The sequence below is a fragment of the Crinia signifera genome, chromosome 6, assembly GCF_055691185.1.
Source record: "Crinia signifera chromosome 6, ASM5569118v1, whole genome shotgun sequence".
Classification (NCBI taxonomy): domain Eukaryota; kingdom Metazoa; phylum Chordata; class Amphibia; order Anura; family Myobatrachidae; genus Crinia; species Crinia signifera.
Genome location: NC_139222.1, coordinates 147,608,864 through 147,680,952, shown reverse-complemented (window position 1 = coordinate 147,680,952; position 72,089 = coordinate 147,608,864). Strand labels below are relative to the sequence as shown.

At 42.3% G+C, this 72,089-nt stretch overlaps 1 protein-coding gene across 1 annotated transcript; it reads left to right on the top strand.

Moving 5' to 3' along the window:
- Positions 1-21,864: 21,864 nt before the first annotated feature.
- On the top strand, positions 21,865-69,081 carry MEOX1 (mesenchyme homeobox 1). The gene is made up of 3 exons (XM_083147576.1): positions 21,865-22,582; positions 66,114-66,286; positions 68,229-69,081. The coding sequence occupies exons 1-3, from the start codon at positions 22,135-22,137 to the stop codon at positions 68,349-68,351; spliced, it is 744 nt and encodes a 247-aa protein (XP_083003702.1). The 5' UTR covers positions 21,865-22,134; the 3' UTR covers positions 68,352-69,081.
- The last annotated feature ends 3,008 nt before the right edge of the window (positions 69,082-72,089 follow it).

Genomic DNA, 72,089 nt, shown 5'->3' with positions numbered 1-72,089 from the left:
TTCCCGCGGCCAGCGTAGTCAGCATTCCTGTCAGAAGTAGCGTAGTGTTCCCGCGGGCAGCGTAGTCAGTCAGCATTACGCAGTTACCGTAGTCAGTCAGAGGTGAAGGTGAAGTGACTGCGGAATGGCTGCAGAACCTCTCACAATGTTTAACCTGCCGCAGACAGAGGAAGAGTCGGTGGCTTTTTTTCAGCAGTACCATTTGCTGCCACTGACACAAACCTGTGCTAATGGACACCCACCATGCTGTACAATAACCTTATGCGGGAGGCCTGCACTGTGGACTTAATGTCGCAGCCCCAATGCCGGATTGGTCTGGGAAAAATAGCTGAGGTGGACGAGAGTCTGTTTGTATGGAGAAAAAAGTAATGTCGGACATGTGCTGCCTCAACAGTGGTTGTTTGGAGGCATATCCAGAGACACCGGTGAGTGTTTTATAACGCGACCTGACGCCAGCACCCTGATGTCCACCATCAACAAATATATAGAACCGGGGACTACTATATACTCTGATTGCTGGCTCAACAGCTGGAGCAGACCGGGTACCACCATGCACGGGTATACGTAAGAATTTTGTTGATCCGGAGACTGGGGTTCATATCCAAAACATTGAACGCCTTTGGGATCTTGTAAGTGGTGTAACAAACGTCTAAGGGGCACTGCACGCCAAAATCTGGGCTCATATCTCCAGGAATTCATTTGGCGCAAAACTGTTGGCGCAGAAAACACTTTCCAGCGGATTCTACATGTCCTAACTCTGCTCCCAAAAGCTGACATTGCAGACGACACAGATGCAGACACAACTGCATCAACTTCAGCTGCAATTTTCATGAATACAGAGCTGAAGAATAACTGGTTTATTATTTTCTTTGGTCTTGTTATTTCATATTATTGTACTTAGTTAAGTGGTTTTGGTACTTGTTTCCTAGCACGGCGCCCCTGATTTTGATTGTATTACATCTTATACAATCGCATCGCATGCAATATAGCGGCATGCGATGCGATCCAATTTTTAATTGTACAAGCACCCTGATGGGTGCTTTTAATGTTAAATGCACCCCCATTGGCCATGCCACCCCCACTATCAACGCCAACCCAAAGCATGGCGAGCGAAGCGAGCCTGCGAGGGGCGGCGGTACGTATCCTCCGACCTTTTCATACCCCCACTATCCACGTCGGCGTGGAGTTTATTCTAGATAGTGCCTGAAGCGTGGCGAGCCCTGCGAGGGGACAAGGATTACTTTACATGTATTGCGCGTTCGCTCGCCACGCTTCGGGCTCGTATTCACACTTTTCAAAATTGACTCCATGCCGACATGGATAGTGGGGGTATGAACAGGTCGGGGGTACGCATAACGTACCCTGGCATGGATAGTGGGGGTTTGAAAAGGAGGCATTTGCTAGTATGTAACATGGAGCACTGGCAAATGCCTCCTTTATTGTGCATAAGACGCACTTGCGCTCGCATACCCCCTTTGTGCACGAGACGCACGTGCTACCGTAACCCCTAACCTTGTCTCCCTGAAGTAGACACGGGCAGGGTTGCCGCACCCTGCCACAATAATTACTGTAGCGTCTGTGTCTCAGACAGCTGGAGCGCTTCTCTGCCGGCGCTCGCATGATCCCCTCTCAGCCTACGTCCACCAGCGCAGGGGATCTGGCAGTTACCAGCGATGTATGAGAGGCACTCACTAGGCTTGCCATGGACGCCGGGGACAGAGCCATGCTGCCGCGGAATCACTACGCTAAGTATGCTAACTATGCTAGGCAGCCGCTGGGCTGCCGCGGAGTCACTGTGCTAACTATGCTAGGCAGCCATTGGGCTACGCTGACAGCATAACTTAGCCTACGCTGAAAACGTAGCATAGCCGTGCGCCGTGCTATTACACAAGTACCTTGACTACTATTGTCATGGCCATTACTGAGTGTGCAACACTTATCCACTGATTAACCTGATATGGTAAGATGGGTATGGACATAGGTTGACAACTTTTAGGTCGACAGTCACTAAGTCATCCACTATTGACGACATGCTCAAAATGTTGACACAAGCAAAAGCTTGACATGAATAATTTCGACATGAGTTTTTGTTATGTTTTTGGGTGTATATGTCAACATAGGTCAACATGAACCCCATATAAGTGTACCACGTTCGTCTGCATGGCTTGCTGCATAAGGTACAGTGCCTTGCTGTGCTCAGCACACTAATATATTCCCCCTCTATGTCCACTGGGATGGTAAAGTATGAATACTTAAAAAACTCATTTTCCATGTTGACCTTTTGCTTGTGGGCCTCGTGTGTCCACCTACTGCCTGTAGTCCAATAGTGATTGACCAAATGACCGCATACCAATAAGAGTGTTTGATACTACAAACAGCCAGATTTTTTTTTTTCTTTAGCCATTCACTGATATTCATTGTAGGCACAGAACATGAACAACCTAGCGTTAGTAACAGAAGGAAGATTGTTATTACTACAATTTGGTTTGATTTATATTTATTTATGGTGGATAATTATGGTAAACTTTTGTGAGTTTAAACATATTTCACTTTATTGACTTACAATGACTTATCCACTTACTGTATATTCACTTTTGTTTTTTACAAACATCAGAATTATTTTACATACTGTACACTTATGACACACTTTGTTTCTGTAAATAGCTGGCAGTGTAATGCTAGGTACACACCAGGACGATTTCCCCTCAATCCCGTCAATCTAGATACAGATGGGTCTGTTCCCATCCTTGCAGGGGATGGCGCTGGCGTCGCCAGCCGCCATCCCCCGCCAGCGCCATGGCGATCGTGAGAAGGGGACGCGCGCGCACGAGAGGCGCGCGCGCCCCCTTCCGACGGCGCTTCCAAACGTTTCCCCGGGTCCCCGCCGGCTTGCCGGCGGTAACCCCGGGTCCCCGCCGCCTGCCCGCACCCCCCCTAACCCCGTCCTAACCCCGTCCGTCTCCCTGAGGCGGAGACGGACAGGGTTTCCGCCACGCTAGCGACGGAGACTGAGACGCGCGTGCGCGTGAGACGCACGCGCGTCTCAGTCTCCTCGCTGGCGAGGCTGCTGGCGGGTCGCCAGCGCGTACGTTCTGGCGACCCGCCAGCAAGGATGTGCATAGGCACATACTGTACAATACCGACCGATTGTATGTAGATTGTATGTACTTTTGGGCTGTTTTGTCATTTTGTTGATCCGATTCCGATGCACGTAACCGCTGCTCTGGTAGAGTCGTGGGTCCTACATGCTGCAGGTAGGATCCATAAATACCAGTCCGACCGACTGTCCGTCGCGTGCCGGTCGTGAGTGTACTGCTCTGCAAATGGACTGAGAAGGAAGGTGTACTGCTCTGCAAACAGGGACTGGGATGGGAAGTTTACTGCTCTGCAAACAGGGACTGGGATGGGAAGTGTACTGCTCTGCAAACAGGGACTGGGATGGGAGATGTACTGCTCTGCAAACAGGGACTGAAAAGGAAGATGTACTGATCCGCAAACAGGGACTTGGATGGGAGCTGTACTGTACTGGAGGTGAATCCCCACTGTCAGACTCCTGAACATGAGTATCCCAGGGATGGTTAGGGTTAGGTAATAGGAGAGGGAGGGTGGAGGATAGGATAGGAATAGGCTGTATAGGGCAGGTAAGGAGGGGTTAGGGTTAGACACTAAAAAGGGAAGGCCAGGTGGTGTGATTAGGAACTAAGGGGGTGTTAGGCTTAGGCTGCAGGTAGGGAGGTTTGGGGTTAGGAGGGTGGGGAGGTGTCAGGATTGTGCGCCTCGGGATCCCACTGTCAGTTTTCTGACCACTGGCATCCCAAGCTCCAGGATCTCATATCCAACCCATATAAATACTTCACATTAAAAGAAAAAACAGTTTCTTCACTTATTACAAGCCCTGTGGGTGCTGACTGTTATTGGCCCTCATACAGTATATGTGTGTGTGTATATAATTAAATATATGTGTATATACACACACACCACTATTGCCACAGTACCAGCAGTACCCACAGTTCCCTCCTGCAAGACAGGCTGACACACACACCACCATTACGAGTACACACACACACTGACAGTACGCTCCCCCAGCAACACACCACGCAGTCACACACACACACACACACACACACACACACACACACACACACACACTGACAGTAAGCTCCCCCAGAAACACACCAAGCTGTCATCTCCTACAAATCTCAGCAAAAATCAGGGGCATGGCCTAGTAATATAGGATTGGCCACATCCCCTTTACAAAAAATACCTCTAAAAAATGCTGCAGGCCAGGCGCTGTGAGAGCCCGCTCGTTGATGGCAGGGACGTCTCTACGTGCACCCGCCGGGTAGGGAAAAGCGGGTGCGGATGTCTGTGCCCTGTGCAGCTGTCAGCCATGGAGAGGGGCTGGGGTGCGGAGGTCCGTGCACCTGCCGCTTGGGGAGGGTGGGGGACGACGCGGAGATCCGTTCGTCAGGCATCACAACAAGCAGCCGCTGATGGATCCCGGTGTGAGGAGGGGAGGGTTGCTGCGTGTTCGGCGCTGACAGGCAGGTACATAAGCAGCAGACACCAATCACAGATCTGCCTCAGTGAAAGGGGTGTGCTTTCATATAGACAGAAAGCACGTCCCTGTCACTGAGGCACTTCTATAGTGCCGCTTATGCAGGTTTTTTTTAACGATCTTTTGCAGCTTGCTGCTTCGCTCCGCCCACCGCCCGCCCCATGATTCTGTCCTTCAACATTGTCAGCTGGAGGCACCGCTCTTGGTGCCTCCATAACCATTACAGACAAAAATTATGTGGTAAAAAATATTAGACTAATATAAAGCATATACTTATGACATATAATATGTGTCATAAGTATTTTCTTTGTATTTTTTTTTATTTTCATCATTAATGACAGGGGAGGCACTGCCTCCCCTGCCGCCCCTGACTGCACGTTCCTGATATATATATATACAGGTTGAGTATCCCCTATCCGAAATGCTCGGGACCGCGAGCATTTCGGATAGGGGAATTTTCCGGTTTTTAGAATATTTTTTTTGCAGCCATACTTACCTGTCCCCTGATGGTCCCCGGGCGTCCCTCGGCATCCGCGCAGTCCCCGGGCGTCCACAGCAGGCCTCCGGCATCTTCTCCTGGTCTCCAGCGGTCCCAGGAATGCATTGCGCGAGTGTGCGCGCGCACCGGTGACATCACCGGCGCGCTCGCACACTCGCGCAATACATTCCTGGGACCGCTGGAGACCCTGGAGAAGATGCCGGAGGCCTGCTGTGGACGCCCGGGGACTTGGTAAGTATGAAAAGAGGGTTAGGGGTTAAAAAAAAAAAAAAATTCGAATGATTCCAAAAACCACATTTTTTGGAATAATTCGGGTAAGGGATGTCCGGATACCGGATACTCAACCTGTGTATATATATATATATATATATATATATATATATATATATATAAGCAAGGGGTCCGGCACTCAGGCTGTAGAAATTCAGCTGCTTAGGTGCGCTTCTATCCCTCAAGGAGAAGTATAATGTGAACAAGCAGAAGTCACTCTAAGAATTCATTCAATACTGCACGGCGGCAGTAAATGCAAAAAACGTGAAGACACTAGTATAGTGCAAAGCCACTTTGCACTATACTAGTGTCTTCACGTTTTTTGCATTTACTGCCGCCGTGCAGTATTGAATGAATTCTTAGAGTGACTTCTGCTTGTTCACATTATATATATATATATATATATATATATATATATATATATATATATATATATATATATAGGCCCATTGCTGCTTTTTATGCAGTGTGCTAGGACCCATTCACCTGTCTGTGTGTGTATATATAACCATTGCCCACCATTGCTGCTTTTTATGCGCTGTGTGCTAGGCCCCATTCACCTGTCTGTGTGTGTGCATATATAACCATTGCCCACCATTGCTGCTTTTTATGCGCTGTGTGCTAGGCTCCATTCACCTGTCTGTGTGAATAGCAATGTGCGCAATAAAATGTATAGTGTTTATTAACAGTTTATTAACATTTTAAATACTTTAATATGAACTAGGTGAATTGATAACTATAACTATAAAAATAACTATATTAAACATGGATATACTGTCAATTTTACAACAAAAATATTTTTAACTTTTTACAGTCACCATGTCTACTGCGAAAGGAGGGTGGAGGGTTTTATTGAACGGTATCGTTCCCACGAATGTGTACAGCCTCCATTTCCACCCAGGGGCCAATGCAGAATGGGTGAGGAAATGCATTCAAAATCTCAGGACAGGTTTCCTGAAGGAACACAAAAAGATGGAGGCTTCCAAGAAGTCTGGTGCTGGAGTCGACCAGGTGTACCAAACCTCCCTCTGGTACTATGACAGGATGACATTCACCCTCAGTCAGGAGTCGATCAGGACAGGAGTAGTGTTGATGGTGGTACATGAAAACCAAGAAGTGACTGCGAATGAGGATGAGACTTCGCAGTCCGTGCCGGTAAGTCCATACACATTGGTCAAGTTTGTTGCCTATCTAATCGATTCCTCTGGCCAATCCACAGCCCCCTCTCCATTAAAATAGGCCATGTACTGTTCCCTCACCTGTTTGGCTCCTGCACTACCCATGAAGTGTTGTGTTGGGGTTTGCAAGGAGGATATCTGCACTACCTCCTCTGGCAAATTTGGGTCTTCTTGGAGTGCTGTTCCTGTAGTCCTTTGCTGTGTGGCTTTTCTGCGTAGTAAATTGTGCAGGATACAGCACGCCGTGCCAACTCAGTAAATTTTGTCCACCCTCAGGTTGATGGCAGTGTGGAATATGCAAAACCGGCTAGCCCGGATTCCAAAAGCATTTTCCACAACACGCCATGCCCTGGATAGCTTGTAGTTAAAAATCCTTTTTTTTGGTGGTTAAGGCTTCTTTCTGCATATTGCTTCATTAAGTGCTCATGCAGGCCAAATGCCTCATCCGCCACAAACACAAAATTAAGCCCATCTTTAGATTCCTGGACAGACGGCAAGTTAAGGGTGTTGGTCATGAGTCTTTCATAAAACTTTGTGTCCTTGAAAGGGCCACCATCGGACACACGGCCATTCCTTCCTACATCCAGGAAGATGAACTCGTAGTTCGCATTAACCACAGCAATTAGTACAATACTAAAATAGCCCTTGTAATTAAAGTAGTAGGAACCACTGTTGATAGGCTGGGTTATGCGGACATGTTTCCCATCAATGGCTCCTCCACAAATTGGGAAGTTCCATCGCTGTTCAAACTCCTCTGTGATGACTTTCCATTCATTCATGCTGGTAGGGAACTGACATTAAAAGAAAATACAATTGATTAGTAACTGTTTTTTTCTATTTTTTTACAGCTGCACATTTGTGACAACCCACCACCAACCCCAGACCTGGCGCAGCTTTCTGATACTCCATGCCCATCGAATGAAGCTGCCACTCCGGCAACCACTTCGTCGCCCACTCTGGAACCCACTCCACCACTCCACTGTGCTAAGAAAATGCGTGCTAAGGGGAGGAAAGGAGAAGCAGCAGAGGAAGAATTGTGGCACGGGCACAGCAGGTCCTACAAAGGAACCCAGACAAACATGACAACTTGTGGGTTGCGGTGGGCAAAATGAGCTGCCAAGGTCCTTCCAGAGGCCGAGGCCCAGGACATATATACCAAATAGTTTAGGTAAAAATCAAATGTTAGTGGGTCTGCGCATTTGCAGAATGGCTTCTGTGATATCGCTCGCAGATCCCCCTTAGCTGCAGCCTGGTTTACATTTTGAGCAACAAAAACAAAATACAGACAACCACAGTAATGACAGGGACAAAGGGCCTAATTCAGAACTGATCATTGGGATGCTAATTTTTGGAGCCCTGCGATCAGGTATTTCCCACCCCGCCAGATTGAAACCCTGCCCTGTGCAAGCCTTCATATTGTTTAGCAGGGCTTGTGAAATGTAGCTGGAGCAGCAAATAGCTGCAAATCCATTTGTAGGCAGCTCACCATTAAATGTGTGCAGTCTGGGCCCAGGACTTTCTCAGTGGCTGCAACAGAAATAGTCTGGTTGGGGCCTTCCCCTTAAAGGCCTGGGCCTAAAAGGCCCCCCTTAAAGCATTATTCTCCCCACCTCACCAGATTCCTTGGGAAGTCAGGACCTCCTCAATAAAGGGCCTGAGGCTATCCACTGCACCCCTAAGTGGTGGATGCGGATTTGTTAGCAGACAAAGTAAGATCAGTAAATAAAATGATGCATTTTTAGTAGAACTACAGGTCACACCAAACCTGTCCCATTTGCACTTGGAGGACCATAAATGGTAGCAATCCATTAACCCCTTCCCGACATTTGACGTATATATACGTCATGGCCGGGATGTACTTCCCGACACATGACGTATATATACGTCATGACTTTAAACTGTCACCGCGTCTATAGACGCGGTGACAGTTTAAACATGTCTGCTGTCCCTGAAAGCAGACATGTCCCTGCATGCCCAGGGGGGGCGGCGATGCCTCCCCCCGTCGGCGATCGCTGTGATTGGCTGTTCAATGTGAACAGCCAGTCGCAGCGTTTTCCTGTGTTACCGGCGAATCAGACGCTCGGTAACACAGGGATCAATCACCGCCGGGTGGGAGGGGGCGTGAGGGGGTCACCGGTGATGACCACACCTCACCCCACCTCACCCCACCTGCCCCCAAGGCTGTGATTGGTCCGTCGGACCGACGGACCAATCACAGCCATGGCGCGTGATTTAAACTAACGGTGACTGCGCTGCAGACGCCATTCCGGTCTGGAATTGCGTGCAGAGCGGTCACCGTGCCAATCTATCGTGATATACTGACCTGATCCTTGCCTGATACTTACCTGATCACCGCTGGTAGCGTGCTGCCAGCAGCTGGATGCTTCCTGGATCTTGTGACTTCCTGTGTGCTGCTGCTGCAGTGTCATAGAGTCACAGATAGTGAGAGATAGTGAGAGATAGTGAGAGATAGTGACAGAGAGTGATAGAGAGTGCTATATTTTGTGTCTGCTGCCCCCCTTTTGTGCTGATCAGTATATCTGTGCTGATCAGCAACTTTTTGGGGGTGCAGTTTTTTTTTTTATATATATACCTGTCAGTTGCACCAAAGGTTGTGCTGCCTGTGCAACTGACTGCTGCCCCCCCTGCTGCCCCCCCTTTTGTGCTGATCAGTATAAACTAAGTGATCAGCACCTTTTTTGGGGTCCAGGGTTTTTTTTTTTTTATATATATACCCTGTCAGGTTGCACCCACAGTTGTGTGCCTGCTGCCCCTCACTGCTAATCAGTGTTGCATCACTGCATCACTGATCTGCAGGTTTTTTTTTTTGGAGAGTGCAGTGGGGTTTTGTTTTTACACCCACATTGCTTTTGTGGGTGTCCTGTGGCCGCTGAGCGCTGATCAGTGACATACATCACTGAACAGCATTTTTGGCACAGGGTTGATATAATTTTTTTTCTGCAGTTTTTTTAACCCCTTCACGACATTTGACGTATATATACGTCATGGTCGGGAAGTACTTCCCGACACATGACGTATATATACGTCATGACTTCTAACTGTCACTGCGTCTAGAGACGCAGTGACAGTTAGGTGATGTCTGCTGTCCCTGACAGCAGACATCCCCCCTCGCCGCCCAGGGGGGGCAGGGGTGCCCCCCCCGGTCGGCGATCACTGTGATTGGCTGTTCAAATCTGAACAGCCATTCACAGCGTTTCCTGTGTTACCGGCGGCTAAGCCGCTCGGTAACACAGGGATCGGTGGTGATCGGTGCTGTCAAGTACAGCACCGATCACCACCGATGTGCAGCCCCCCCCTCGCACCCGCCGGGCACTCACCCGGCAGCAGCAGCAGCTCCCCCGGCTCCCTCGGAGCGTCTGGAGCGCACGCAGCGCTGCCCTCCTCCCCCCTCCCCCCCGCAGCAGCAGCATCAAGCTGCAGAAAAAGTTTAAAAATATATGCACTGAAAATATATATATATATATATATATATATATATATACACACACACACATATATATATATATATATATATATGTGTGTGTATATATATGTATATATATATATATATATATATATATACACACACATATATATATATATATATATATATATATATATATGTGTGTGTGTGTGTGTGTGTGTATATACCGCACCGATTAGCACCGATCGCCAGCCCCCCCCCTCCCACCCGGCAGCCCCCCTCCCTCCCACCCACCCGGCTGCCGCAGCGCCAGCACCCCTCCCACCCCCCCGCCAGCCGCAGCGCCAGCCCCCCTCCCAAAGCTGGTGACTAAAATGGGGTCACTTGTGGGGGGGTTCCACTGTATTGGTGCTTCGGGGGTCTTGCTAATGCGACATAGCACCCACCATTCATTCCACCACCAAAAATCACTCCTTCCCTTCTGAGTCCTGCCATGCACCCAACTGGTATTTTTTGGTCACACGTGAGGCATTGCCGTACTCGGGAGAAATTGGGGCACAGATTTTGGGGTGCTTTGTCTCCTTCATTCCTTGTGAAAATAAAAAATTTTGAGCCAGAACTGCATTTTTCTGTAAAAAATTACATTTTTTTACACAAAAATGCAGATCTGGCTCAAAATTTTTCATTTTCACAAGGAATGAAGGAGACAAAGCACCCCAAAATCTGTGCCCCAATTTCTCCCGAGTACGGCAATGCCTCATGTGTGACCAAAAATACCAGTTGGGTGCATGGCAGGACTCAGAAGGGAAGGAGTGATTTTTGGATTTTGCAGCACAGATTCTGGTTGAATGACCCCCGAAACACCCATACAGTGGAACCCCCCCACAAGTGACCCCATTTTGCAAACTACACCCTTCAGGGAATTCATCAAGGGGTATAGTGTACATTTCAAACCCCCCGGGGTTTCACCAATTTTGATACAACTGAGCTGTGAAAATGAAAAATTATTTTTTTTTTCATTTTCACTGCCCAGTTGTACCACAATTGGTGAAACCCCTGGGGGTTTGAAATGTACACTATACCCCTAGATGAATTCCCTGAAGGGTGTAGTTTGCAAAATGGGGTCACTTGTGGGGGGGTACCTAACTTTTAGCATCTTATGGTGCCTAGAAACCTACATTGTGCCTAAAAAATAATCTCATAAAAAGGAGGCTCCAAAATCAAGTAGGTGCTCCTTCTATTATGAAGCCTGTGGTTTGGTCACCGTGCACACTAGGGCCACATATAGGATATTTATGAAAACCAAAGAATTGGGGGAATCAATTTTTAGTCACATTTCTCTAGTAAAATCTACTGTGTTCCTTAGAAAAATGTATTAAAATTGCAAATCTGCAAAAAAAATGAAATTTTGAAATTTCACCTACACTTTGTTTTAATTCCTGTGAAACACCTAAAGGGTTAACAAACTTCCAAAATGCTGTTTTGAATACTGTGAGGGGTGCAGTTTTTGAAATGGCATCATTTATGGGGGTGTCTCACATACAAGTCACTCAAAGTCACATCATAACTGACCTGGTCCCTAAAAAAAATCAGAGTTTGAAATTTTCTTGAAAATTTGAGAATTTGCTATTCATATTTGAAGCCTCCTAGTGTCCAAAAAAATGAAAAGGAGGTTGAAATAATGATGGCAACATAAAGTAGACATATGGTCTTTGTTAGTTATTAACTATTTTGAGTGGTATGTTTATTTGTCTCACAAGCAGAAAATGTGACATTTTGCAAATCGCAAAATTTTCCATTTTTTCACGACATTTTGGTATTTTTCACAAAAAAACACAGACTGTATCGACGAAAATTTACCACTAACTTGAAGTACAATGTGTCACGAGAAAACAATCTCAAAATCACTGGGATAAGTAAAAGCAAAAAAAAGTTATCCCCACTTAAGTGATACATGCCAGATTTGAAAAAAAGGGCTCTGTCAGGAAGGCAAAAACTGGCTCTGTCATGAAGGGGTTAAATTGTTTTTTTGTTTGGAGAGTGCTGTGGTTTATTTTTTTTAAATTGTTTTTACACCCACGTTGCTTTTGTGGGTGTCCTGTGGCCGCTGAGCGCTGATCAGTGACGTACATCACTGAACAGCATTTTTGGCACAGGGTTGATATAATTTTTTTTTCTGCAGTTTTTTTAAATTGTTTTTTTTTTGGAGAGTGCTGTGGTTTATTTTTTTTAAATTGTTTTTACACCCACGTTGCTTTTGTGGGTGTCCTGTGGCCGCTGAGCGCTGATCAGTGACGTACATCACTGAACAGCATTTTTGGCACAGGGTTGATATAATTTTTTTTCTGCAGTTTGTTTTAAATTGTTTTTTTTTTTGGAGAGTGCTGTGGTTTATTTTTTTAAAATAGTTTTTACACCCACGTTGCTTTTGTGGGTGTCCTGTGGCCGCTGAGCGCTGATCAGTGACGTACATCACTGAACAGCATTTTCGGCACAGGGTTGATATAATTTTTTTTTTTTTATTGGGATCAAATTCCTGTATAAAGTATTTTTTTTTCTGCACTACATACACACTACACACTACATACCCCCCGTGTTGAAATTAAGTTTGTACCCCCCCTACACTATACACGTGTTGAAACATTACACTTACAGAAACACAAAAATAAAAATGTCATCCCAAATGTCATCCCAAATGTCATCCCAGTCATCCAGAAGAATGTATTCAGCGGAGGAGGCATATGCCATGCTTGCCTCTGACTCTGACACAGCCAGTGATGCAAGCAGGGAATTTGAAGGATTCGTCTTAACCTCATCTTCCTCCTCTAGTGATGAGGGACCCCCTCAAAGACGCCCCCGTAGAGCAGCTGAGACCCCCCCCAAATGATCGATCCCGTATGGACCCCACCACCAGACAATTTAGAGCCCCAGGTTCCTGAGTTTTGGGCCATCCCAGGAATCCAATTTGATTCAACAGGTCTCAGAGAAATTGAATTTTTCAAATTATTTTTCTCTGATGATTTTATAAATTTAATGGTGGACCAAAGTAATTTATATGCCCAGCAGTTTATTGCTCAAAACCCCACGTCATCATTTGCTAGGTGGACCCCTGTAGATGCAGTAGAGATGATGACGTTTTGGGGTCTGGTGTTACATATGGGCATTGTAAAAAAGCCAGAAATTAGGCAATATTGGAGTACAGATGTTCTGTACAGCACCCCACTTTACCGTATGGCCATGACTCGGACTCGTTTTGAGACAATCCTTAAATTTTTACATTACACCGATAATGCACAGTGCCCACCCAGAGATGATCCCACCTTTGACCGGCTATTCAAAGTCAGGCCGGTCATTGATCATTTCAGTGCCAAATTTGCAGAGTTGTACATCCCTGAAAAATTTATTTGTATCGACGAGTCCCTTATACATTTTAAAGGAAGGGTTAAATTCCGCCAGTACCTTCCCAGTAAGAGGGCAAGGTATGGCATAAAAATGTATAAACTGTGTGAAAGCACCTCAGGGTACACCCACAGGTTTAGGGTATATGAAGGGAAGGATTCAAGAATTGAACCGCCAGAATGCGCCCCCTCCCTCGTAGGTGTTAGTGGAAAAATTGTCTGGGATTAGTGCACCCCTTCCTGGATAAAGGTTATCACCTCTATGTGGATAACTTTTACACTAGCATCCCCCTGTTTACGGCCCTTGGTTCAAGAGGTACAGCAGCTTGCGGTACTGTGCGCAAGAACCAAAGAGGCCTCCCAAAAACGCACATTGCCCAAGTACTGAGAAGGGGTGAAAGCAGGGGAATATGCACCGAAAATATGTTGTTGGTCAAATATAAGGACAAGAGGGATGTCCTTATACTGACAACAATTCACGGAGACAGTACCACCTCCGTCCCTGTACGAGGTACCAGTACCCACACCTCAAAACCTAATTGTATCCTAGATTACAATAAGTACATGGGCGGAGTGGATCTATCAGATCAGGTACTGAAGCCGTACAGTGCCCTGCGGAAAACAAAAATCTGGTACAAGAAGCTGGCCGCGTATATCATCCAGATGGCACTGTATAACGCTTACGTGCTATTCCGTTCTACCAGCCAGAGGGGGACATTTATGCACTTTCAAGAGGAAGTCATAAAGGGCCTAATATTTGGGAACCAGCAGGCAGAGGGCCCCAGTACTTCTAGTACTGGCCCCCGTATTGTACCAGGGCAGCATTTTCCTAACGAAATCCCCTCCACTGCAAAAAAGGGCAGGACACAAAAAAGGTGCAAAGTTTGCTATAAAAAGGAAATAAGAAAGGATACTATTTTCCACTGTGAAACTTGCCCCGACAAACCCGGCCTATGTATAAAGGAGTGTTTTAAAATATACCACACATCTATGGATTATTAGGTTCATCATTTCACCGTGCTTCGGGGGTCTTGCTAATGCCACATAGCACCCACCATTCATTCCACCAGAATCTGAGCTGCAAAATCCAAAAATCACTCCTTCCCTTCTGAGTCCTGCCATGCACCCAACTGGTATTTTTTGGTCACATATGAGGCATTGCCATACTCGGGAGAAATTGGGGCACAGATTTTGGGGTGCTTTGTCTCCTTCATTCCTTGTGAAAATGAAAATTTTTGAGCCAGAACTGCATTTTTGTGTAAAAAATTTAATTTTTCATTTTCACTGCCCAGTTGTACCACAATTGGTGAAACCCCTGGGGGTTTGAAATGTACACTATAGCCCTAGGTGAATTCCCTGAGGGGTGTAGTTTGCAAAATGGGGTCACTTGTGGGGGGGTTCCACTGTATTGGTGCTTTGGGGGTCTTGCTAATGCGACATAGCACCCACCAACATTCCACCAGAATCTGTGCTGCAAAATCCAAATATCACTCCTTCCCTTCTGAGTCCTGACATTTTTTGGTCACACATGAGGCATTGTCGTACTCGGGAGAAAATGGGGCACAGATTTTGGGGTGCTTTGTCTCCTTCATTCCTTGTGAAAATTAAAAATTTTGAGCCAGAACTGCATTTTTGTGTAAAAAATTAAATTTTTCATTTTCACTGCCCAGTTGTACCACAATTGGTGAAACCCCTGGGGGTTTGAAATGTACACTATAGCCCTAGATGAATTCCCTGAGGGGTGTAGTTTGCAAAATGGGGTCACTTGTGGGGGGGTTCCACTGTATTGGTGCTTTGGGGGTCTTGCTAATGCGACATAGCACCCACCAACATTCCACCAGAATCTGTGCTGCAAAATCCAAATATCACTCCTTCCCTTCTGAGTCCTGCCATGCACCCAAATGGTATTTTTTGGTCACATGTGAGGCATTGCCGTACTCGGGAGAAATTAGGGCACAGATTTTGGGGTGCGTTGTCTCCTTCATTCCTTGTGAAAATGAAAAATTTTGAGCCAGAACTGCATTTTTGTGTAAAAAATTTAATTTTTCATTTTCACTGCCCAGTTGTACCACAATTGGTGAAACCCCTGGGGGTTTGAAATGTACACTATAGCCCTAGATGAATTCCCTGAGGGGTGTAGTTTGCAAAATGGGGTCACTTGTGGGGGGGTTCCACTGTATTGGTGCTTCGGGGGTCTTGCTAATGCGACATAGCACCCACCAACATTCCACCAGAATCTGTGCTGCAAAATCCAAATATCACTCCTTCCCTTCTGAGTCCTGCCATGCACCCAAATGGTATTTTTTGGTCACATGTGAGGCATTGCCGTACTCGGAAGAAATTGGGGCACAGATTTTGGGGTGCTTTGTCTCCTTCATTCCTTGTGAAAATGAAAAATTTTGAGCCAGAACTGCATTTTTGTGTAAAAAATCTAATTTTTCATTTTCACAGCCCAGTTGTACAACAATTGGTGAAACCCCTGGGGGTTTGAAATGTACACTATAGCCCTAGATGAATTCCCTGAGGGGTGTAGTTTGCAAAATGGGGTCACTTGTGGGGGGGTTCCTAACATTTAGCATCTTATGGTGCCTAGAAACCTACATGGTGCCTAAAAAATATTCTCATAAAAAGGAGGCTCCAAAATCAAGTAGGTGCTCCTTCTATTATGGAGCCTGTGGTTTGGTCAACGTGCACACTAGGGCCACATATAGGATATTTATGAAAACAAAAGAATTGGGGGAATCAATTTTTAGTCACATTTCTCTAGTAAAATCTACTGTGTTCCTTAGAAAAATGTATTAAAATTGAAAATCTGCTAAAAAAATGAAATTTCACCTACACTTTGTTTTAATTCCTGTGAAACACCTAAAGGGTTAACAAGCTTCCAAAATGCTGTTTTGAATACTGTGAGGGGTGCAGTTTTTGAAATGGCATCATTTATGGGGGTGTCTCACATACAAGTCCCTCAAAGTCACATCAGAACTGAACTTGTCCCTAAAAAAATCAGTGTTTGAAATTTTCTTGAAAATTTGAGAATTTGCTATTCATATTTTAAGCCTCCTAGTGTCCAAAAAAATTAAAAGGAGGTTGTAATAATGATGGAAACATAAAGTAGACATATGGTCTATGTTAGTTATTAACTATTTTGAGTGGTATGATTATTTGTCTCACAAGCAGAAAATGTAACATTTTGAAAATTGCTAAATTTTCCATTTTTTTACGACATTTTGGTATTTTTCACAAAAAAACACAGACTGTATCGACCCAAATTTACCACTAACTTGAAGTACAATGTGTCACGAGAAAACAATCTCAAAATCACTGGGATAAGTAAAAGCAAAAAAAAGTTATCCCCACTTAAGTGATACATGTCAGATTTGAAAAAAAGGGCTCATTCAGGAAGGCAAAAACAGGCTGCGACAGGAAGGGGTTAATATATATATATATATATATATATATATATATATATATATATATATATATATATATATATAAAAAGTTTGCACACACTAGGGGGTTGTAGTGCTTCTCCATTTCCCAAGGAATCCCTTGCCTGGCCTGTCTAGTTCCGAGGATAATGCTTTGACCCCATGAAGCATGTCCCCTGACTGTGACATTACACCCTCCCCTCTCTCCCTCTTGCTGGGTGCTGGTTCTTTAAATATGGGGAAACGTCTAAGACGCAGCAGCAATGGAAATAGTGTTCACTTTAGAATCTCTTTACAAAATACATAATCTGACAATGAATTTGCTTGAACAAAAAAAAGAGAATATAATGTTTAACATTTAAATGTTTTTTTTTTTTAAAGGTAGATACAGGTATATTTCACATTATGCTACTCTTACTACTAAGATGCTTATAAATGTCATATTTATGTATGTATTATGTATGTACATATGTATGTATATACCGGTGTTTCCCCGATAATAAGACACTGTCTTATTTTTTTTTTTCACTCAAAAAAGACCATAGGTCTTATTTTCGGGGGAGGGCTTATTTTAATAGACCCAGTGCCCCAGTGCTCCTTTAAAACATGCCCCAGTGCTCCTTTAAAAAATGCCCCAGTGCTCCTTTAAAACATGCCCCAGTGCTCCTTTAAAAAATGCCCCAGTGCTCCTTTAAAAAAAATGCCCCACTGCTCCTTTAAAAAAATGCCCCACTGCTCCTTTAAAACATGCCCCAGTCCACCATCTCAAAATTGAACCCAGTCATCCATCTTCCACATGCCCCCACATTCTTGATGACCCCAAACCTGTTTGTTTACCGGAACTCCGTACGGTACGGTATTGATGGCCCCAAAACATCCGTCGGCGCTGTGTGCTGCACAGGCTGTACTGTTCAGCAGCCGCGTGATGTGCGCCGCAATGCATCCCTGGGAACGGGAGCCGTGGTATTACCGTACAGGCGAGGTGAGCGGGGCTGAGCAGGGCTACACTTTAACAACTGTAAAAAAATTTATGGGAAATTTCATAGGTCTTATTTTCGGGGGAGGGCTTATTTTGGACAAAATGTTCCAAATCTGGGGTAGGGCTTATTATCGGGGTAGGTCTAATTATCGGGGAAACACGGTATCTATAGATTGTAAGCTTGCGAGCAGGGCCCTCCTACATTTTGACTGTCTGTAAATACCCTGTTTGTTGTATCACTGTCTCCTTGTAAAGCGCAACGGAATATGCTGCGCTATGTAAGAAACTGTTAATAAATAAATAAAAATATATATACAGCTATTTGGTAGATATGCCCATCTGTAAATACATGACTAAATGTGCAACAGTAGGAATTAGTTACCGACACTGATGATTTTTAGGGTATCACGGCAGCACCACTCAGCTCCACCTGTTAAGATCACATTAACATTGTCAGATAAGGTGATGTCAAGGAACAAGACATCATCACTGAAAGCCAGGAGTGGGTGGAAAAACACATAAGTCAGGATTATAACATCTGTGCACTATTTCAAAGTTTAAAGAAACAGATGAACAACTGCAAATCAACTGACCTCATAGAGGCAGAGGAGCCGGAAGCAACTTGTAGCAGCAGCAATGTATGTAGCAGCAGTACTAGTGTCTGTTGGGCCCCAGGAGCCCAGCTGTCTTCTGTATGCTGTATAACTCAGGGCTGCTTGTATCTTTGCATTTCCTCATGATTATGGAAATAGCAGGACAGGACAGGCAGCCTTTGGAGATTCTAATTTTGGAGACTCTAGAAAATAGACAAAATGCTATTAGCAGTTAGACGATAAGTGGGGTACAGAATACAATTTGCTCCTGTATAAGGATTTTTGGGAAATGCTACATGTTAAGTTTCTTCATTTATTCTCTATTATTAGCATGCCTGCTATTGCTTTATATGTTTGTCAAACTATGAAATACAAATAAAAAGAAAAAACATTTTGGGCATAATTAAGAAAGGGGTTAGAGTTGTGTGGTGATGCTCCTGTAGCAGTATTGATCCGGCCAGCGAACTGCAGCATCAGATAACTCAGTCACTGGTGTCTAATGACTCCCATGGTGCCGTGCAAGCTACCTGTTGCAGAAGCCAGGAAATTTCCTTCCTATGATAGAGATCCCTGACCTGGCACTACCCACCCTCTAAATGGTTGTGACATGCCACCACTACCCCCTCCCTGATGGCAGCAGATGACTGACAGGCTGCTGTTCTGCATCCTATGTCACAGGCCGCAATTGTGCATGAGCAGAATGGGTCCTGCACAAATGCAAAATACCACAAATCTGTCCTTTGCAACAATGGGCGCTGGACTCACTGGCCCTGAATTAGGCCAATTATTTGAACAGATGAGTTGTAAACTCTACTCCACAACTGTTCATTTTAACACTTCACATTGGCTGTTGTCTTACAGTATGTAATATATATATATATATATATATATATATATATATATATATATATATATATATACACAATATACAATTTAAAAAACAAAGTCAGACGAGTGCCACCTCTTGCTTTACGGGGGGAGGAGACTGTGTGAGTGGGAGGGCCAAGCACATGTATCGAAATCTCACACCCTAATTATCTGCTAAGGGTGTAAGAGTAACAAAGGCTCTGGCTAGGGGGGTGCATTGCTATTTTGTGTAATACCCAATTTCACTAGGTGTTAGTATTGCCTTACTACTGTATATGAAATATAAATGAGAATATACTGGTCCTACATTTTCTTCAGTCACTGTTTTCTTGTTGTGTAAGTAAGTAAGTAAGTAAAATTTATATAGCGCACTTTCTCCAGCAGGACTCAAGGCGCTTACAGACATTAAAAAAAACAATGCACATAATACAGAGGATGTTGGAGGTACAGTAACAGACAAGTCACAGACAAAAGCCCCTGAGCACACAGTAAGCATAATGCAGAAGTGATGCAGCATTTTGGATAATAACTTCCATGGGTTGTGTACTCCACCCTGACAAGGTACCAAGTGCGGCAGCCATTTTAGGCGCTCTGCGTAGGATTACCCAGGGTGAGATAGATTACCCCTAAAAGAAACTACCCAAAATGGATGATTTCAATGTATACTCAGGTCCATGTATTTTTCATCCCATTCACAAGTGCACCAGATGAGGCAGCCATGGAGGGCGCACTACGAAGGTTACACTGTAAGGGGCGAGCCATACAAGGACCCAATGCATATATTGGAAAGCAAATACTTCTGTAGTAGTATGATAAACCCTGCACAGAAACATCCACATGATCCACATCCTGTCCGCGGAGATACCATCTGAGGCAACCAGCTTGGTGCACTGCATAGGTCAGCGCTGGCAGGGTGTGCAATCTGCGGAGGTACACAATAAAGGAAAAAGCACATGGTGGGGTTGATGTGTGCTGCAGGAGAGGAGGGGGGGGGGAGAGAAAAGACATGAACACACATTTGCAGGGGACTGACACTTTTACAAGGGATTGATGGGTGAAGTGTTGGTGCATAGGCTGACCCTGCTGCTTCCCCTCACAGCTCCATGCTCACCATGAGGGGTAGGGCTGGGGGTAGTCCAGGTGTTCTCAGCCGTAGGGGTGGTGGGCCTGGTCCACTCATGGCAAAGGTGAGTTGAGGCCACATGATATTCCAGAGTTTTTTGGGTATAATGCAGTCCTTCAGCAGTAATGATGGTTTGTTCTTTGCCTTCTGGTTTCCTTCGGGTTAACGCGGGTATAACGCTGCTATTAATTTTAAGATGACCCTTTATAACTAGACCCTTCAGATACTAGACCCCTAACGTCCGAAAGGACTGACGTCCCAAACTATACTCAATATATAAGCCTAAAACAAACATATGTCCATCCTGAATTAGCTGCCCCTCCCAATACACCTCCCCCACCAGCAAAAGGTGCTAATCAGACCAAACCAATGTAAGAGCAGTAGCACTATCCCAATATTTCTAAGTTCTTCACATAGCACAGATAAAACCACAATAGCAGCTTTTACAGATTTAAAGCGATGTTCTGCAGTAGAAATCTGAAATAGGTTTACCCCGTTTAAATCAGTGCAAACAGCTGCGATGTTCTGCAGTAGAAATCTGAAATAGGTTTACCCCGTTTAAATCAGTGCAAACAGCTGCGATGTTCTGCAGTAGAAATCTGAAATAGGTTTACCCCGTTTAAATCAGTGCAAACAGCTGCGATGTTCTGCAGTAGAAATCTGAAATAGGTTTACCCCGTTTAAATCAGTGCAAACAGCTGCGATGTTCTGCAGTAGAAATCTGAAATAGGTTTACCCCGTTTAAATCAGTGCAAACAGCTGCGATGTTCTGCAGTAGAAATCTGAAATAGGTTTACCTGTTGATGGAATATAGAGAGGAGTCAATTCACAATCGATATCCAAGGAAGTTATAAATAATATAACGCGGGTATAACGCTGCTATTAATTTTAAGATGACCCTTTATAACTAGACCCTTCAGATACTAGACCCCTAACGTCCTAAAGGACTGACGTCCCAAACTATAATTGTGTTTACTTTTTTTTATAAACGCTGTCACTGGGCGCTGCGGAACCCTTATGGCGATATAGAAATAAATGATTGTAATATCACTAATATATACAGTTTGACAGTATTAGTTACCAAAATAATTTAGTCTATTTTGTTGCCTATTTACATTATGTAGGTTTGTATTATAGATAAGCAAGGCAGAGATGGGGTTAATATTTATTTACCTAGAACACTGTTTGCAGGATTTGACCTCCAAGATCCTAAACCAAGCTGCACAACTCTTTTTTCCCCACTTAAATTCAAAGAATTTTGTTAACAGTGCAATAAAAATTGCTGTGCAGTATTACAAGGGGAGATAAAAGAGACCCTCTTTTCTATGTGCAGTTTTGTGCATTTCATTGTACAGACAATGTTTCTTTAAAAAAAAGTCTGCATCTGCAAATCCCATTAGATGCGGATATAAGGTTACTGATGATTAATAGTAGCCCTGGTTTGCTTTGGTTGGAGGGATGCAATGTGTGTCGTTAACCCCTCCCTCCCCTCTCTCACATTTCACTTCACAAACTTGTCACTCTCTCTCTCCCTGCATAGTATTTAAACAGTGGATCCCCTTGGATATACATACAGTACAACACTCTTTTCAGGCACAGCTTGCTGAACACTATAAGCCTGTCAGACTGGCCGGCACACGTGTAGTGTGAAGATGCTAGTGTCTTGAATGAAGGTCTGGGCTCTGAATATTTTTGTTTTTGGTTCGAAAAACATTTAAAAAGTAACTGTAGGAGACATTTTTGAAGTTCCTGGAAGTGCAGACGAAGCACATTTATTTGGTTGCCTGACAAAAGCAACTGACGTGATACTTTCATCTATGGATCCATCAGCAAGTAGCTGTATGAGAAATAGCCACACAGGTGCCCCACTTTGGGGTTGCATGAGGAGTCCCCAAGGAGAACTAAGCTCAGCTTCTCCACTGCACCCTTATCAGCAAGTATCATTCTTTCACCAGAAGCCGGACTATGCGGCATATTCAGATTTCTCTGCGTCATGCCTAGCAACTGCACCCCACAGCTTCCCCCGCGAGGAAAGGTTGTACGCAGAACAGCACCACACATTTCATCATTCAGACTGGCACTTTCCAGCCACTGAAGCCCGGAGGCGACTAAATCCAGAGATGGGGTTATGCTCTGGAGAGATAGAAAGCAGCAGTCCAAATTTGGTTGACGGTTCTGGTTGCATCAACGAAGATTATGGGGTGTCAGGTGGCGCAACTCAGGAGATAGAAAAAAAGACTTTAAAGCGAAAAAAAGACATTGCAGGTATGTAGAAAATACTTTTTTTGTTTTTGGCTTTCTTTATACACGTGTAAAACTGCTTATTTTTTTTTCCATCAAATACACTTAAGTATGCTAAATATTCAAATAGCTATATCCTAATTGACTGTTAAACTATATGTTGCCAAGGGGATCACAGGTTTGTATATCAGCGAGTGGGATTGCACAGGTGTTTCATTAAAGATCTAAAGAAAAGAATTTGGATTTACACCATAATTGGAAATTACATTGCATTCAAAGTAGCACATATTTATGGGCTTGTTGTATGGGAGTTGATTATAAAAGTAGGATGCACTTAAGATCAGTTTACCGTTGAATGTGTTACATTTAAAACTTTTGGTTATTTTGTAGTAAACATATATATTAAGGCGTATAAGAAATATTAATTGTATAAGATACTGTATATGTAATGTAAAATTCCATGCATTATATATACCCATGTGTTGTCAATCAGCTGTGTGTGTAATAGCTGAATAACACAGATGAGTTGTGACTCTCACATGATATACACATGACCACACCATACATGTGGTATACAGTATTCCTACACATACTGTATTTTACTGTAGAACAGAATGTGTCATTTCCATTACCAAATAACATACAAGAAAACAACTTACAGTGCATTTTTTAAAATGTATGGTAACGTTGCATCTAACAGGCATTTTTAAAACAAATTTTAAAGATTACTGTAAAGATTTCAACAAAGTTGGAGATGGAACACAACAGATGCCCGGGACCAATGGAAAAAGTAGCTTTTAAAAACTTTGAGCTGCATTCCCTAATTTTGGGAACCACTGGTATATACAGTAGTATTGATATCATATTAGAAATCAGTGCCTCAGGACAATTGCAGGGGTGCATTGTATTGGTGGTCCAGGACCAAGTCATATTATTTATTGTGCATGCAATAGGCAAAACCAGCTTGTGGCTGCCACAAATAAAATATTTGGACAAACAGAAGCAAATCTGGTCCATTACTACATAAATGACCCAAGGATGACATATAAACACAATTTACTTCATTTAATATTTTATTCAAAATTTCTCAATAAGAAACTTTTCGCACATTGGTGCTGTTAAAAATATTCTGATACTCCAAGGTGCTTTGACTCAAAACAGTTTCAGAACCACTGTTATATAAATATTTAACTTACCTTAAAAATGCACGTAAATCGCAAAAAGTTCATATGTAAATTAGAATATTTGACTTTAATGGATCTACACTTTTCTTTAGCAAGCACCTGTTTATCACTCAGCTATCTTTTGCATTTTTCTAGTTGTTCTGGTGCCCATACACCAGCGTGATTGAGTGCGATGCGATATTGCACTTTGATTTCCCTTGAAGCTCCCCATGTGAGAAATCGCATTGAAAGTGGTTTTTTTTGTGTGCAATTGATGTGCATACAATGACACGATTTATCGTTTGACGCATGCGACTTGAAATCGTGTGAGGGCTGGACAGATATTGCATGTCCGATAAATCGAATGTGGTAAAAACAGCATGCGATCGCACGGGCAATGGGATAAATATTAAGTGCAGTACATAACATCTTGAGATGTGAGATTGGGGGGCATAATCGATGTGCATACAATCATGCAATTTATCGCACAGATGCGATCAAAATTGAAGGATTCTATACAATATCTCACAAATGTATGGGCACCATTTTCCTGATGTGATAATAGCTATCAGCAATGAAATATTGATTATGTAATACTGTCATCAGACTGTTATAATCAGATCGAGATCCTCCTTCCAATTGTATAAAGTCAAATATCCAAACTGCCAGCCAACAATTGTATTCTCTGCCATCTATCGTCAATTTTAATATGATATAGCCATAAAGTTTGTATATAAAAAACATATACTGTATATCTATTACTGTAATTTAACATTTGGTTGTCACGCAGCTTTTATTTGCTACAGATGCAAATGAAAAAAAATGAAACTTCAATTGATATGCCTTATTGGCTAAACAATACACTAAACAGTTCCAACAGCAATACTGAATGCAAATGTGTATTAGCTCACTTTGTAGTCTGGTGGAGAAAGGTGTCAAGGGGCCCAGGACAACAGCACTATCTGCCCTTAATTGCACTGCAGCTACACTTGGAGCATTAGGTTATATAATATTCACACAATAGACCTACAGCAATGCATTTAATTACTTTTACATACATGGTTCACGCATTTAACACATACAGTCTATTGTGTAACTTTCCTTAAGGAATTATTATTATGTACAATGAAGCAATCAATTATTATAAAGATGTCATGTGTGCAGAGGTTAATAGGAAATAAACTGACACTTGAAAAAACATGCTGTCTCCACAGACCATTAAACTCTTCTTGGTAAAAGCTGTTAGTCAAATCTGTGAACCCATTAAATCACTAATGTGGACAGATCAAAGCTGACCCTATATCTACTGATAGCTATGCAAAAGGAAGTCAACTGTTTCCATAAGTGGTGCATTCTGGGAAATGTGTAGTGTAATTGTATTATGTGTCCTTTTCTTTTCAGGAGAAGCAATTTAAATGTCCAATTTTGCGGTGTCATAGCTGTGTGAGCATGAGTTTTAATGCCCAGTGGTCTTTTTATTAAATAGTGGTGCTCATTTATAATCTGCCACTTACTGTACTGCAGCAATACAGATATTCGCATTACTGAAATCTTTCAGTCTATGGCTACAGCAAAAAACCCAAACCTCTAGGTTTTCACAGTACAATGTACCTGCACTTCCCTCTGGCGCGCATGCGCACCATTGTTTGACCGAAAGAGGTCTAGATGGAGGTACTCATTGTTTTCACTCAGCAAGCAAAACTTTTCACCAAATAGTCAATTTCATTTCACTTCCATCCTCAGTCTATGAGGATGGTGGTACACAACGCTAAATAGGTGAGCATCGTTTTGTTAACCTATTGATAAATTCATAATAGTTAAAATATGCCCTCTCTCTGTTCCTCCTAAAAAGATTGGAGAAAGAGCATTTCTCAGTTTAGTAAATAGATCCATTAATCAGAACTAAAACTGAGAAATAAAAATGTATATGTGAATTATGTATGTAATACAAACATCATCATTATCTAATTTAGGGAGGGTTAAATGTTTAATGTTATGGAGCAGCACATTACAGGAAATGATAAAAGATAATTTTAATTTATAAAATTGTTACAAAATGTACCCTCGGTGACAGAGAGAACTAATGCTGGGCATTATGCTGTTAGTCCGAAAGACATTATCTCACAGAGGGCCAGATGCACTAAGCTTCAAAAGTGATAAAATGAAGAGTGATATTGATAAACAGCAAACCAATCAGCTCCGACCTGACATGTCACAGACTGTGTTTGAACAATGTCAGACAGGAGCTGATTGGTTGGTTGTTTATCACTCTCCATTTTATCACTTTTGAAGCTTAGTGCATCTGGCCCACAATATCTGCACTCCTTCCTTATGAAGCAGGGGTATAGAACATTAGGTCCACCAAATGTAAGTCGACATACATTGGATAGACACTCTTAGGTCGACAGGCTATAAGAGGACACCTATAGAAGGTCAACATGGACTATAGGTCGACAGGGACTTTAAGTTGACATGCCAAAGGTCGACCTGAAAAAGGTCGACATGGGGCAAAAAATGTGGGTGTCTATGTTGACTTATGTTGACATGGACACTGTAGAAGTGTACCGCATAAGCAAATAGGGCTATTCATATATAGTCAAAATTGGCACAACAGGCAAATATATCTGTTTGCTATCCAAACTGTACATACATTTCATGACTGCAAGACTTCTATAGGAGAGACAAGTTGCCAAATGTTAACATATTTTAACTATTACCTATGCTATAAAACAAATGACCACAACTTTATTAAGTCATGCAAAATTACCAACTGCCCTGTCACTCCTGCCCGTTATATGACAACCATATAACTCATTTACCCAGAGTAATGGTGGTGGAACAGGAGAATACTTCACTTGCATTTACACATGTTTACAGGTACAGCCCAGATCACTGGCTTTCTCTAATTCAGCTGGTGGTCTTTTGAGCATTATTGAACAGTTTTGGTCAAATCCATCCATATGTAATAAAATCATTTAACTTTATTGAGATGATATCAAACTCAGCAATATTAAGAGAAAGTTTCTACTGTATAAGGCATTTTTTATTTTATTTTGAAGGCTTATTAGTTGTTCGTTCCCATTTACAGTTTCCAAAAATAGAATAACTCTTCAAGTTAATTTTGTATTATTATTATTATTATTATTATTATTATTATTATTATTATTATATGGTACCACAAGGGGACATCAGTGTTTTACAATGAAGGGACCGCAGGTACCAAGCCATTCTGGAGCTTGACCCTGGCAGCTTATGCCACCCCTATTTAGTGTTTTCTTGCCAGAAATAGCTGCGATAAGAAATTACAATTATAGTGTCTAAAACTCAATAACTGATAAATATGCCCCTTACAGTACAAAACATTGCATTACATATGACACAAGCTTTACGCCCTCAAAATCAGCGACTGGCAGAGCACAATGGTTCCATGTCAGTGTATAAGTCAGTCATAATGGTATAAGTCAGGCATGACCAGTATGATCAAGGACCCCAAACAGTTCATGTTTTCTAGGCCACCTGTGTCTTTTTTTGTATTGTGGTGTTTAGGAAGGAACACACCTCAGCTATTAAACTATAATAGGTAGTAATGAATGCACCTATGCACCGGCTAAGGTTATAGAAAATGTGTACTGGGGGTTCTTGAGCACTGGGTTGACCAGCCTGGTATATTGGAGGGAGGGAATATCACACAAGGGAAGAGGGCTCTGCTCGTTAGGGCTTACAATGTTAAATATAAAGAAAATATCAATGTGCTTTCTCCCAAAGTAGCCAATCAACCATTATGTTTTACTAATCTAATTAAGGTCACAGGATGAAAGCAAATATTTGACTGATATAGGTTATGCTGGCCATACACTGTAAGATTAAACTCATCATCTGACAGACAGACCAATTATCTGACATCCATTTTCAGATACATATACCAATTACCACATCTGTCATGCCTACTCAAAGATTTCTCATGCTCAACCGACCTAAAATTGCTTCTTGGTCACGCCCATACCCTGTGCAATTATTGACCTGATCAGCCGATGATGGGCAGAGTTAAATGGAAATATGTCCCAAGTGAGTATTATCTCCCTTATGCATAGTTGTATGCATTTTGCGGTGTGACTGCTCCCTATCCTTATCCACAGCCGCACCAGGCCTATAAGCAGGTGCAAACGGCACCTCTGAGAACACACTCTCGCAGATCATTGCTTATGTGAAACCACCCACACCCCCCAGTAAAACCCATTTATACTGTAGCTGTAACTGAAATGTGTACCACTATGTACAGACTTTTTGCGTAATGTTCCAGTTTATGAGCAATGAGAAACTGCTAAAAATATTTTACCATAGGTGTACGTTCAGCTCTGCGTCAGCTCTTGTATGATCGGTATATTCTAGTTTTGCTGCATGGAATAATATAATTGGTAGAGAACTGGCAGCAGCAACCTTATTATGCTTTATTATGTGTACATCCGATTTATTTTGAATTTACTTTTATAAAACTGTATTTTGTCAGTATTACAGAATATTGCAAAAAGGAAAACTATTATAGGCTAAAAAAGATTCAGTACTTGGGATTGCCCCAATATAAATAGCACAAGATTCATATGTGGGTGAGAAGGGTTAGAAACTAATTTAGCTGTTTTGCTCATCTTATTTCCATAAATTGTAGTGTGTGTTAAACTTTATGTAATGGTTGTCGTGATTTACTGACAGGCAAAAGGTTAAATGCATTTAAATGGGCTTAATAACAGTAGTACAGTTGCCATTTGTCTTCTTTTAACATAGACATTAAAAGTAGGATAAATATAGTGTATGTGCATGTAAAGCAATATACTAATATTGTAGTAAAATCTGTACGTCTGATTTTTTGTTATGAAGCATCACCAAACCACTGACCTCTAATCAATCTTGTATGCTAAAACGGTGCACCCGCTCTTGGCTGGGTCCAATAAACTTTCTGCAGTCAGGGAAAGTGACACAACATTAGTGTAACTAAGAACAGACATTACTTTTCCCGGATTTGCTTTATTACACTTGGTAAATCACAGATTACCATTAACAGGGCAGTGTTAGCTTCATTTCACACAAGTGTCCTAATGGAGTTTAGTGACTTTAAACATTTGTGGTGCAGCTTGTTCGCTTTTTCCCAGAGACCTCTGCAGTACTACTACTGTAGTAGTTCTGCTGTAGTAGTACTGCTGTAGTACTATAATAAAACATATAATAATACATACTGTACTTTATATTTGTTGTTCCACGATAAACATTTATAATCTTTTCTGCACAAACCCCCAGATAATTAATATTACAGCTGTTTGTTTGTGTTAGCAGTGATACACTAATGGTGTGTACACACGGCAGATACTGCCATGAGATGCGAGTCCAGACGCGATCAGATTGCATTGGGACTCTGCACTATATAGTGTTGCCTGCCCTCTCTATCTGGCTGCCGATATGCGCTCACACGGGAGCGCGCATCGGCAGCGCATCAGTCTCGGAAGCCCTAAAAAAGCATGTGATTTGCATGCGATTTGGCTTCCGATGTTCCCTATATCGGGAACATCGGAAGCCAAATCTAACCGTGTGTACACACTATAAAACGTATTATTTGTTAAACAAGTGTTATAGTGTGTACACACGGTGAGATTCCTTTGCTATTTGACTTGCTATACAATCTTTGCCAACTCGTGCTATTTACATACAATTCATACAATCTGCTTTAGATTTGCACTATATAGTCATTGCTGCCCTATCTATCTGGGTTTCGATTTGTGCTGTCACGGGAGCGCGCATCGGGATCGCAAGGTAAAAAACCTGTGCGATCTGCATGCGATCTGCATACAATCTGCATGCAATTTTGACTATATAGTCAAAATCTCATGCTGGATTGTACCATGTGTACACACCATTAGTGCATGGGTACATTTATTATTACATACTACTTTCGGAACAAAACATGGGAATTTTCAGTTTTTTTGTGCATATTTATTACTAGACTGTTGTGGAGAATTTAATTCACCTATGGATATAAACTGTGTGCTGATTGATCCTCTGAGGTTTTCCATTAGCCCTGAATCCAGCCCGATGCTAGCACTTATTGGGGAGACAATCCCTAATAATTACCCTGTTCTAACAATTGTGGCTGCAAAAACACAAAAGTCTGCAAGTCATCCATAGGAAATGGTGCAAAATAGAAGACTTATATGTGTGTGTTCATAAAAATATCTATAATGCAGATCTGTCTCAAAGCTGGAACTGAGATCTTTGGCATTTTAATGGTTGTCATTTTATCTTGTTAAATAATTATAATGTTACACCCCCTTTACTGGTCAAGTGGTATATTTAGTAAGCTTTGGAGAGAGATAAAGTACCAACCAACCAGCCCCAAACTGTCATTTTGAAAACACAGCCTCTAACATAGCAGTAAAGGTGCCCTTATATGGTGCATTTTTGCCTTGCGTTGCACGCTCCCATGCCCATCACATCGCAAAGTACAAAAAATATGTGCAGCCCATACTTTTTGTACTAGATCGCATCACATCTAGTTCAAAACCCACGCTGCTGTAGAGCTTCACATGTGATTTGAACTAGATGCGATCTAGTAGAAAACACTTCGCACAGTGTGGGCACCTTTAGGAGCTGATTTGTCATCGCTCAGAACACTCAGCAAATCTCCCCGTGTAGGCCCCTTTAATAAACCCCTAAAGGTTCATACACACAGAATAATTTGGCATACAACGTGGGCGTTCAAATTGTTCAGTGTGTATGAACGATATTGATGTCAATGCATGTACCCACCGATCGTTAAGAGAGGTATATGATCTTTCATGCAGCAGAATGATAGACCAATCTTTTGCAACGTGTTCAGATTTTTTCATGTGTTTGCACAAAGAACGATTTGGTAAAGCTGTTTGACTGGCTCCCATTCCCCTGCACCATCGTTATGCTGTGTACACACGGGCAGTGGCGGAACTCCCGGAGGCAATGGAGTCATCTGCCGCCGGGCGACAGCCTCAAAGGGGGCACTGTCTCCATTGCCTTCTGTTGTTCCGCTCAGTAATGCTTTATTTAGAAGTGCTTCCCGCAGCCAGGCGGTACTATTCTATGCAGCAGTGGGGCCAGTACCGTTATTATATTCAGCAGCCACGGCCGCAGCACCCCCGTTCAGTCTCCCTTCCCTGTCACCTGGCTGCAGTGCTCACTGCTCTGCGGAAGTCGCCTCGCTGACATCCGCCCGCAGCCTGAGAGCAAGTGAGAGCCAGGCCAGCAAACAGTGACGAGGAGCCAGGAGTCCGGCGTGAGAGTAGCCACTGTCTCCACTCCACACACAGCCAGTGCGGGTGAGACTGCAGTGTAGTCTGAAGAAGCTTTGAACCGGGAGCCGGGTGGAAGACGCTGCAGCAGCAGCCTGTGTGGGTGAGAGACAGTCCCGGGATTCCGCTTCCAGCGCAAGTGACGGCAGCATACTCGGCTACATAGCCGGGCCACGCTGTAAATAAATACAAATACGTACATATGAGCAGATTTATAAATCTGTAAGCTGCTTTGACAGAATCGTTTTTGCCCAGACAGTGCGCATTTCTAACTGTAGTGTGTTTTAGATATTTGCTTCACATATGCTTACCTGCATCTTTTATGTCAGGTTCTTAAAACTTTTTTCACTGCTCATATGTACATGTTTGTTTTTGTTTACAGCGTTGCCACGGCTATGCGGCCTTGCACTTTTTGTAGTTTGCTATGGGGGGGGGGGGGGGGGGCAACAACATGTATCTTGCCTCCGGGCAATTGGGATGAACTTACGCCACTGCACACGGGGTTATATGATTGCTGGGGATATATTGCTAGCAATATATCCCCAGCAATCATATTGCTCAGTGTCTCCTTTTCATCAGCGATGAAAAGGAGACACTGCTACGGGGCGGAGGGGGAGCGCAGCAGCAGCAGACGCTGCTGCTGTCACTTTGATGGGAGGAGGGAGGGAGCAGTGGCACGGGGCTGGGGAGATCAACGCTGATCTCTCCGGCGCTGACCTCCCGGCACAGCGATCGCGGGGGAAAGCCGCTGGTCGCAGGAGCATGCTCCTGCGACCAGCGACCATTAGGCAGTGCACACGGGAGCGCGCAGCTGGCGATTTATCGCCAGCTGCGCTCCAAATCACTGGGAATATTGTCGCTCAGCGACCATATTCCCAGCGATTTTACATGAAATTGCACCCGTGTGTACTCACCTTTAAAGATCAACCGTTCAAGTGTAATCGTTTGTACAATCGTTCACTATTTGACACCAAATCATTTGTCCAGGAGTTCTGAGGAAATCCTTAACGAGAATGGATTGTTTTCCAAATTATTCTGCGTATATGCACCTTTAGTCTAATAGATGCAATGGTTAATTACTTGGAGAATTGATATTATTAAAGTGCAATGGAATTTGCTGCGCTATATAAGAAACTATAAATAAATATAGTAAGTAAGTAAGTTTAAGTTATATAGCTCTAACTGTGCAGAGTTTGTATATTCTCCCCGTGCTTGCGTGGGTTTACTCTGGGTACTCCAGTTTCCTCCCACAATCCAAAAATATACAGATAGGTTAATTGGCTCCAAGCAAAATTATCCCTAGAATGTCTGTGTGTGCGTGTACATGTGGTAGGGAATATAGATTGTAAGCTCCACTGGGGCAGGGACTGATGTGAATGTTCAAATATTTTCTGTAAAGCGCTGCGGAATATGTATGCGCTATATAAGAAACTGTTAATAAATAATAATAATAAAATAAATATAGCGCACTTTCTCCAAAAGGACTAAAGGCACTTTACAGACATTAATAAACAATGCACATAATACAGAGGATATATATATAGTACAGTCACAGACAAAAAAAACCCTTGAGCACACAGTAAGCATAATGCAGGATTGGTGCAGCATTTTGGATAATGACTTCCATGGGTTGTGTACTCCACCCTGACAAGGTACAAGGTGCGGCAGCCATTCCAGGCTCTCTGCGTAGGACTACCTTGTCTTTCATACAGAATTTCAAAATAATGCATCTTATTAGTATATCCATATATTATTATGGTTGCTTTTTACGGTGTCTAGATATTTAAAAATAATTTAGTGTATTTAAAGGGCTTGAATACGATTGCAAACCACTGATTATTTTTGCACTCAAACATTGTGGAAAATAAATATATTGGACAAATAATTGATATATTTGTAGTATAAGACTTTTTCCCCTTAAAGTACAGTCAGAAGCAAAGATTGACTAAAGAGGGGGTTAATATTTCCAATACAGAAGAAGGAGAATCACAGCGTGTGATCTATAGCAGCCAAAAGGGCTGATGTTTGTTTGGAAAGTGAGTAAAGAACCCAAGGGGGACTGAGAATGGGAGTGATAGGTGGCAAGATAGGAGGAGGTGATAAACTGTTGTTTTCACAGCTTACAAGGTGCTAGGAAAACAGGAGGTTAGATAAAAGAAATGTGAAAGGGAAGAGAATTATCTGCTTAGAGAAACAGGTTTTGAAACCATTGCTAAAATATGTGTTATGTTACAATTTTCACATCAAATGATTGTTACATACTGTAAGGGAAAAACTGATTTAGGAATTTAGTGAAAGTATCTTTGTTAAAGTACTGGCAACATTATACATATGTAATATAAACAAATATAAACATAAAAATATAGTCCATGGAATATTGTTTAGAAAAGTATTAGATATAGGTAATGTGATCAAATGATGTACTAACTAGGTACAAAGTCATATCTAGGCCTGTGTTTGTTCCCATTTTTCTCATTAAAATTGACCTACTATATCAACTTCTCATAGTGGCCAGTTCAATTCAATGCAGTATGAATAGCGCTGGAAAGAAGATTCTGGAGCTATTCAGGTGACCACTTTGTAACCCGGCCCAGTGTCATTACCTACCAGCAGCAGCAGTTCCCAACCCAGCACTTTCTGCTGTGTGCTGGTCTGCAGTGTGTCCAAGGAGGTACTAAAAGTGCTTTTTTCTGTATTTTATTCTAATTGTGTATGGCCACGCCTCCCATGATTAGGCCACAGCCCCTGAAATGTACCCAGGCCCAGTCCTGGTCGGGCATAGCAGCACACTCCACTGAAAAGCTCCAGGAACTCCTATTCATGTTTCACACAGTGAAGACTACTATTACATTACATTACAATCTATGGACCTTGTTCAGGTCCATTTTCAGATTGTTACTGTTTAACATCCATTCGCATGCCCTTAATGTGAATCACGCTTGCGAATGGGGGGCTCAGCCAACCATTGCAAGGCGGGGTTTGGTGGACTTGCGAATCAACCAGCCTTGCGAATCAACCAGAATAACCCCTTATATGACATTCTGCTAAAAATTCATTAGGAACTACTGACTTCACTGAGACATGAGACACAATACAATACAAACTCGGCCTTTATGGACCTATAGGATGATTACTGTATGGCATTTACCTGAAACTAACTGACTGTTGTAGAGATAAAATTCACTTAAATGTATTTTACTTTGTGCAGCTGCATGAATATTTGTGTCCAGAATGTTATTTTAATATTTCTAGGGCCACGCAAGCTGCGAAATTGCACTAGGTGCCACAGCCATGACCACTGCCAGCTGCAGACAATATTATATGCAGTCTGGCCATTCACATGGAGTACTGTTGAAAATAGTCTTTGCATCAGGGATGACACTTTTGAAGGATGTTATAGGAAGTGGCAGCCATTTTGAGAGGGATACTTACTACAGTGTAAAAGAGGCAGATGCTTACAATGGAAATTGACCACTGACCAGTGTAAGATGTGGTGACATTATGAAACCCATGACAAAAAGCAGGTAGTATGGCATCATTCTAAGGGACATTACTGTGAGGGGCATAATATGGTGCAAGGGAAATACTGTGTCTGGCACAAAATGGGGTAAGGGGCACAATTGTGTCAGTATAGCCCCCTGCAGTGAGTCCAAACCCATTTTGGGCACATGTAAACATTTGACCAGGACAGCCACCTTTTCCTCTAACAAAATGTAATTTCCCTTCAAACAGACTCTTGTTGCACCAAAGTAAACAGAATATTTGAACGTGCACATTATTCCCTGCCCCAGTGTATCTTACAATATATATTCCCTAACACATGTACACATTCATTCTAGGGTTTGTTTTGTTAGTAGCCAATTAACCTACCAGTAAATTTTGGATTTTTTTAGATTGTGGGAGGAAACCGGACCATTGTGGGAATCGAACCCATGACCTCAGTGATGTGAGGCAGTGATGCTAACCATTACACCGTCCATGCTTCCCTAACCATCCTATTTGTATACATTCTTATACAAATGTGTACTGAATTACATACCCTGCGCCGCTGCGGGGACAGAACTGGAAGGCGGCTCCGTCCTCTGTGTGGCTACAGCAATTCTGTGGGAATATTCTCCCCCAGGCAGATTTAGGCTTATTATGAGGCATCCAGGATGACACTAGTAGCATAGAAAGAACAGCTCTGCGCAGCATGCAGCCAGTTGGGGGATGTTACAAAGCCAGTCCCCAGTGACCATGTTCCCTTTATCCGTGGTCATGTACCCTTTATATGGCTATATTCACCTTATCATTTTTTCAGTCTGTGAAATGTTGAAGGGTATGCACTTATTGGGTGTCAGTATGCCATATGGAGCAAAATGCATGGCACAACTCTACTGCCCTGAGTAGTGTACCTTAAGTGTTCCTTTATTTTTGCATCTTGGTCACATCGCAAACATGGTGATATGCTACTCACAGTGTACCATAGACGTCAGCCTGCACAGGAATTGGTTTGCACACAAACAAATTTATAGATGAAGGGTATATTGACATGAACTAAAGCTGAAGCTGTCCACCAGTGTACACCAGCAATGTAGCTTTGTTGCTTCTATGTGTTTTAATTATGCAAACAAGATGCATATTTTGAGGAACAAAGATGCTTGAATGTGATATGATGCACCAATAGGGGATATACTGCTGCGATTGAAGCAACAGTAAGAAACGACACATCTGTATAAAGTATAAGTATTTAATCTAAATTAGGACCAAAACAAAGTACTGGTTTCATTTTATATCCCATATTTCATAAATGAGCAGTTATGATCAAACAATCAAACAAGTGTTGTCACATTACTCATATTTGCCAAGCTCCAGAATGTAGCACATTCCGGAGCCTGGACTTATGTACAGATAGCATTGTCTAATAGAATCTTATGGGCTTCCTCTCACACTGTTCACTGAGAGGGAACCAATCGGATCCCTCCCAGTGTCCGTTGCAGTGCGCACATCATACAATGCATGCACAGGAAGACTTCCGGGTCATAAACCCGGAAGTCCCTGCATCGCAAAAGACATCTCTTATCGGGACAGCTGTCCTTTGTGATTTGGTGAGATGCACCACATGCAAAATGTGATGCTTCATACATCCAGCCCTAGATGAGATGCTTCTTTCTATTGAAAATTGTGTGAATCAGGGAAGCAGTTGAGAAATTACAGCAGTTAGAGTAACGTTAAACATTGGTGGATTTCTCTTGTAAATGAGTAATAATATGGATTTTCAACGTATTTTTCCAAAAGCAATTCAATGCAAAAAGTAATTTTATTGAGTGAAGAAAAGTGACATTCCAATGCTATGTTAAAATACCCTAATTTAAACGCACGGTTTACCCTGGCGAAGGATATAGAGCACATTTTAAAGTTGGCAGAAACTTCTGACGCAGTTCCAATTGTTTGCACTGCGCTCATTACCCATTTCCCCATCCATCCCAAAAGCCTCTTTGAGCCAAGTGCACTAAAACTGGGTGCAGCAAAAATCCGTCTGAGAAATGTTTTTTTGACAGACGGGACACACGATAATTAAAGGAGAAAAAACTTAAAAGCCAAGACTGTGCCTTCATATTGCAGCCTTTTACAGATTTTATTGACTTGAAAAACATAACTTGCCAAGTCTACTCAGAATGCTTGACATTGGAGTTGTGTGTATTTGTTCATAATGTCATATGTGTATAATTACCTTTTATGTGACACAGTAGCATGTTTTTGTGGTAGGAGGATTACCATTGCCGGGAAGGAGCTTTCACTATGCAGCAGCCATTTTGATCAGCCAGTAGAGCTGGGACACACGCAACTCTTTACTGATGCTGCCAGCTATATAACCCAATAGGAATCAGTATTTACCACTGAAGGAATAAATTAAAGCTTTATTTGCTCAACAGTGACCCACACTGTTCCCTGAAACTAATTTGTGACACAGGCATACTTTACATAAGCCAGCAACGTTTCTTACAGTGAACGTTTATATTACCAATTTGGCAAATTGTACAATCTGCATACTAAAGCAAGAAGAGCAAAAATAAACTAAATGCAGTGTATGACAGTATTTGTTTACTACATGACATGGTTATAGACATAAGATATGCTTTAATATTAAATAATGTATTAGTTACATTCACATCAACACTAGCTTGAAACTTTACCGTCACATTTCATCAGGTACACAACTGCCAATTCTAATAAAGTATTATGATACTACTCTTAACTGATTTAAAGTACCAAATATATATACATATATATATATACATGTATATATATATAACTGCTGACTCACATAGTCTCTGGGAGCCCTTTGCAAACACTGTGGTTGGGCGGGCCAGGGGGCAGATGGCGGTGCAGAAGGGGATCGCCCATGGCAACAACCCAGCATTTTATGGGTGTCCCCATGGCTACGCGAGTGTGCCGATGCCTGCCGGGGGCAGGCAGCTGACATCACATCAGATGCCTGCCCCGTCTTCATCCAGGCGGCTGCAAATAAAAGTTAGCTTCAACTAACTTTTATTTGCGAAGACAGGAGAAATCATTAGATGGTCGCAACCGGCGGCGGGGGGGGGGGGGGGGGGGGGGGGGCATTTGCTTGGATGGGTGGTGGCTCTGGTGCTTGGTAAGCTGTGATCCTTGCAGCTTACTGAGCCAACCAGAATGAGACCCCCTAGTACAAAAAGCACGGTTCTGTAGCATATTGCATGCTTTTTATACTAGATCTAGTACAGAAAGAACACAGAACATCGCTCCATGTATGGGCACCTCAGCAAAATATGATCTAAATTTATGACTCATCAAAGTAGCTACCTTTTGCAGATATGACAGCCAAACTTTTGGCATTCATTCTATAAGGGACATCAAATATTATTTGCAATGTTCTATCCAACAATATTGCAGAAGTTCCTGAAAATGTGTTGTACGGTACTTAAAGGTTTATTTGCTTTCATGCTTCTGTCCAGTACATTCCAAACCAGCTTGATTAGGTTTAAGTCTGGAGACTGGGCTGGCCTTTCCATGTTTTGAAGCATACTGTACCAGCTCATTTTTTTCCTCGAAAGTAGTTCTGACATAGCTTGTGAGTATATTTTGGGTCATTATCTTGTGCTAGGATAAAGATTTGAAAAACGAGGCATAGACTAATAAATGGTGCTGCAAAATGCTGTGCCAGCCCTTTTGGTTAAGCATGTCAATCACTGTGCAATTTGCCATCTGGGAATCCAGCAAAAGTGGGGTTTTCATCCTATTAAAAGCATTTATTTTTTAAATGATAGTGTTAGTATGCCAAAAACTGCCATCTTACACATAGACAGTATATATACATTGATATACTATAAGTTTAGAAAACTCACATCTGTCTTTCGGGGTATGAGAGGCATGCTTGGTTCCACAACCAGATGATGATCTTTCTATTAGTTTGAGAATCCAGAAATACACCAATAACTACAGTACCAAATTACATGTTAAGAATAAGTAAGTCAATATATATTAAATATATGTAAGGGGATCATATAATTATCAAGAGAATAGACATTCTTATTTTAAAAAAAAATTCAATATGGTACTATTATGTTGAATGGTTATTGTTACACTCCTTTTGTGTATGCTAGGACTTCAAAACTGTATGTCTCACTTTAAACAGGACATTCCTTTTAATTACCATACACTTACTATTTGCCAACAAATTAGGGAATCCTTAAACTGGAGAAAGTACGCTATATAATTTACATTTATTTACTTATAGAATGTGTAGTGGATTATATTTTCAGCACATTTTAGGACATACTGTATGAATGTCCTGGTTTTTCTTTGTTACCAAATACTAAAGGGTATCAGATGTTCTCTGAACCTCAATAGCCTGCACATCACTCACCTAGTTAAACATATTTTCTAAGCTGGAAAGGAAACTTGGAAACTGCATTTTCCATCACCATATTTTCAGCTTTTTGGCACAACACTTAAAACTATAAAGCTTTTGTACTTTTATTTGGTTGCTATATTACTATAAAGCTAAAGGAACTGGACTACAAACCCTAAAATTCTAATGATACCTTTCACAAAGATGTCCTGTGACCAGTGAGATATCCTGATACCACTATAAGGTTCCCTAGGCCAGAAAGGGAGGACTTCATAAGGTCAGTCCACCTTGGCAACCAACCAGCTTTGAGGTAACATTTATCAAGTGTATTCAGTGTCGGACTGGGGCATGAAGGGCCCACCAGGGAAATCACTCACAGGGGCCCACCAAGGGGCGTGTTGCGCGCCGTAGGCGCGCCCGTTTTTTGGGGGGCGTGGTCTATCAATATGGGGGTGTGGCCTATTTCAATGAGACCACGCCCCCATTTTTGGCGCTGTGGGGCATGGCTAGTGGCTCTGAGCTGCTGGCTATGTCCCCGGCAAGGACAGAGAGAGTGACAGCAGACAGAGAGTGACAGCGAGGACACAGAGAGAGCCACATATGTATATTGAGCATCATTGTGTGTGGCAAATGTATAATGGGCATCACGGTGTGTGGCCTATGTATAATGAGTCCATTATACAGTGCAAATGCACTGTGGGCAAGGCACAACTGGCACACAGATAGTTACGTCCCTGTGTGGGACACAGATCAGGCTGCTTCTGCCTCCACCCATACACATTATTATGTTTTTCACTAGTGTTTAATGACAGGTGTTGGTGCACTGCCCTACCCTAAAACAACCACTGTCTGCCAAGATAATGATCTTTCTTTTACTTACCATGTTCTTGGTCTTCTTTCTTCTCCTTCTGTCTTTCTCTTTTCTTCTCCTTCTGTCTTTCTTCTCTTTTCTTCTCCTTCTGTCTTCTAGGGCTCCTCGCTGTATGCTCCTCACTGAATGATGCAAAATGTTATGAGGTGGGAGGGGGTCTTTTTTCAAGTGTAAAGGCCCCCCTCCACTAGTGCACTTTGGAATGTTTAATCCGATGCAGAGCAATCAGATCAAATTAAAATGTAAAATGGAGGTAGAATCTACCTTCATTTTACATTCCCTCTCCCCTAGGACCCAATAGCAGCATCTTCTACCAGGTACCAGCATCTTCTACATTCATACATACTACACCCACTGCCGCTCTCATTCATACATACTCCACACACTGCCGGCCTCATTCATCCATTCTACACACACTGCCACCATCATTTATACATACTCCACACAATGCCGCCCTCATTCATACATACTACACACACTGCCGCCGTCATTTATACAAACTACACACACTGACGCCGTCATACATACATACATACTACACACACTGCCACCCTCATTCATACATCCTACACACACTGTCGCCCTCATTCATACATACATACTACACCCACTGCCTCTCTCATTCATACATACTACACTCACTGACGCTCTCATTCATACATACTACACACACTGTCGTTCTCATTCATACATACTACACACACTGCCGCTCTCATTCATACATACTACACACACTGTCGCCCTCATTCATACATACATACATACATACTACACCCACTGCCGCTCTCATTCATACATACTACACACACTGACGCTCTCATTCATACATACTACACTCACTGCCGCTCTCATTCATACATACTACACACACTGTCGCTCTCATTCATACATACTACACACACTGTCGCTCTCATTCATACATACTACACACACTGTCGTTCTCATTCATACATACTACACACACTGTCGCCCTCATTCATACATACATACTACACCCACTGCCGCTCTCATTCATACATACTACACACACTGACGCTCTCATTCATACATACTACACTCACTGCCGCTCTCATTCATACATACTACACACACTGTCGCCCTCATTCATACTATACACACTGCCACCGTCATTTATACAAACTCCACACACTGACGCCGTCATACATACATACATACTACACACTGCCACCCTCATTCATACATACTACACACACTGGGCACCTTCTTCATCTTGCACCTTTGCTGCCCGCTGAGGTGTACAGAGACGCTGGGCACTTTGCTAGTTGAGCCTGTACCCAGCTGCCTGCTTCAGAGTAAAGCTCAGAACTTGGGCCAAAGGAGGAAGGGAAGCGGGACCACAGCACTGGGAGCGCTGCTTGTGCAGCCTGTGACTGTACCCAGCCGCCCGCAGCAGGAGAGGAGGAAGACGGGACTCCGGTGCTGGGCACTTTACTTGTTCAGCAGCCCGGTACCCAGCTGCCTGTGCACAGTTCAGATGCCACGGCAGAGGAGGGGGGTGGCGGACCCCAGCACTGGGTACGCTGCTTGTGCAGCCTGCCCGCAGCAGGAGAGGAGGGGGGACGGGACTGCGGCGACGTGCTGGGCACTTTACTTGTTCAGCTGCCCTGTACCCAGCTGCTTGTGCAGCTCAGATGCCGGGGCAGAGGAGGGGGGTGGTGGGACCGCAGTGCTGGGTGCATTGCTTGTGAAACCTGTGACTGAACACTGCTGCCGGCAGCAGTGCACAGCTCAGATTCACGTGGCACATGAATAGGTGCAAGGAGGGTTTGGGAAGGGTCCCCTGACAAATTAAGGTCTGTGGGTCCCTGGGAGGCAGGTGGTAACCTGGGAAGCGGGGTCCAGGAAGCGCAGGCGGGCTTGAGTTCCCTGCAGCGTATGGACAATCAACGGCGGCGTCCCTGCGGTGGATGGGAACTGAACTAGTTCCCATATGCCGTAGGGACCCCGCCACTGATTGTCCATACACCACAGGGACCTCGCCGAGATTGTCTATACGCCGCAGGCACCCCCATGCCCGGACCCTGCTGCCCAGGTACCACCTGCCTCCCAGGGACCCACAGACCTTACTTTGTCAGCGGCAGATATTTACTGTGCAGGGCGCAGGGCGGCAAAAGCCGGGCAGGGCGAAAGTCGGTGGCTTTCAAAGGGGCAGGGCGCAGCGCCCTGTGAAAGAAGCCTAGCGGGAACACTATATATGATACATTTAGGGAAGCCAATCCTGGGGCATTTTTTCAATCCCGGGATTCGGGATTGAAAAATGCTCAATCCCGGGATTGGCTTTCCTAATAAAAAGACTGCCCCACAATTACTGCCCCAGTAATTACAATGTAATTTCTTACATTTGATGGTTGCCTGGTGGGGGTCTGGTCGTCTATGCCGCTGGCATGCTGGCTGGGTGAGCGGGTGGGCGCGCAGGCTGGCTCGGTGGACGCTTGTGCTGGGCGGGTGGGCACGCTGGCTGGGCGGCGCGGCATTACAATGCCGGGCGCGACCTCTGCCTGCACAGCGTGACCTCATCTCACGCTGAGAGGTCACGCTGCACACAGTGCTGCGATGCTCAGACGCTGCCCGGCATTAGACTGCGCGCATGCGCAGTCTAATCCCGAAATCCCGGGATTGGAAACTCCAATCCCGGGATTGAAATCCAGGCGTTTTGGGGGTCAAATCCCGGGATCCCGCCGATCCCGGGATTGGCCACCCTAGATACATTACATAGGCCCCCCCACTCATAATACCGCACATACAGTATGTACCCCCACATATAATACTTTACATAGGTCCTCCACAAACAGATATTAGTACAGCACGTAGGTCCCCCCACATATAATACAGCACATAGGTCCTCCCACTCAAATAGTACAGCACATAGCCCCCCCCCCATATAGTACATTACATAGGTCCCCCCACTCATAATACCGCACAGATGTACCCCCACATATAATATATCCCATAGATCCTCTCTACCCAGATAGTATGGCACATAGGTCCCCCCCCCCCCCACACACACACACACACACACACACACACAAAAAAAGAATATAAAAAAAAAGTTAATGCAGCACATGGTTACCTACCAGTTTGCAGAGGGGGTCCAAAAGCAGCTTCCTCGCCACCAGCCAGGACATCTACCCCCGCAGCCCAGAGTGTTATCCTGCAGCCGGTAACCATGCGGGCGGGTTTTCCATTTCAGTGCTGAGGCACCAGAATCCCGCCTCCTTCCCTGCAGCCTGCGCGCTCAGCTTCAGCCAATCCCTGAGCCGCAGGCCCGGCAGGCTGCATCTTCTTAAACCACTGGACAGCTGAGCCGTCGCTCAGCTGTCCTGTGACCTGACTTGATGATGCGGGCGGGGCGGCTGCGGAGTGTGGACGTCTGGGGGCTGGGCGGCGTGGCGTCGGCCGGCGTGTGACGTCAACACGCAGTCACGTGACGCACTGTCTGTGCGCTACTCCGCCGGCGCCGTCCGCCGATGATGCCCAGCCCAGCGAGCGGCAGCAGCTGCCGCCTGCTGTGACGTGACCTGGCTGTCAATCACCGCAGGGCAGGCTCAGCCCGCCCTGCGCCTCAGCGCCACCCACAACATGCCGCGCGACCGCGTAGAGGTACATCAGTAGCTTCAAGTTCTGCCCGGCGGCCCGGCCACAGCAGCAGACGGCAGGTGGCCCCTCCCCCTTTGAAAAGTGGGAGGGGTTACGATTGAATGGGGCCCACCGGGGAATCTCCCGGTGCCCCGCCAGGCCAGTCCGAGCCTGAGTGTATTCTATAACATTACATAGCAGCTGATTGGTTCCCATATGCAACTTCACTATTTTCACTGATTTATGAATTCACCCTTTGACCTTACAGATCTTATTCATAAGGTCTCTGAATGAGTTATAGGATGATAACATTTTTGAGAAATCCAGGGTCCCCGCTTAGTGTATGTGTAGAGGTCGTATCCATATGTCCAAAGTGTTAGGCGATGAGAACATAGGTCCATCATTGGTCCTGGCTTGATATCCTGAGGGATCTATTGTTTTTTCATAAGAAGTTAAATCAAATTCCAGACAGATTTAAATAATACATTTATTTCTTTATAACTTTTACTAATGTATTAAACAACAGATTTTTCTATTTTTGAACCATTTTGCACACTGTGGTGTAATTTTCCTAAAATATATATAATTCCTTAATAGAATAAAATACACTGCATCCTAAACCACTGCACCACACAATTCCTGCCTAACAATTCCTCAACCACAATCAGAGCAGATGTTCTACATTACAGCTTTAGACCACAGCTAATAGTGATATCAGATGTACTTAAATATAAGCAGGATGGGGTCTTCCGTTCCTCCAGATTGTAATGCAATAGTCAAAGTGTAAATTATGACAAACTATGGGTAGTAAATATTATCTTGGATCATAAAATTTTCATGAAACCCAGACTACACATGTGTGACTTCTTGCTGTTGTTTCCTAAATTGTATAATAATATGTTGACTTAATAATTAAGCATATAGTATACAAAAACAGTCAATATGGTGCTAGATAAAATATTAGTGCACTGCACATTTTATTATACTTTTTTACATCTTAAACTTTAATCTGCTGAAAAAGCTTCAAAACTGAAATGTAAGTATATAGTACAGGTTGAGTATCCCGAATCCGAATATCCATTATCCGAATTATTCCGAAAACCATACATTGCAGAAAGTGAAAAAAAAAAATTTTTTTGCTAAAAAACTCACTAGGGACATTTGTAACAGCACTACTGGTGACATGATATGTAACTGGCACTATATATGTACAAGAAAATGATTGCTTGGCATTCAAATTCAATATCTGAGATAGTACACAAATTTTGTTTCATGTTTTGAAACCTTGTTTTTTGAACAAATAAAATATATTTGTGTGCATTTCATGTGTTTGATGTGTTTATACAGCATAAATGCAAGATACTTCAAAATACATCATTGAAATATTAAAATATTCCGAAATACGGAATAATCCGTTATCCAAAATTCTCCTGGTCCCGAGCATTTTGGATACGGGATACTCAACCTGTACTATATTATATAGTAATAGTATATTAATAGAGTTCTCCTAAAAATATATTAACAATATTATCATAAGTAGTAAGAGTAGCAGTAGTAGCAGTAGTAATAATAATAACAATAGTAATAAAAATATATTTATTCTTCCTTAACCCCAAAAAAATATGTATATTAATCTCCTGTACAGGAACTATATATATATATATATATATATATATAGCCACTGCGCCAGCCACTGCAGGGTGGCAGTTAGGAGCAGGTCCCTGTGGATGTAGGTGAGCGGCAACTCTCCCCCCCATCTCCCTCCCTGGAGCGACTCGGCGGCCGCCACTGCCGCATTACCCCCACTGCATTCCCCGGTGGGCCTTTTGGGGTAGAAGGTGGGAGTTCTATTGAAGATATGGAATGTTGCCCATAGCAACCAAACAGATTCTACATCTTATTTATTTAGCACCTTCTAGAAGATAATAAATTGCATCTGATTGGTTGCTACGGGCAACATCCCATCTTCAAAATAACTCAAATTTTAGTAAATTTACCTCTTCATATCCCAGCCTGACACTGGACCACAATGAAATGCAGTGCATTAACACATACCGGTATGTCAAATGTATATTTTGTGCAATATAAAACAAATTGCATTAAACTGAACATCTTCCCCATAAAGTTTATAAGTTTATTATATCACAACACTCAATCAAAATGTTTATAATGACAATAATAATAATAATAATAATAATAATAATAATAAGAAGAAGAAGAAGAAGAAGAAGAAGAAGAAGTAATGACACTTTGATAGACTTACTTCTATAATTTCCTAACACCTTGAGACTCTGCTCTTCTGATTATATTCTAAATAGTTTTACATTTACGCCTGAGGAATTCCCTCTACAAATCGTTGTAAACTGAAGTTAGTCATAAACTGACTCACATGAAGCCTTCATTCTAGACAGATGATGTCACGGTCCTTACTATAAAGCTGGAGAGGTGGATGAGGTAATATATATTATCATGTGACAAGCAGATATGTGGGTTAATGCTTTTTCTAAAGCAAATGATAGGTTTATGAGAAGCATTATTTATATTTATTAACAGTTATTTATACAGCACACACTTCTTCAACAGAACTTTACAGAGAATATTTAAATAACATGGCACATAAAAATATGTCAAATAGCATTAACCCCTTGAGTGGTATGCCCAGAAATTTATCGGGCTCAGCTGCGCTGCCGCAGCGGGCTGTCCTGGAAAATTTCCAGGCATACCACGAATATGAAATAGGTGCGCGTCAGTGGTGTCCAGGTGTGCACCACTGGCGCAGAACCTCTAGAGCCCCCCTCCCCAGTCATTCCCCAAACCCTCCCATCACCTGTGCTCCGGCGATTGCACGCCAGAGCACTTCAAACCCCGTTCCCCCAGCCGCCTGCCGCCATACTTTTAGTAGCAATGACGTAGGCGACAGGCTCGGGGATGTTTGGGGCGGCTCAGGGGGACTCGGGAGCGCTCATTCAACATCTCCCAGCCTGCCGCCGATGTCACTGCTGAATGTGACAGGCCAGTGGCTAAGGCAGCTGGGACAGCGGCGGCAGGGAAGCTCCGACGTACTAACGCCAGAGCAAAGGTGAGGGAGGGGGGCTTCTAACTGTGGTGGGTTTTGCTGGGGCAGGACAAACCTGCCCTGGTAGGTTTGTCCTGCCCCAGCAAAACCTACAACTCAAGGGGTTAATCCCTTCCCACTCTGTATTCCCCACCACACATACACACATACATATACAAATACACACATACACACACACTTTTATCAGTGATATCCATAGCAATTAATTGCAACTAAAGGATTTAAATCAGAACTCATGGCAAACTTAGCAACAGATGCACTAAGCTTCAAAATTATAAAATGGAAAGTGATAAACAACCAACCAATCAGCTCCTGACTGACATTTTTCAAACACAGCCTGTGACATGGCAGGTATGAACTGATTGGCTGGCTGTTTATCATTCTCCATTTTATCACTTTTTGAAGAGTAGTGCATCTGGCCCTTAGAATGCTATCACTGGAAAACCAATGCCTATATATACGATACAATACTTAAAAGTGAACATAATTCAAGATGGGTAGAAAAATTTCTAAATGATTCATTGAACTGCCTGGAATTCCTGAACAAACGATATAGTGTATACATAATTGAATAATCTTGCAATGAATATCGTTCAGTGGCCACATCCAGGAGCATGCTGCTGTTCACGGTATAGCTGGGATATTACTGTGTGTACAGTTGACAGAGGATGGTCAATAACAAACTGTAGCAGCATGCATAATTAATGATGTAGTACATATACACTAGACAATATGCACGAAAATATTGTTACTGGTATCGCTATCGTGAAAATCGTTAGTGAAATTCAGCTAATGCGTACCCAGCTTAAAATATTGTAAGGAGTCCATTTCATGCATTAAATCCATTTAATAAATATAGCTAACAGAAGAATAATTTATTTTCCATCAATAATACCCATAAATTAAAAATATTCTAAATAGGGTATGACACAACTAATCAATATATTTAAAGTAAAACATGAATAAAATTTACTTTTGAATGATAATAAAATAAAATAAATTACCCTAAGCAAAATAGATGAGGCCTTATGAGAGGCAACGTGGAAAGAATCTCTGGCAGAAGAAGGGTTAAAAAAAATACCGTTTTATATGTCAATGTTTTACCACGGGGAGTAAATTTTGGAATTTCAAATAAATCTTGTAAAAATAATAAACGGACCAGGAGCGAGATTATCTGGGCTGTATTTTGCTTTCCATTTCTTTCCCCACAAATATTTAGAGACTTTCATTTTTTTTTAACAATTGTTGTCCTCCCAGTCTAGAATATTTTATTAAGATTGAATTGACATGATGTATTTAAGTCTAGTGGAAAGATCCCATAGCCACAATAGGTTTGAAAGTTATTCCCTTGTTCGACGTGGACCATTTAACTCCTGCCCCACATCTGATGCTGCGTTTAGAGGAATTTATACAGCAGTTATTAAAATGAAAGATTGAATTTTACGGACCGTTTTTTTTTTAAACCTGGATTTTTCCACTGAAAGCTCCAGAGGAATTTTAGGAAATGTGTTCAACATATAAAGAAACTTTTAGCTTCCATTTAGATATACTCTAAAGCATGTCAATTAAGCCTAGGAAATGGAAATTGTGTGTGGATAATACCAGGATTTATTGTTTCTCATCCTCCATTTTGTATAACATTGTCTGCTGTCTGCTTACATCTTTTTTTATGCCAAATATCCACTCATCTAATGTATTACTAAATCCAACCATAACTTCACTTGATCTTTATTAATAAAAAAGAAAGCTCAGAGAGGATATCAATGTCAGTGTCACTGTAACTCCACCCCAGGGATTGTGAGCAAACAGCAGGAAAGCCGAAATCAGGAATCACCCAGGACACCTGCACCCTGGGATTCCATTCTTATTGGCTGTCTGCCAGTCTATGTAAATTCCCAGTTTATTCCATCTCTCCATTCTAAATCTATTGAGAATGAACCAAAATGAATATGATACACATTTAAAAAAGGGAAAAAGTGCCTACACACAGGGTGACACTGCTGAGCATTGTGAGCAATGTAGATCGTTCAGCGATGTGTCAGCGCTGTATGCTTAGGGATCTGTCAGAGCCAATGTTCTCCAGTAAGAACACTGGCCCTGACCGGCCATCTCATTAGATTTATCCAGCAGGATATTAATCGGCGGGAGATTATTATTATTATTTTTATTATTGTTTATTTATATGGCACCACAAGGGTTCTGCAGCGCCTGGCAATACATAGATGATCAAAGAACAAAAAATAAAAAATTGTGATTTACAGTACAAATGCAAATTATGACAAGTACATGTAAATAAAAAAGACAGCTGCAACAGTGGACACTGAAGTAATTATAACAGTGGCAGAGATATATTATAAGAAAAGCACACGAGGAGAGAGGGCCCTGCTCGTTAGAGCTTACATTCTAAAGGATGCAATTTTATCTATCCTTCAAGAAAATATAATGAAATAAATAACCAAAAAAATGATATGGTTCTCTAAAAACTTTAAACAGGGTTTTAATTTTTTTTAATGAAATGTGTAAATCAAATTGGAAGCATTGTACTGGTAATAGGATGTAAATGATAGTCTCACAAAAGATGATATGTAAGTGATTGTTTAACATAGAAACAAAAAATTTGACGGCAGCTAAGAAACACTTGGCCCATCTAGTCTGTCCTTTTTTTTGTTATCTTTTAGGCAATCTCAACCCTTTTATATCCTTAGTTATTTGTAAGGATATTCATATGCCTATCCCAAGCAAGTTTAAATTACTCTGGTGTCTTAGCTTCTGCCACCGCTGATGGGAGGCTATTCCACTTATAGGGCCTTATTCTGATCGGAGCGGCCAAACGTGCGTACGTTCGCCATTACCGCACGCTAGCCGTACGCGGCCGTTGGGGTTAAGTCCACCCACAAATCAGCCGCTTACGTACGGGCAGAAATACCGTAGAAGGGGAGTGGTGTACAAATGAGCGTACGGCAACGTACGCGGCCGGCCCAGCCCTTACACTCCGACAACTGGCGTACAACTGAGCGTACGGCGCCGTCTACGGCCGTCTCTCCTCCGTCTCCCCACCGACTTCTTGCGGAGATCTGAGCGTACGCCAGTTTGCACGGACGGGTCCCTATTGTTTTCAATGGAAAACTCAGCTTATGTCACCGCTCGTGAGAGTGAGCGTACGTCCGTGCACGCTGGCATACCCTTCACATATATGGACCTGCAAATCTTGCCTCTCAACTACTAATCTGACAATTGATTAATTAATCTATTTGTTATTCAATTATTGTTTTCTATTAACTCAATAGAAGATTGTGTGCAAAATAGTGGGCATGGGCTTAAAACATTGCTGAAACATCCTTTGTAGGTGTTAGATGTGGTTTATGTTATTGTATCCTAAATACAAAACCTATGTTAGTATTAGAGTGAAGACGTTGACACATGTCGACTTGTGTAGATTGAGTGTGCTACTGCGTAAAGTCTATGAAAGCAGGTAGTGAATGTGTCTGTTTAGCAAATACCTACCTTAGCGTATAAAAAGAATCTTACCTTAAATTAAACAAACCTTTAAATGTGGAGAAGTATAGAAACATAAGCTTCCAATGTGTTTGCGTGCTGCATGTGTGGCTTGCAGGCAGTGAAATCATGGTTTGGAGTTAATAGACTGCAGCATTGCTTATTACATTCAGGTGTATGTGTTTGAGTAGTAATCAGCGTTAATTAGCCCACTCAGGCGCACGCTGGCATGCGGTATCTGTAGGGGTGGTTTTAGCTGGCGGTTGGCGGCCGCCTGTTTGGTGTCCGAAACGAACGGTGCCTTAGTCTATCGTGCGGTAGTAGCACCGCTCATTTTGGGTGCACACCCCCGTGTACGCCCATATTTACGCCCATTTTCCCTCATTATTTCGGCCGCTCCCATCAACACGCCCCTATGCCGCCCCATTACCCGTACGCTCGCGTACAGGTTTTTTCGCACGTTGAGACACCGGCCGTAAGCGTTGTGGAGTGTTCGCGCCGGCGCATTAGCGTATCTGCACATGCGCAGATCGTAAAAAACCCCGGGACGTACGCGTACGGCCCGGACGCTCCAAGCAGAATAAGGCCCATAGTCCTATAAACTATGAAACAATTTGCACATATAATAATACATCAAGGCCCGAGGTCGGGGTACTAAAGGGTTTGTGGACAATAACATTTTGCCTGTCATTTTCTAGGATTCATTAAATAAATGATGGATAGAATCTGAATGGTTGCTATGGCAACATCACCTCTTTTAATTTTTAGAAACTAAAGAGGTATATGCTGGGCTCCTCCTGTGTTCAATTGCTAAAACAGCCCCATATTTTTTTAGTTGGCTGCTTAAATGCTGAATTGATCAAGCAATGGAATGCAAAACTGCAGATGGTATTAGCTGTTGTAATACACGGGTACTTTTCATAGACTTCAACAGGAGGCTTTGTTAGCATCAGATAGCGCAAGTGAAGTAGTGCAGCCGGTCCCCGAAACTGAAATTAACTGATCACATTAAAACTCGGGTCTGCAGTAATGAGATATCCACCTAAATTGTCCAATACTGCAATACTTACAGTAGATATTCATGCCCATGAATAAGGTATGCGAAAAAAAAATATTTGAATATTTGCAGCTGATGCTGGCATTAAAAGTTTGTAACACATTTGTTTTAATAGCAAATAAATACTGTAAGTAGAACCAAGTTTGGGTGTAAGAACACCCATGACTGGACACACTATTGTAACATGTAGGACTCAGTAGACTGAGAAATGATCGCTTCCTGCTCTTGTTACCCCCATTTCTGGGTAATGGTGCTGGGTCATTTGGAGATCAAGTCTGTCCCACAAGATTTTATGGCTGCAAGAGGCCATGTGTAGTCTCTCTCTCGCTCTGTTGGCAAACTGTGTGCAAATCCTGCCCCCAAAGCATGATGTAAGAGTGAGCTGCATGCCGGCTTAAACCTCTGACCCCTGCCACCAACTTTTATAAGGTGTTCACTTGCCATATGGGTCATAAAGAAGCAATTAAAGGAAGAATTATTTCTCCATGTTTATTGTTTGCAGACACAAATAGATGTTTGGGTGAAATAAGTGAAAAGACTTTATAAAATTATAAAAACAAATGACTTATGTCAAGAATACACTCATAGAAAACAAAAAGTCTTGTTGGGGAGTTATTTGTATGATGTAACAATTAACATTGTTATTGTTTACTATGATTAACCGAGAAACTGCAGAAATTTGTAAATATAGTCTAGCTCACTTCTAAATCCTAGCAGTTCACATTTTCCAGATCATCCAGCTGGGTTCACGTGTATTACAAAAAGGCACTTATTAAAGATCCACAGGTGACTTAGAGAAAACAAACAGTTCATGTTTTCCAGACCACCTGTAGGATTATAAATGTGACAGTTGGTGATACAAAGTGCTCATGCTGGGTGACCCGGAAAACATGACCTGTGTGGGACCTTGAGGACCAAGTTTGAGAAACACTGCTGTACAGTATGTGATCGGATCACATACAATCCCATGCCAAACTCTACTGTGCCTTAGATGATCACATGATAATATGATCATCTGACCAGCTGACTACAAAGGAGGGTGCACCCATTAATAAAGACTATAATGCAATGGCTATTTATTAATCTGAAAAATGTTTTACTTGTTTGTCTATTATACTTTATCCAACATAGAAGAGTTGCTCTTACTTTTAGTTGCCTTTCATCTAATCTTGCTATTCTATTGAAATCCTTAGCTGAGATTTGGTATTGTTTACTGGTTTCTGGACAGTTGTAATGTATAAATAATCAGGACAGTTGTAATGTATAAATAAATACTTATAACACATACAGTATATGACAATTTAATACCACACATCCTAATTCTCTGATTTGAGGGGACTTACACACATACCATGTAAATGGACTTTCATCCTGATTTAGGGACCAGTGATGTGTCCTATCCAATAAATAACATACAGAAAAGTAGCCAGTGCAAGCTGCATTGAACGGGTGTTTTTAGGGCAGTGGTAGGAAGCTGAGGCTGGCACAATGCTTCCAAAACATGGTTCACAACCCCATATGATAAAGCCATGCATCCTGTGTAATGTAACCATGTGCCTTTCTTCTTTGGTGCCTCAAATAGTATATAAAAATTGTCCGAATGCATGATATACTATGCACATACCCACAACAATGTGTTAGCCTGCAAATTACAGTTTTCATTGCATTTGCTTGCATGTGCTTGTGCGCCATTTGCACAAAAAATGCTATTGAATTTCTGGAAAAAACACAGAGTAGCTGTTCAGGTGTTTGAATATAAGCTGTCTGTAGAACCAAGTTAACAAAGTAGGATGTGTGTGGGGTGGTGTGTGTGTGTGTGTGTGTGTGGGGGGGGTGTTCCCCAGGTCTGTATGTCTCTGCAATTGCCAAAAACCAGCAGCATCTGTTCTGGGATGGGGCTTGCACAGTTCTGTGTTTCCTGTTTCAGTATGCACAGTGCATACAGCTCAGAGCATCTCCCGATTCTCCAAATCACTGTGAGCATACAGGGGGCACTGTGGGGCATATTGATGGGAAACTGGGAGGCATACATAGGGACACCATAGTTTGGATATTAATGTCCTATCGTGGACCAGTGGACCAGTCTCAATTTTTTTGGAGGGCCCCCCACAGAATTTAGTTTCCCCATGCCCCCTAAAGCCTTAATTCCATCCTGGCTGCCTGGTTGTGTTGTTTAAATTGGTGTAATGATATTTTTATTATTTATAAATATTTATTGACTCTGTATTTGCAGTTTTTATGATTTTTGAACTACAGTTATACACTGTATATTAACACACTACTAGACTATCATCCTGCAGTAAAAAAAAAACACATCTGTATCATCATTTTAGCTACCCGCACTCCACGCTACAAGAGTTAGGCAAACAAATTGAATGTAATTTATTGAGGATGAATTGTCCACATTTCATGGCCTTGGTTCCAAATGATTCAGTGCCAATTTCATCTTTTAAAACGTCAACAAAACATAAATAACTGGAACTCTCTTACTTAGAAAACATCTTCCATTTACACATGCTTTTATTTTTTTACATAGTAGTTTTGGCAGCAAAGAGCCATATTGCAAGTAACGCTTCATTTATCTCTTTCCATCAGCCCTGCTCTGGATCTGCAAAGAGCCAAGGCCACAAAATAATTTGGAATAATTTGTCGATTTTAGAAAGAGCTGTTTCAGGCATAGGCATGCATTGATTGGTTTCTTTAAAACAGACAGTTAATTAAAATTTGTCACAGTCAATAATATTCAATATTAATCTCATTGTTATTTTTTTATGTATTTCTTATAAAATTATAGGGTACTATTTATAAAATATACAGTACTGTAGGTGAGAGAGAGCTGGGAGCAGTGGTTCAACATGCTGAGAGACAGGGTTACAATGGCATATTACTTTGCCTAATTCTGGGGTAGCCTGTATATTCTACTAGTTAAAAGCCCATCAAAATGACAACTAATGGTGCCCATACACGGAGCAATGTGCTCCATACTTTTTGTACTAGATCGCATCACATCTAATACAAAAATCATGTGATGTGCTATAGCAGCGTGCTTTTTGTACTAGATGCGATCTACAGTAGTTTAAAAAGTACGGGCTGCACACGTTTTGTACTGTGTGATGTGATGTGCGCGGGACCATGCATTGCATCTCCTGGGCAAAACACACCGGGTCCCTTTAGTCCCTATCTGTTCCTACATCCAATCTCTGTCTTCTCTCCATATCCAGAAAGTTTGAAAAAGATCATTTTGCTTTCACTTTTTTTAAGGAGTAATTTGGTCTCTTGAGTGGCCTCTAGTGGCCACTGGCAGTACTTCACCTCAGACAAGAGGGGTAGTTAGCCTTTTTTTATACATAGATGTGATAAAAAACAACAACTGAACACTATGGAGCACAGACTCAGTGGAGATTTACTGTTGAGATATTATAAGAAATTACTTTTAGTCCGATCTGTAGAATAAAGGAAAAATAAATAAGTATTGTATGAGGCCCTTGGTTTAAAAAATAAAAAAAAAGTTTTCCCTCTCTGGCAGTAGCTAAAATTTTACAGGTTTAGCTATGCATTCTCATTCAACACCTGCATAGTGGTGTTTAAAAAATAAACAATGAATAACATCCTCAACCAGCCCATCAGCTTCTATACACTATAAAAGGGAGACAGCTGGTATGAGATTATCTTGAAACCAGATCAAAGAGCTGTTATGGGGATGGGGACCCTTCTGGGCTCCCTGCAAGGCTAGCTAAAAGCCTGTTCCATAGTGGGCATAGTGCAGTGGCCTCTGCCGGGACCTAGTACCAATCCTTGGCCTTGGAGCCTTGTTTGGGCAGTGCCAGTCTCTTGAGCATCTTTGTGCTCACAGTAAAGCCACACCTCCTGGCAAATTCCTGAAGCATCTGCTCCTGCTATCAGCATGAGGAGGGAGTTGCATTAGCTACCTAAAGTATTTACCGCACATTTCCCTTCAGTAGGTAGTAAAATGTGATATCACTACTTAGCTATGTAATGCATTTTAAACAATGCAGACCATGTGAAGATTTGACAATTAGATATGTGGCTGAAATGGCCGGTTGCCACCCCAGACCCCTACTTTTTGTCAAAGAACTTGCAAATGGTCAGCGATAAAAAAATAAGCAGGCTTTTATCGCAGGACCGCCTTGTTTACTACGCCATAATTGTCTGTCCTGTGAATTCCTGTCTGTACGATCAGGTCTGAAATAAGCAGGCTTTTATCGCAGGACCGCCTTGTTTACTACGCCATAATTGTCTGTCCTGTGAATTCCTGTCTGTACGATCAGGTCTGAATTACCCCATAGACCGAATGCACAGTAATCACTAAACAAGGCAAGCTCCCAACATGGAGTAGATCTCAGGCTCTGCAATTGCCCATTCCCTAAGCCATTCCCCTTCATTTCTGGCATGCTTCTATGGCGTTTGTCCCGAGCTTAACCTCTGGAAAGTTGGGAGGACTGTGGCAGTCTTGTATACTAATCATTAGTTTATATAGAACAAACTGACCATATTGTATGTCACTTATTTTTTTGGGGTATGTATAGAGTCAGTGGAATCCACTAGAACTTTGGTTCAAGTTGAGTCTAGCTGTTTTAGACCATTTGCCCAAAGGTTATGATGATGCTCGGCACTCCCAGTAAAAGGAGCATGCATACTGTCATTTGATTTGTGTTTATTAGACTTTAAAGGGCCTTACACATGGGATGATTTCATGTCATTTTTTAAGCGATCTCACTAGATCTCACCTGCGATTGAGATCCAGTATCCTGGATAAATCTGGTTAATTGCCGACCAGGGCCAGTGTTCTCACCAGAGAACACTGGCCCTGACAGATCGCTCAGCACACATCACTGACACACGCTGTGCAGTGCTGTGTGAAGCGATCTTGCTGAGTGATCCTGAGCGATCTACATTGCTCAGATCGCTCAGTAACATCTCCCCGTGTGTAGGCCTCTTAAGAAAGGTCTCCAAACTGCATTCATGCTTGGGGTCTTTCCTGCCTTGTTAAAGCCCTGATTAGTCCTATTTGTAAACTGTTTTGAAAGCATTATAAATAAACCAACACTGAAATGAAACAGTGTAAATGCCAAAGAAAATACTGAAATGTAACCAGCATATTACATTGTTTAGTGAAGTACAAACCTTGAAGAGACTGGCTTTTCTGTACTTATGATCCCTCCCTTATTGCTTACAAACTGTTTATTGCTTGAGAGGGACATTATACCATGTTTAATTATACCTATTAACCCTGATGGGGATATTCCAGATTCATTAATGCCTGCAATCCACTATAGCACCCCTGCTATAACCAAACAACGGTTGTATAGAACCTCTGATACAGAAATGGCACAGTCAGTCTACATGTTACGGCAACTGAGGCCAATATAACAGTGTGATATATTCAGCCTCATTATAAAACAAGAACTATGATTAAATATGGATTAAGCTTTTCCAAACAGGCCCAAGAGGATCTTGTCTAACTCTTTTTCTATATTATATATTCTCTTTCCCTAAAGCATATGGCACATTGTGCTGGTAAATTGTTCGTAGAAGCATCTGTTCTTTCTTGTTCATAATAAACAAGGTCACATCGTTCATATTATTATTCAGGGAAATGATTTAAGATTTCCTGCATTTGTTACGTAACTACACGTAGGAAAATAGCTGAGGAAAGACAATCCAAACTTCAGCTATATGCAGGAAATTCCACTACATTCTGAAGTGTCTTTCTCACCGGTCCACAACTTCAAAGGCAGCCTGTGATGTAATTGTCAAAAATAAAAACCACCAATACTTATATGTATCGGGAAATGTGCGGTCTAAGAAAATCTGTTCCTGGTAACTCTTCTGAAAAATAAAGTGAACCTGTTGTCTCCCAGTGATAGAGGAAGAAATTCCAAGAATGTAGACTAACATTTAACTAGGAGAATTTGACATCATTGAGGCATGAAGCACAAAGTCTGCAGCTCCTGGTGATTTTACCAACAGAAAATTTAGCTTAAAAATTGGTGTAGCTCTCTGCGGTACCGTGATCGAACATTTACTTAATGTTCGGGGAGGGTTCAAGGTTTGTGCGGTCCCTGGGGCATCTAACATATGGGGGTCCTACCAATAAAAATATGATATGCTGACAATGTTATAAAAAATATTGAATACATTTTCCCAGAACCACAAATGTGTTAAATAAACACATACCTCCAGTTCACATTACTCTACACAGGAACCCATGATTACATATGCCACAGTGCTCCCCATGCTAGTGATGTAGGTGTGAATGTGTGTGTGTGTGTGGGGGGGGATTTGGGTCAGTGCATTTTCAGCCAAGAGCTTGATCAACGGCTTGATTGTGATGCCGCCCTCAGGCTACTGACCTCTCCATTGGCCAAGTCACCTTATGCCTACCACGCTCCACAGTTGGAGGCAGCAAAGTTGGTAAGTATGCTGCACAAGTTTGGCTAAGCACACCATGCATGCTGCTATATTGTTTAGACTTTGGTGTACCACAATGCATGCCATGGTATTTTAGTGTACTTTGGTTATAATGTAGCTTTTTGGGGAAATAAGGAGCCTATTCATTATCACTTAACAGCCTGTTACACATGCAGAAATACTAGTGTCTGCATGTTTAAAGTTAAGACCCAAATTTATTATAAGGGGCCTTGTATGGCTGCCTAATATTCAGTTTGCTTGTAAGAATCAACACCATCCTCCAATGGTGCTGACTCCCAGCTCTGCATATGTATAGGGGAGTTGCTAAGAGGAATTGGAGTGGATCCTCCATCACCTCCGCAGTGAGTGGTCTCGGGTCTCAGGTCACACATGTGGAAGACATGCACCAGTGTGTTGCACTACTACTCAAATAACAGTATTACTGTTTGTGGATACTGCTTTTAGAGTGATGTAATGCTCCACTAATTATATAATCAATTAAATAAACAGTTGGTAGGTCAACCACTATTGGTCAACATTCAATTGTCGACACATAAAAAAGGTAAAAAGGCCTTAAGTCAACACTGAAAAAAGGGCAGACTAAAGCAAAATGTTGACATGAAAATTGTTGGCACAGGAAAAGGTCAACATGAGTTTTTGTGATTTTTCACAATCCAAGTGGGTATGGAGATAGACTTCAATAGTGTACCCGAAGCATGAAAGTGAGTGCATAGAGTACACTTATACAGTGTCCATGTCAGCAGATTTTGACAGACATCAAAAAAATAAAAAATTCACGCCAACCCTTTCCTGTGTCAACCATTTCCATGTCGATCTTTTGCGTGAGTGGACCTTTGATCAATGACCACCTAAAGACTGTCAACCTTTTTCATGTGTCAATGTATTTCCTGTCAACCAATAGTGGTCGACCTAATGATCCATGCCCATTTTTTCCAATGATGCATCTTTAAATCTGTAAAATATTAAAAGTTAGGAACTTGAAGAATTACAATGTCTATTGCGCTGCTGTGTTAGGGTGCGCTCTTTGCCCAATAATTTTATATGCTGGCCCTCCTTACCGGGGGTCGCAAGGCTTGGCTGTTTGTTGAGTTGTGGATGCAGCAATGAATAAAAGAAGGTTATGTCGTGGATATATGTAGTGGTTTTAAGTCAGAATGTCATCTGGCCATTCTTTCTTATTGACACCGTACTTAGCTTAAGTCTTATAATATATAACGGTTGACCAATTTTAAATGGCATTTCACTGATCCGTGTGGTTATTTCTAGTTAAGTTCATTTAGTTCATATTAGTGATAAGGTTATTGTGTAATGATGTCATGCAATCCACATCTGCCGATAGGAAGTTTATGTTTCAGGGTTAAGATTTAGGAGTTTTTAGATATAACCAACTTGTGGTCCGGGCTGGTCCCGTTTAACTGTCTTCACATTAATCAATTTTGTTTATCTTTGATATTCCCTGTCTACGCTGTTGGAGAATAGCTTGCTATTGTTACAGTACCTACTGGAATTTGACACTTTAAGGGCATACCATCTGGTATTCTCCTGTCAAGGTGCTAGCATGCCATGTACTGTGCTGGCATCTCACACACTGTTAATGATATATGCAACATCTTGAGTCACACAAACATGTGGTTAACATTAAAATGCTCTGCTAGAAATCCATAATCATTGTGAGCCAAGGTACTAACTTAATACAGGTGCCAAATAGAAGCCAAATCTCTTTCCTTTTTTTGTGCAGTGTGTGCCAATACCATAGTATCAAGTATACCACTCATTGTTCTCTCTAAACTAAGCAATTTTGTTTTGCAAAGGAAGAGGATAGGGGGAAATGCATTTTGCCAAGTTGCTGTGAACAGTAGATGCCAAGTGCACGGAATTCAGCATGAAATTCTTATAAGCAGAATCTTTTAAACATCCAGCTCAGTTCAGTGTATGGGCAATGGTAGTACACAAAGACTAAATGCCAAGATAGCTGCACGCTGTATAGTTATACATTAAGCAGTAACTCCTAAACACATTTTCACAACACTTTGGCACAAAATGTAATGATTAAAGAGAAAAGCTTAATATAAATTTAAGCTGCATTTATGTCATATTCATTATTAAGGCTTATTTATTTTTTAATTCAAATAATACTACTCTGTCATTTATTATGTTTGCCGTGCTAAAATGCAATAAAACACTAAACCATAAAAAAGACGGAATTCAAAATTTCTATACACATAGGTATTCAATTAGTGATAATTGTGGGCACTGTAGGTATTCAGTTATCATTATCTACCCCATAGGGGAGTTCCTGCAAATGGAATAAACCTCAAAATCTTGTCATGCTTGGAAAAAAAAAAACCATTGATTCTGCAGTTTACACGGAATCAGTGGGTTATCACACGTGTCCCAATTTTTCAATGCAAGATAAAAGGCTATTTTATTAGTTAATTATATAGCCTTTCCCTGTACCATGAGGATTTTTGCCAGTTTACCCTGTGGCTAATATAATAATAACCCCATATAGTACGGTGGCAGTTATCTTCAGTAGGAAACAATTTTTGAAAAATTATTTAGCGTTGCTGAGAAGTATCTGCATTTTTATACATTTTCAAGATGCATCCATCTTGTCAGAGAAGCACTGACCTAATGTATTTTTGTTACAGCACAAAATGGCAGAAACAAAGAACACAGCTCTTTTATTGGGGCTTATAATGTCCACTGAACTGTACTTTGGCGTTGCAGCAACATTTTTTTGATCTTGTTTTTTTTTTGCACACTTCAAAGTAATATTTTTGTTTCCACCTCTACAGAAGGTGCAATTTTGTTAGTAGTGTATAACTATCACAGGGTTTACGAGCAGTAAGAAGGCACTTGAGGTGTGATCTCTGCTAAGCTTTGCTGTGCAGAATCCAGATGCTGCCTGGTTTGTGATCCAATGTGTGAGTCTTTTCAAATGAAGCCTGAGGAAAGCACAGTGGAAACTGTCTCGCACTTAAAACAATGTCTTCGAGAAAAAAAATACAGATGAGACAAAATATTCCATTAGGATGGCTGCAGTATGTCAAGGAGTTCCAAGGATAGTACTGCAGAAATGATATCATACGGCAAATGTCTGGCTGGCTGTCTGAGTACGGTTTTAACATCTGCTAATCCTCAATGTCATATTTTTATGTGGAGTTGCTATATATGTTTCATTCATCAAAGTAATGAAGCAGACGGACCTGCATTTATTTCTTTTCCTTTTTTGTAATAACATCTGAGCATGCTTCTACAACTTGGACAAACTTTACTTACTCTTCTATGCCTATGGATTATTAAGGCAGCAACACAGCTTCATTTATCCTTGAAAGCATTGTCTTAGAGATGTTACTTTTCTCGGTTTATGCTTTATAAATAAATATATGTTTATGATTTTGCTAGTTCTTCAATGCAAACATGTTGGATCAACTCATTTGTAGGCCACATTGTATTTTAGGTTTCTTTCTGATAGATGTCAAGTTATAAGCAGGGGTGCAGAGATGGAGGCACAGAGGATTTGCATGTTTACCATCAAGACCGCACAACTTTTTAGTGGGCAGCAAAGCTGGTAAAGAGGTGGTATTTATGCTAGAGTGTGCTATGCTCCCAAATCTAATGCTGACCATATATCAAAACGACTAGCTTCTGATCCAGATCGTGTCACAATTTCCTTAATTTCACATAAGATCTATTGTAAGTTCTGTAACTCGCAGGGGATGCGGTCAATTTCCCGGCGGTCAAAATCCCGACGCCGGAATCCTGAAACTTTCTCCCTCCGTGGGTGTCCACGACACCCATAGAGGGAGAATAAATTAGCCCGCTGTACTCGCCATGCAGTGGGCCCGGTGCCTCGCTATGCTCTGCACACTCATTTATTCTCCCTATGGCGAGCGCAGCGAGCCCTCAAGGCAGGTGGGTTGATCCACGCCACCCCCCCCCCCCTTGTTGGGATTTCGACGGTCGTGATTCAGGCGTCTGGATTTTTACTGCCGGGATTCCGACCACCGGGATTCCATACCCAATCCACTTGCAGCATACTGGTCGTTAGTAGCATCTTCAGATCATGGGCCAAGCTTTAAAAGTGATAAAATGGAGAGTGATATGATTATCAAAAGCAGTCTGACATGGCAGGTAGGAACTGATTGGCTGGCTGTTCATCAATCTCCATTTTATCACTTTTGAAGCTTAGTACATCTGGCCCCATGTGTGCAGCACATAAAATCATAAAATCCTTCTCACGAACCGCAGACCCGTGCATCGTAGGGTAGTGTACCAAAACACCTCACAATGTGCACAAAAGCACACACAATACATCATATGAGCCGTCAAAATATTTTATTCCAGGCTGAATTTGTTCTGGGTGTCACCCTTAGTGACACCCCTTAGGCAGTGCTGGTGCAAGGTTTTTTGGGCACACTAGACAAAACTTTCTAGTGCCACCACCCAGGGCCAGTGTAAGGTTTCTTGGCACCCTAGGAATTGCAATAACCTATTGCCCCCCAACCCCACACTGCCAAAAATACCCACTTTTCAGCCCCTCAAGTGAAAGTGTGGAGGTGGCATTGACAGCCTCCATCTGCATTAAGTACAACAAGGATATCTTCGTCAGAATCCTTCATTTTCTGATAGGCACCCACCAATTCTCGGCGCTCTAGGCAGCTGCCTAAAGCTGCCTAATGGTTGAGCCAGCCATACAGTGCTGCAAAAACTGGCACTGTATAGTGGAAGCTGGGCTACAATGATGTGGATCTGTTTGTGTGTTCTATAAGTGGGACGCCGAGGGCCATTCCAGTAGGGTAGGTACTCTAAGTATGATTTCAATGTGCCGGCTCATGTTATTATCATTATTAATATTTTCTCTTTCATTGACTGGCCCTTGGGCCAACCACGGCCTGGGGGTGGGGATTCGGTGGAGTCGGGGTGTGGACCTATGCTCAGTGTCCCAGCACTTTTAGGGAAAAAATATATACTGTACCCAATGCTTCTACATACACTATAGGACTACCTCCTCTATTTATGAAAATATTTAAACCTTTTGGCAGAAATCAAAGGTTGAGAGTGAAGGAGCATTGGAAATATTATACAGTAGGTGACATTTGTGTTGTACTTAACTTTTTTAGTAAATTACTTGATGTGCACCCATATCTGTTTTTTTATCTGATAGTTAATTTAGGGGGATGAGCTAGATCTTAGAACATCAGAAGTAGTACAGTGGCATAACTTTTGGTTGTTACGGGCCTCCCACAATTCCTACCATTAGCAAGTGCCATTTTTTTTTTACTCTAGCAGACACATGTCCCTCAACCCCATGTACTTTCTTGTATAATAGGATGAAATTGCTGGTAGATGACATAACAGAACAGCACTATAGAACAGAAAAGAAAAGCAGACTTCTTTCTAAAGGAAACAAATTAATTACTTATCGAGCAGAGAAACGCTATAGTTAGAGAAGGAAAATCATGTATCATTAATAATAATAAAGGCAGAAGAGAAGAGTTAAAGCATCATAATAGTCTTGTGAGTAACTCTATTGTTTTACAGCTCTGTTCCCATCACTCAGTATGGTTGTATTTGGACTAAACCATAATTGGCGGCAGAATGAAAATATTACATTTCTGACATTTCTGAAGATAGTTGTATTGGGTTTGTTTCAAAGCAATAGTTTGAAAAGGATTTACTAAAAGGTTTCTGTTTCACAACCAAATAACACATGCAGCAAATATGCAGATTAAGCCTACTAGGGGCCAGATGTACTAAGCTTCAGAAAGTGATAAAGTGGATAGAGATAAATTACTAGCCAATCAGCTCCTAATGGTCATTTTTCAAACTGAGGGGCAGATGTATGAAGCAGTGATAAAAGAGGAGACGGTAGCCAGTGGAGACTTTGCCCATGGTAACCAATCACCACTGAAGTAACATCTATAATTTGCATACTATAAAATTATACAGAGCTGCTGATTGGTTGCCATAGGCAACTTCAACACTGGCTCCCTTCTCCTACATTATTACTGCTTCATACATCTGCCAGCCACTTTTTGAAGCTTGGTGCATAATGTGTAGGGCTGCCACACATTATTGTCAATTCACATTATGACATACGATTATTGGCAAACGCAGGATTTTTAGAGGGAGGTTGCCAAATGTAATCCAAAATCTCCCATTCTGCAGAACATTGGAGTAAGTATGGGAGTCTGGGGGAACAGTAACAGCCCTTAAAATAAGTATTTTTATACACTGAATACTCTATAGAATGCAGTATTAATATTTAACAGTACAGATGGTCTATAGTATAGGCTGTTTTAAACATTTAAATAATATAAGTGATCAGAAAAGGTTAAACATATAATAAATAAATAAATAACAAATAAATACACAGTAGAACCAGTGCTGCATTCTAAGCTCACAGTCTCCCACTTCATGGTAAGGCTTCTGTCTCTATCTCCTGGCAGCTACTCTCTGGTCCATTGTGATGTTTAAGGGCTCAGATCCACACATACAGATACATACAGATCCACACATACAGTCAATGTGGTCATGTTTGCCTATGATGGTGTCCCCAGTTCATATTCTGCCATGTTACAGTTCCCCTTGGTCATACGGTGCCAAACTATAGTGCCTCCACTTCATATTGTGCCTCATTACAGTGCCCCATGTAATTTTATGAAACATTGTAGTGCCCTCCACATAATATTGACCATATCATATTATGACATATTACAGTGCCCTCTAGTTCTTATTGTGGCACATTATAGTACAACGTTACTATTATTACATCCACTACACACCTCTCAGTGAAAAAGTAATGTCAAACAATTCAGACTGGGTAATAAATCGCACCCAATTGCTTAGCAGACTAATCTGAGAAATTGGTATGCAACTTTATAACTTTGGGATAGGGCACCCTAAGCCTCTGGCCTCATAACAGCTTTTTGGGGAGGGGCTAGGCTAAAATGACATAATTTTAGCCCTCCCTATCCTCAGAGACCCGCAAATCATGGTATTTGCAGGGCTGGTGACTCAGCTTGATGATGCCGATATTAGGCCCCGACATCCCTTGGCTTTTTCCCGGAGAGGAGACTGTAAAAGTAGGTAACACTGACTGTGTATAACCAGCATGGAGACTATGGCAGGCTGGGTTATAAAGGAAACAGAACCCAATCAAAAACTAGAAAGGACAAGCCCCCTTATTTAGGAGAGTCACTGCAGGTGGACAGCCTAACACAAAGGCAGAGTGCTAATGGCCTGATTATGTGACAGGCGAGACTACACACAGAACACATACAAGACACGGGCTGCAATTAAACAGATCCACCAGAAGTGCCCTGTAACAGTACCCCCCCCCCTCTTGATGAGGGGTCAAAGGACCCCAATATCCAGGTTTTCTAAAACAAGGGATACATAAGAAAACCTGGCATGCTGGTACAAACATATAACAGCAAGACAGAATCAAGCTGTGGCTGCAAATTGTAACAATATCTCTGCCACACTAATAATTGCTTCAGTGTCTTGTCCCCTGACACAACTGTCTTCAGGGCCGCCACTAGTAATGTTGGAGCCCGGGACTGACCTTCAGCCTGGGCCCCCAGCGGCACCCCCCCCTCACGTGCGCCGCCCCCCCCCCCCTCGCGTGCCGGAACCCCACCTCCCCCCCAATTACTTACCAGCGGTGGTGTCGGCGGTGCAGCAGCATCTTGTCCCGGGACTCAGGGCTCGGAGCACTCATTGCACAGTGCAGCCTGCAGAGCGCCGAGCCCCTCTGTATCCTAAGCTTGGTGCGAGCCTGGCCGCCGGTGCCGTGTGGGGGCATTTGTGCGGGTGTGGGGGTGCCGTGCCACTGTGGGCAGTTGCCCGGGCCCCTCCAGAGGCTGGGGGCCCGGGACAGTTGTACCCCTGGCACCCCCCTGTCGGCGGCTCTGACTGTCTTTACTTACCATGTACTTGTCCTAAATTGCCTTGTACTATAAGTCTTTTTTTTTTTTTACTCATTTATGTATTGTTGGGCGCTGCAGAACCCTTGTGGTGCCATATAAATAAACAATAATAATAATAATAATAATAACTATAAATGTTTCCCTTTTTTACAATGCACATTGGGCCTGATTCATGTTGGTGACTAAAGCAAAAATGGAAGCATCTGGGCAAAACCATGCTGACATAGTGGCTCCCCTTGCATTGTATTGCTTATGGGAGCTTGGAATCCAAAAAATGAAAGTGTTAAAGAGCCAAACATAACATACTGTTTTCAGGACCAATCCTGGCTTTAGGGCCTGATTCAGACGTGTTCGCTAGGCTGCATATACTCGCAGCCTAGTAAACAGGCCAGCACCGCCCGGACCTTTAATGCCACTAGAAGTTGTCACTGCTGCCACATATTCCATCTTTCAAAAAATGTGAATCACATGAGATAAAGAGCATTATGCTGGAAGGTGGCATAAAGACAAGACACAGCATCCCAGCATAACTGTCCTTGCTCCACAATGACATACTAAGATTCAGGAAGAAATTACTTCAGAGGTGATTGCTAATCCTCAGCCACTATAAAGGGTACTTTTATTACAATGGATTCAAATGTTTTGTTTTGCAGTGTATGTATCTATCAATGACCAGCAGACTACATGCAATTGTGTCTAACATGCTTACCTTTTATGGGTTCATAGAAACTGGGGATTCTGTCACAAAACCAGAGACTAACAGCAAAGCAAGGAAAGAAAGAACGGCTTTCACCAAGGAGCAGCTACGAGAGCTAGAAGCTGAATTTGCTCATCATAATTACCTTACCCGGCTCCGGAGATATGAAATAGCTGTAAACCTTGACCTCACTGAACGACAGGTATGTCCAATCAGGTGTTGTTTGAGACAGGTCACATGGCAAAATACCAGACATTACAGTATGCCTATCATTTGTCTATTTTAGTTGTTCTCAAACTCGGTTCCCAGGACCCCACACAGTTCAATTTTTCCAGGTCAACCGGTAGGAGTACTGTGTACCACCAACAATCACATTTTACAAATCAACAGTTGTCCTGGAAAACAGGAACTGTATGGGGTCCTAAGAATATAGAACCTGTGAGAAACATAATGAAAAAACCACATGCTTCTGTTTTCACGGAAGCTAGACATACTCAATGGAGCTAATTCAGACCTGATCATGCAGCCACGAATTTGCAGCAGCCAGCGTTCAGGTAGACGCCACCCTCTAGATTGAAATCCCACCTTGCGAATTAATGTGATCGCGGTGCGAAAAGATGTGTTTAGCTGCAAATCTATTAGGTGGCATGTAAATATCTACAAAACTCTTCATAAGAGGCTCATCATCAAAATACTATTCCACTAGGCCCCAGTCATAGTGTAGCCAGGGACTTACTTGGTGTCTGCAATGAAAACAATTGGGCATGCTGGCATTTTTCCTGTCACTCCCAGCATTTTTCCCAGCATGCCTAATGTTTTTCTTGACACTCACATGAAACAGCTGATTACCACGCCCAGAGGCCTACTTCCTGTCATTCACCTTGCAAATGGCCATTGATCAAACAAAGTAGCAGGCATTCATTGCAGGACAGCCTCATACATGCGTAATGTGGGCTCTATTATAGTGCCTAGTACATTTTCTGGACCATAATAGTGTCCTAATTAAAATTATTACACATAATAGTATCCTAGATTAATTTAAATAGTCATCAATACCTGCATTTGAAAGATTCAATGATTCATTAGGACTAAAACAGCCCATACACGCTGCGATGCGGGCTGTCCAATGTGTGCTTTGAGGTGCGCACTCCCGCGGCACCTCATCGCACAGTACAAAAAGTATGTGCTTGCACATACTTTTTGTACTTTGTTTTCATCACATTGCATCACATTGCATGCACAACGCATGCAGAGGCAATGCAATGCAATGTGATCCGTGCTAGTTAAGCACGGAACGCACGCCCGTATCGGGACGTGTATGGGCGGTAGTGGTGATATATTAACTAAAGTGTGGTATTTTCGAAGTGGAGATGTTGCCCATAGCAACCAATAGAATTCTAGTTGTTATCTTGTAGAAGGTGCAAGATAAGTAGACTCTGGTTGTTCTGGGCGTCAGCTCCAACCTGCATTTTAGTAATTATATCCCCAACATTTTGTAATTTGAAGCTTAGGAGATAGAAGGTTTTTTTGGTCAACACTGGATCAGTTACCTTTTTGTAGTTATTTAAATACTAGGTAAATACCAGGTATTGGGGTGAAAATTTGTGTTATGACCAACATCACTTTAATTAGAGAGTTGGGATACATACTTTCACTATATTGTATGGTGTTTGGTTGTGCTCCCTGAGTCTGAAAATAAATTGTTTTTACAAGGAGAAAAGAAGACTAATTTGTAAGAGTGCTTCAGCAAAAAAGTCTTCTTTTCTCCTTGTAAAAACAAATAATATGAAGCTTACCAGTCACCTACTGTACATACATACAGTAGACACAGCCTTTCTGTGGACTACTGTCAGTGATGTCTGGCTGCTAGCAAACAGATAGGCTGCAAACTGAGGCACTGACTAATATTCATAGAGCCCTAATTAATTAGTTCTGCTCACAAACTTGATGCCAGGTCTCATGAAATAGGATTGCCGGCACCCTAGAACAAAAGTGTATCAGTAATGTTACTTTTAACTAGTGAATTTATAAGATACATTAATTTCTTCTCACAAGAAAGTTGCTATTGATTACACTGTAACAAAATGCTATTCTTATAATGATAAAGCATATTCCTTATTGATACAATGACTTTAATCACGCAGGTTAAAGTTTGGTTTCAAAACCGAAGAATGAAGTGGAAACGTGTGAAAGGCGGGCAGCCAGTATCTCCAAATGAACAAGATGCAGATGACTTGGACTCTACAGCATCTCCCAGCTCTGAGTAGCATGTCTTTTCACATGCTCTGTGAACTCTCTTATTTGATGCCTTGTCAAGACAACACTCCGTGTTTGGTCTACCAGTTTACTATTCTTGATCGTATTGGTTAACCAAGCTTTGTTTTTCTACATTTAACTTTACCATACTTTTTAGAGTTCATAATAAAAATGGGTAGAACATTGGAATGCTCGGTTTTTTGAAACAATGAGACCATTCAATGCTTTGACAATCAATTCTCTCCACATGTAGTTGTAAAATACTTATTAAGCTACCATGGACATCTTTGGTTAAGAATATATTGTAATTGCTATTGCAATAATATTTTTTTTATTACAATCCCTCTCCCCATTATTCTTACCTTGATCCAAGGTAAAGAATGCTGAAATGTGTTTTAGATTTTTCTGATATATAATTTTATCCCGGTATCTCATGTGACAGCAATATCAGAGACTGAATTGTATATAGAATAACGTGAATGGGCTCATTCCGGACTCTGGGATGTTGCCCCAAACCAAGCCTCATACTGTATTTTTTTATACTTTTTATTTTTTTTCTTATATGTATAAATCATCTCATTTATTTCTGTCTGATAGGAGACAGAGGAAGTGCCAAAGGTCATTTGCTGTTTTTAACTCATCCTTTATCATACATTCACATTCAAACATTTACATTTCTGTCATCTTTTTTTAAAGAAAAAACTTTTTTATTGTTTAAAATTGCAAAATTTTCTTTGTAAAGCTTCTCTTTTATTACATGTGTTTTTTATTAATAAAACCTATTATTTGTAAAGTGGGTATAAGATATGCTCCATATGTGCTATGTTAACACGGGATACATAAAAAAATCCAGGAGGTCAGGATGCCAGTGGTCAAAGGGCAGATCCTGGCATCCTGGGGCTCTGTAAGGGATGTAACCCTCCTTTGTAGCAGCCTGACCCTACCCTTACTACTCGCAGCCTGACCTTAACCATCCCAGCTAATGCTTAACCCTAACCCCGTTACTCGGCCATCTAACCATAACCACCTCCTCCCCACAATAACCATAACAGCCTAACCATAACCGTCTCCAAGAGCTAAAACTAACCCTCCCATTTCCCACTGCCCGTTACCACTCCCTGCATACCCGCCGATTGGGATGATGGCTGTCAGGATTCTGGCATTTGCATCCTGATCCTTTCGAGGTTCCAGCACCAGTTATCTGATGGCTGTTGGGATTGCACCATGTATCTCATACCATAAAACAAATATTGACATATCTGTATGTATGCTTACTTTGCCTAGACTATCTTGTTCACTAGGAACATAACTAGACATTTAGGATATACACTGCATAGTTACATTTTATAATGGCCATTATATAACTCCCAAGTTTGAAAACCCTATATACACATGGTGTTGAAACCTAGAAAACGGCTGTTGGCTTAGTTACACTTGAAACTATGGTAGTTCTTCACAAATCTCTGTTTCACCATCCACCTGTAAGTCAGTACTTTAAAGCACTCAGCCTAGTATATTTCCTTGGTCTGTAATCGGTTGTGTACCTTAATGTCTAGTAATATATATTCAATTAGCCCCGATAAGTTGCTTGCTGATTATGAGGCACAGAGAGCAAAATCACCAATAAACAGCATTTAGTGACGCATTTTTTTAGCAAAAAACACATGGTTTCAGGAATTTATCCCAGTTTTACTTTTCTTGCCAGAAAATGGGACAAAAAAGGTGGGGGGAAAAGGGGCTGGATTTGGATAGCCCAATAATGATTATCAAACTAAAATCATGATATTAGCCCATTTTTGAGGGGCCAAAAAAATGAGCACTGTTAATAAGAAATTGGGGACACCTAGAGGTGGCGAGCTCTCAGTAAAATGCCAGAATTATTTGATCCATCTTCCATGCCCCAGTTTCACCCTCACAGACACAGGTGAGTCACTGTCACTGAGAGAAGGTTTTTCCTCATAATTACTGACTTCCTGGCTGCCTCCTCCAATTAGCTGTGGGACGTATCATGGGAAAGTGGGAGATCTGGTGTCTGTGATTATGTGATTGTATAATGTTGCCCCTGCTACACAATGCTCCCATAACCAGCATTGTGCAGCAGAGAGTGAAGCCACAATGACAATGCAGAATGCGCGATCAGCCATCCGCACTATCCACTTTCACTAGGTAAGTTGGTGGCTGTGGGTAGGAAATCCTTTTTGAAGTCAACTCAGGGCTGAGAACTGAGCTTTGAGACTAAAAACCTAATTCATGTTTGTATGCACATGCCTATGCATTTGCAGATTTTTCAGGCTATAGACTTGATAAACATTGCAAGTGAATCTATCGCCCAGAATAAGATGTAGACAACCCTCGGAGCCATCACAATTTATTTATTTATTACCAGTTATTTATATAGTGCACACATATTCCACAGCGCTTTGCAGAGAATATTTGAACATTCACATCAGTCTCTGCCCTAATGGAGCTTAAAATCTATATTTCCTACCACATCTGCACACTCATTCATTCCAAGGTTCATTTTGTTGGAAGCCAATTAACCTACCAGTATATTTTTGGATCGTGGGAGGAAAGCGGAATACCCGGAGAAAACCCACGCAAGTACGGGGAGAATATACAAACTCCGCACAGTTAGGGCCATGGTGGGAATCAAAACCATGACCTCAGTGCTGTGAGGCAGTAATGCTAACCATTACACCATCCGTGCTGCCCATGAGTATGGAACCTTGGGTCGACACAATTAAGGTCGACATACATTGGATTGACCACTGAAGGTTGACAGGCTTTAAGTCAGGGGTGGGGAACCTCAGTCCTGGGGGCAGTATGCGGCCCCCGTAGCAGGTCTGAGTGGCCCGCCCACCCGCCTGGTGGCTTTGCCGGGAGTCAAGTACAGGGGAATTCTCGTGAGAGGTCGGTAGTTCTTGTTAGATTCCTCTTGAATCAACAGCAGCCAGAGACTGTCAGTCCTAGTCAGCGGTTGTCGCCGGAACATGGGACAGCTGCAGCAGGACAATTTGTAAGAGAAATTTTTACATTTGGCCCCCGAAGGATTTTTTCCCCATACAAACGGCCCTTGGAACACAAGAGGTTTCCCACCTGTGCCTTAAGTTGACCCCTGAAAAGGGTCGAAATTCCTTTGCTCAACAGGGTTATAAGGTAAACACAAGCATTCAGTGGACATTGGGAAGGTTGACAGTCAAAAGGTTGACATGCTTTTTTCATCGACACAGTTGACATGGACACCAAAAAAGGGCACCACTGCGCTCGCCATGCTTTGGGCTCAGTGCCTCACTATGCTGGGCATACTAATATATTTATCCTCCACACACTATTGGATGGTAGGGCATGAAATACCACCTGTTGGCACATGTTGGCTTAAACAAAACCTCCAGCAATATTAATGTTGCCATGTTTCTCTACATACATGATCGCAGCTAAAGGCAGGTAACTGCCACGAAATTAGGCATCATACTTTATGCCTGCATTTTTTATGCGCTTCCAGATACAGTACCTCTCTAAAAAGGATGCTTCCTGTCAATCTTTCTGCTTTAACAATCTCAGTGCAAGCTCAATCACAATGGCACCTTGGCGCATGTGCAGTGCGATCCTGGGACTTGCACCGTCTGCTGATAATTGCCTTATGTGGACATGGGCATTGTGTACAAACATGAATTATGGCTCCTATTCTGATTGACACACTCCCCTGAATCTGGTGGACTCACACGGCTGTAAAATTTGCAGCCTTGCGA

Excerpts from the sequence above, each read along its gene's own strand:
- MEOX1 (XM_083147576.1), top strand. The coding sequence starts at position 22,135 with ATGGATCCATCAGCAAGTAGCTGTATGAGAAATAGCCACACAGGTGCC. Across the intron at positions 22,583-66,113 it reads GCGAAAAAAAGACATTGCAG|AAACTGGGGATTCTGTCACA; the intron begins GTATGTAGAAAA and ends ATGGGTTCATAG. Across the intron at positions 66,287-68,228 it reads TTGACCTCACTGAACGACAG|GTTAAAGTTTGGTTTCAAAA; the intron begins GTATGTCCAATC and ends TTAATCACGCAG.